This window comes from Pocillopora verrucosa, chromosome 1, assembly GCF_036669915.1.
Source record: "Pocillopora verrucosa isolate sample1 chromosome 1, ASM3666991v2, whole genome shotgun sequence".
NCBI classification, from domain to species: domain Eukaryota; kingdom Metazoa; phylum Cnidaria; class Anthozoa; order Scleractinia; family Pocilloporidae; genus Pocillopora; species Pocillopora verrucosa.
The window spans coordinates 25,772,516-25,832,181 of record NC_089312.1 but is presented as its reverse complement, the minus strand read 5'-3'; the positions used below and the strand labels follow the sequence as shown (position 1 = coordinate 25,832,181).

The 59,666-nt window shown below is 38.6% G+C and overlaps 3 protein-coding genes and 1 non-coding gene across 4 annotated transcripts; 2 read left to right on the top strand and 2 right to left on the bottom strand.

The window, feature by feature from the left end:
- The first annotated feature begins 12,485 nt into the window (after nucleotides 1-12,485).
- On the top strand, nucleotides 12,486-21,377 carry LOC131796390 (ATP-binding cassette sub-family C member 4). Its single transcript, XM_059113970.2, has 7 exons — nucleotides 12,486-13,025; nucleotides 13,892-14,274; nucleotides 14,567-15,903; nucleotides 16,597-17,167; nucleotides 17,382-17,518; nucleotides 17,923-18,792; nucleotides 21,318-21,377. Exons 1-7 carry the CDS (start codon nucleotides 12,486-12,488, stop codon nucleotides 21,338-21,340), a joined length of 3,861 nt encoding a protein of 1,286 aa, XP_058969953.2. The 3' UTR covers nucleotides 21,341-21,377.
- A 7-nt stretch (nucleotides 21,378-21,384) lies between these two features.
- Nucleotides 21,385-23,512, bottom strand: LOC131796448 (uncharacterized). The gene has a single exon (XM_066165961.1). It carries the CDS (start codon nucleotides 23,430-23,432, stop codon nucleotides 22,086-22,088), a length of 1,347 nt encoding a protein of 448 aa, XP_066022058.1. The 5' UTR covers nucleotides 23,433-23,512; the 3' UTR covers nucleotides 21,385-22,085.
- Nucleotides 23,513-27,550: 4,038 nt separating this feature from the next.
- Nucleotides 27,551-27,622, top strand: Trnac-aca (transfer RNA cysteine (anticodon ACA)). The gene has a single exon. It is a non-coding gene; the product is annotated as a tRNA-Cys (tRNA).
- A 3,882-nt stretch (nucleotides 27,623-31,504) lies between these two features.
- Nucleotides 31,505-56,197, bottom strand: LOC131796414 (putative leucine-rich repeat-containing protein DDB_G0290503). The gene is made up of 27 exons (XM_066162293.1): nucleotides 56,040-56,197; nucleotides 55,827-55,949; nucleotides 54,845-54,889; nucleotides 50,686-50,748; nucleotides 50,524-50,544; nucleotides 50,065-50,150; nucleotides 49,633-49,734; nucleotides 47,623-47,708; nucleotides 47,027-47,099; nucleotides 46,862-46,889; nucleotides 46,641-46,715; nucleotides 46,177-46,269; nucleotides 41,450-41,539; nucleotides 41,293-41,310; nucleotides 40,843-40,866; nucleotides 40,143-40,172; nucleotides 39,207-39,416; nucleotides 38,669-38,880; nucleotides 38,080-38,329; nucleotides 37,761-37,817; nucleotides 37,176-37,307; nucleotides 36,300-36,536; nucleotides 35,731-35,935; nucleotides 34,975-35,197; nucleotides 34,226-34,624; nucleotides 33,694-33,815; nucleotides 31,505-33,119 (listed from the first exon to the last, which is right to left on the bottom strand). The coding sequence occupies exons 1-27, from the start codon at nucleotides 56,178-56,180 to the stop codon at nucleotides 32,824-32,826; spliced, it is 3,441 nt and encodes a 1,146-aa protein (XP_066018390.1). The 5' UTR covers nucleotides 56,181-56,197; the 3' UTR covers nucleotides 31,505-32,823.
- Between the last annotated feature and the right edge of the window lie 3,469 nt (nucleotides 56,198-59,666).

Genomic DNA, 59,666 nt, shown 5'->3' with positions numbered 1-59,666 from the left:
CGTAACCCAACTGTCATCAAACCCCTGACTTAATTACTAAATTAGAAATTAAAGTGTGACGCGATACGCTTACATGATTATCACGACAGTTGTTTTTCAATTTTTTTCTAAATAGGTATGGACTTTCAGAACAATAGGATCCAAATAAAGATCCTACATTTACATCCAGTATCAAAAGAGCTCTGCACATTTTGAAGCCGATGCCGATGAAAATATACTATCGTTACAATGACCAAATGATTGTATTTAGTTACGAGCCACCACAGGCTGCCTAAGCTCTAGCTGTGAGATGATCATCTTGCAAAATAACAGTTTGTATGAGAATATTTACGACCGCTCTAAGTAATAAAACAATACATCAAATTCTCAATAAAAACTACCTCACCTTACTTTCACAGTGTATCACTTGTTATCTGACCGCTTTCTTTGATGAAAAGAACCCATTTTAGCGAGTTGTCCACGTTAAAAACCTAGAAATGGATGTGGTTGAATCTTGATGTGGTTGCTGTTGTTGTTGCAAAATCTTCATCTTACATCAAATTCTTATAACTTATTTACAAGTAAATGTGTAGCAACTAGAAGGGAGAATTAATAATCAGATCTTGGGTATTTAAGGGTTAAAGGAAGAGAACAGAAATGCTTCCTCTCAGCCACTGATCTCAACAATGCTAGTTCTTTACACACATTTAAGTTTCTGTCAGAGATAGATAGATAGATAGATAGTTTATTATCAAATAAAATACATTGCAGCCATAGGCTGAATTGCGTGCTTTTCACAATCATTGATTATATAAGACTATATAAGACTACCTATTACAAAAATGCTAAGACCTAAATAAAATTACTAACATAGCTAATATACAGCAGTGGAATAGCTAAAAATCTAGGTTAGCACACGCGCACATAGCCGGGATAAATGAAAATTGGAAACGGTCAGTGCGAAAGCGCGGCATGTTAAAAACGCGCCGGTGTCTAGTATTGTAAGCTGAAAAAAGCCTATCTGGCAGCAAATTATATAATTTGTGAGATGGATTTGAGACAGACAAAAACAGATCCGTACATAATTTCATGCGTCTGTCATAGAGCGAAGCTAAACCGTGCCTGTCTGAAGAGTCATGGTATGACAGTTCTGGTGAAATGATGGATAATGCGCGTCTTTGGACCCTTTCAATGTCATCACTAAGATACGCAGGTAACGCATGATGGAATATTTGTGCGCAGTATTCCAGAACAGGACGTATAGTTGTACAATAAAAATTAATTATGTCATCCACTGGAACGCGGGCTCTCTTCAGGAGGACTAAAAAGTATAATCGTTTGTTTGCTCTTTTTATAACATCATTGACGTGGTTATTCCACTTAAGGTTACACGAAATAGTCACGCCTAGGATCCTAGCCGACTCTACCGTCTCTAATTCTTTGCCATCGACCAAGAGGGGAGTGAAATGGTGTTTCTGCCTTTTGTAGTCGATGACTATAACTTTGCATTTGTCAGCGTTAAGCTGCATCTTCTGTGCTTTGGACCAATCCTCCACCACTTTGACAGCGGTTTGGGCGTCACCTAATGCTTTACGCGGGACGATCTCTACCACCGTCGTGTCATCAACGTACTTCCGAGTTTGGACATGGGTAATTCTTAGATCGTTTATCATTAGCAAGAAGAGCCATGGCCCCAATTTTGTCCCCTGAGGTACACCAGCTGGTACGAGGCCCACTCAGAGAAACAATCAGCAGATAATTTTAGGCGTTGGTAGCGATGCACTAAGAAGTCGACTACCCAACGTGCTACTCCCCGAGGGATATCAAGACTGTAAATTTTGTGTGTGAGCAGTTGATGGTCAATGTAGTCAAAAGCTTTGCGGTAGTCAAACAGGACCACCCTGACTGCAGATCCCGTGCCATCAGTTGCGCGCGCCCAGTGATGGAGCATGGACGTCAGAGCTAGGGCCGTGGAGGATTTCGGTAAGGCTCCAAACTGGTCGGGATCGATAATTTTCGACACAGCCGGACCGATGAACGCAGATACCACGAAATCTTCGGCTAATTTGGAAATTATTGGTGTGAGGGAAATGGGTCGTAAGTGCTTGTTGATGACTTCGACAGGTTTCTGTTTAGGAATGGGTACCACATCCGCCAGCTTCCAAGATGGGGGAAGTTGTTGCTCAGCAAAGCTAAAATTAAGGATGGAAGTCACTGGCTGAGCTATAAAGTCAGCATATTCCCTAAACACCCAACTAGGTATCCCATCGGGACCTGCAGCCTTGCGGGGGTTCAACTTTCTGATTGCGGTCAAAACATCGACCTCAGAAATGGTTACCACCGCCGAGTTCGCTTCGAAGGGTGGAATAGCATCGAGTGGCGAGAAAGACTTCATTTGGTCCAGAAAGGCAGAATTAATGGCATTTGCGACAACACGGTCTGGAAGATGGTGATCCAGTCCCTCAACGTGGAGTAGCGAACGCAGATTGTCAGAACCTGATGCAGGAGTCATCCCAGCGATACGCTTGACCTCCCCCCACCATTGGGAGGGCTTGGTGTTCTTTAGATGTTTAACTTTAGAAGCAAAAACCTCTCACGAAGAGCTTTCCGCTCCCGGTTAACAGTATTTCGAAGGTGACGGAAGCTGGCTAAATCCCCTGACATAAAAGCTTGCTTGGCGATTAGAGTCTTAAATTCAGGAGTAATCCACGGAGGGTCATTAAGATGAACCTTAGATTTCACTGCGGGCATGATAGCATCCAGACCTGCGGTGATGATGTCACACAGTTGTCTAGAGCGATCATCAATATTAGGGGCAGAATCCAAAATGGACCAATCAACGGCTGAAAAGAACCGTCCTAGTTCGGCTTTCCTACTAGCACGTGTGTCACACCTCGAAATTAACTTTCTGCTAGGCCCAGCGCGGGATGGCCTCTTTTTAGTGCGGACGATGACGACGTTATGATCTGAAAGACCAAACGGTGGCAGGGTGTAAACAGCGTTCTCGTCATACGTATGTGACAAGTTGGTCAACACGAGGTCCAGTATCTTATCGCCTCTCGTTGGCTTATCGATAATTTGCTTCAACTTGAACTGCGATGTGAGGCGGCTAAGGCTCAACCGATTAAAATCGCCGCACACGAATATACCACAACCGGGATACTGGCCCACAATGTCAGTCAGTGTAGTAGTAAGGTGGTTAAGCATACCACTAGTGTTAACGCCTAACTGTGGGTGGTAGACAGTACCAGCAACCAGGCAGGGGAATCCTCTAGGCAGCTTCCTTGGCCTAAGCCACACCCAAAGTGACTCAAAATCAGGGTCCGAAAATTCATCGAGCGGTTTAAATTTGATGGAATCATGGATGTAAAGTCCTACACCACCATGGATATCCACACAACGATTTTTTGCGATAAACGAGTAACCAGGAATATTAACTTGGCTGTCACTGATGGTCTCACGTAACCTAGTTTCTGTGAAGAAACCTAAATCAGGCTTTACGTTCAACATCACAGATCGCACTTCGTCGATTTTAGGCGCTAACGACTGTGTGTTTGCTAGTAAGATGTTCATGCCAAACTCGTGTTCCTCTCATCGTGGTCGACAGTTTATCACGGAGATATTGGACGGATTACGGCCTCGGGGTGCCGTACTTGAGGTGCGATGGCGATTTTGCGATCCGATTGCCGTGACAGGTTGATTGTTTATCGAACCGATTGGAAAGGTGTCAAGTTGAATATTTAATTGAGACGGAGGAGGAATATGCAAAACACGTCTTTCCGGTAAATTTCCAATCGTTGGTGAACAAAATGTTGATTCCAGAGAAGGAGTGGCGCAGAAATTATTAGTACGATGCAGAAAAGTGGTAGAGGTGGTAGTGCATGATCTCCTTCGACCACCACGAGTTCCGCGCCGAGTAGGTTTCACCCTCGAGATGCCAAAATGAATTGATCGCCGCCATACACCGGGGTCCAGTCTTGAGATAGCGATAGACAACGAAATAGACTGTAAAAATTTGTCTAGAATAGCAAAAAGCCATAGCAGGACGTAAATAGGGCTGTGGCTTGAAGATAAACATTCAGTGAATTGATATTCCCATTCTTAGCACTGAGAGGCCTTCTGACACAAAGGTTTGCTATGCTAGTTCTTATTGCATTGTGTTAATCAATGTTATGATAATATAATTTTGAGATGTAAAGAAGACACTTAAAAGATTGAGAAATATATCCAAATCAAGATTTTTACTTTATACTGTTTCAGTTACCATAAGATTTGTTTGGAAGAGAATCTTTCAGACCATCGAATTGTAAGAGAAATTATTTTTTGCAAGACTTCTATCAAACGTTTTTTTATGAGGACAATTTTGTGAATGATAAAATTTAGTGTTATAGTTCATCTTTGTGTCGAGAACTCTTTTAGTTGGCGAAACTCACTTTTTCTTTTTTTTCAATTTGAAGCATCAAATTGATTGATACATAAAGCACACAAAATATATTTTTTGAGAGTTCCATGTGGCATGCATGGTGAATTACTATGCTATCCTAAAAACAAAAACAACAACCACTGAAAACTGCTGTTGTCACAATTTGTGTATCTGGGTCTGCAATAATAAGTGAAAACTCTGAAGATACAGTGTCTTGGTTATTTTATTAAAAGCAATTACTTTCCAAGAGTTTCTCTGCTAGGAGTGTTTTAGGCAAGCCATGTAGTAAACAGGTGAGCAGTACTGAACTTATTGACTTACTGCCGGAATAAAAAAAAACTCTATTGAACTTAAAACAATTCAGGTACTTAATAGAAAATTTGTACTAATTTTACAACAATCGTCACCCTCATCTATAATTCACAGAGAATAAGATGAGTATAGAACGATAAATACTTAGCAAAAATACATGCCTCCGTACATAAACTTGAAGTGGTGAAAGTTCGTAGGCAGACCATTGGGGCCATAAAATGTATTTGAACAACCAAAAGTGGCACACTGCTTTCCTTTCTTTTTGGAGAAAAATCAGCTTTATCGAGATTTCGGCTAGGACCATCCATTTTCCTTAAAAATCGAACAATTTTACTGTCCACGTACGAATTTCACCAAAAGCGCTCACGGGGATTTAACACGAGTCAGCCCCAGCCTCGCTCTCACATGTGTGCGGTTGCATGTCCAATATTGGGCTGGGAATTGTAAAAAGGTCCATTCCGCCATGACTGTTATTGTGCAAGATGATCATCTCACAGCTGGAGCTTGGGCCGCCTGTGGACCCACTGAATTTCGCAAGAATTCGCTAAAATGGACTCGTTACAACAAAGTAAGCGGTCAGACAACAAGCGAGGCACTGTAGAAGTAAGGTGAGGTATTGACTTATTATTCTGGCCGTAAATGGGCCAGAATCAGAAATTCGGTTTGATTTTTCCTCTGCAGGAAAACACACAATAGGCATTATATGGTAGTTTGTAATTGTCGTAAAGCAATGTGGTGGATATGGCCTAGGAACGAGGTTGAGTTTTAGTATCGAGTGTATTCAGGCTTGAAGTGCTAGTCCGCGCATAAACGATAACCAAGCTTGTTACAGTTTACACTTATCTTTGGAGTAAACTTTAAAATATTCATTTAAAGCACAAACCAAATACTGTGAATTGCTTCAGTTGTTAACGTATTGATAAAAAAAAAACAACCGTGTGAACATTTCAAGTTTAATGGCTGAATGATTTAACTCCATTAATTTATTCAACTTTCTTATGTAAACATTGGCGATGGAATCGATCAGTAGATTACTTCAGCGGACGAAAAACTACACTTTTCTGACAAAAAAAAACTTTTGAAAGTCACCGCCACATATCTTTAATTTCAATCAGTCGAAAAACTTGCGGTCCATAAAATGCCTTCTGTTGTATATCGTTCCGAGACAGAGAACTTCAGAGATTTGTTATCAGATGCAAGCGGGAGAAAACCTGGTAAACAAAGATCATCACGTTCTAATGAAAATATATATTGAGCGGCTGTGAGGCGAAACTTGACTTAGGAAATTTGGCTTGTGCAGGCAGAGAAAGATTTGAATCGCAGCGTTAAAATTTGATGAATTATGCAACCGGAAATTTGATAGACGCAGAATTCTATCTAGTATTGATTTTGTGCAACGCTCGAGCTATGCGGTTATCATTCTTCGGGGTTGAATTGTTACCAAAATTCTAGATTCCTCCGTGACTAAAGCTAAGTCACGAAGTGACTTATTCCTTTTCTGTTGACTTTGCCGCGGTACTTACGTTAGCCCCCGCATTCCATCTAGCGATTTTAGTATTTCCAATTTGTCGTGCCATCAACTTGTTTCAAAGTCTTAATCTTCATAACTCTTCATGTTAAGTGAACAATGACAAGCACTCAACGGCGATTTTGCTGGAATCCGCAAGGCCTTCAATTCGTTCCCTCTGAACCCCAAATCCGGCCAGAATATAGGCTCTGTGTAGCCTCTGGAGCTTGCTTATAAGTATACTTTCTCACCCGCAGAAAATAACTCCAAAGATATGTTTCTGAAAACCTTATTCTAGGTATCCTCTATTCTTTAAGCGTATTTGAAACTAAGCGTCTTCATTAAACGTGGAGCATGACTAAATCGTTACTAGGAGGCATAAGGCTTCTCATTTAATGAATCACGTATTTACGCCTTTAAGTGGATAACACGAAAAAAGGTTCGTGTATTAGAAGGACTCTGTCTTTTTTAAATGTGTTTGCATTTCAAGGGTCGATTCCCCTTAAATATTATTATTCACACAGCCATCGGCCGTAAGTGTAATTGCTGCCAATTGTGTAGATTTTGGACAAGAACGCACCTTCCATTCTCTTTGAATCTCGCCTGTGGCTTTCTGAGAGGAACTTGTCACTGAGGAATAGCAGGAGTCGTGTAGGCCCGTAAACAGTTTTTAACTTTCAAAGGAACGGCAATAGACAGTGAATCCCAATAAACTTCCAAGCATATTCACGCTTTTTCGCTGCCATTCGACCGCGACAGGATGCAAACGACTCATTTTTTGTTTAATTTATCGAAGAAGTTACTAATTAAATGACTTAGAGTTCGCGATATCTAATCGTTCCTCCACGTTTTTGAAAAGGTTTTGAACACACACTTGTCGACCTATCTCATAAGATATCGTTATGTTCCAAGAAACATTATAGTGTTAAGTTCAGCAAGCAATTAATTACTTGCAACTGAGTTACGCTTTGCACGGTGAAAGCACTTCACTGAAAAACAGCTGCTATTTTCATAAATGTCGTAATTTTGAACAACTGCGTGCATTTGCCTAAGATTTACTTACATTGCTTGGAAGTCAAATATCGATGACAATGGCCACCACTTCCCAACTGCTTTCGTTCTGTTCTCAAATCTAGCTTACTGAAATCAAGCGTATCCCGTTCAATAAACCTTCTTAACTTCATACGTCATAGATTGGCCAGTTTCTCCGAAATGTATAAACAAAAGTTGTAGCCATACAAAGAAACTACCGAGCGTGAAGATTGGTCCAATACGGATTTGTCTGCATGTAAATTCGCTGAGGATCGGCTAAGCTTCAGGAGTTAAGTATCCATTATATATTTCTTCAACTACTTATCGCACGAATTTGTATAAGTTAATAGTCAGAAAAAATGATTTCATCTCGCTCCGGTCTATAAATGTAATGTGGTTGTTGTTTCAGAATTCTCCACTGCGCCAAGGAAAATATCTGCGGAGCGCTGGTTCGACAATCAATACGACTCAGTGTATCTTCTGATTTTTTGCGTTAATTTACGATCCATACAATATCTGAGCTTTCTACATTCAATCGTTCCCAATAACTTCTGTTCCAAGATGCTATTTATCTGCTACTACGATGGAAATACACGCCTGAACTACGTAAAACCAAGATTGACATTACTTATTCGTGATTAGCTATTTCCTGTCAATTTGATTTTAATAGCTGTTTCCTATTGTACGCCGATCAATACTTCTGTGATTTACACCCGCACGCACGCACATATTGCGAGCATGAATGAAACATCACGCAACGTCACAGGATGTTCCAACCAAACGCCCACGCACGATTTCCCTAGACAATTCCTTATCTAATTATTTCAGACAGAACACCTTCCCGACGTAGAAAGAAAACGGCAAGGACACATCCAAACCAGTCGCTAGACACTTTAATCTCCCTAGTCATTATAAACAGCATATAGCAGTTTGCGGCCTTTCCCCTACATCTAGGCAGTTCGGAAAGCCGCAATAAAACTCTAGAACAAAAATTTATTCTCCAGATCGGCACTCTTAATCTCCACGGTATCAACGAACGCTTTTCATTCAACTTATTCATAATTTTTATGTATCTCCAATCACCATATTTCCACAAATAGCGTAGCTCCATTTTCTGCATGTAAAACCCACACAAGACCCACAATTCCTCCAATTGCTCTGGCGAAGGGCTGACACTCGAAAGGTCAGCCTTTAACGGCTACGAAACTCGTTTTTGTTTTTCTTTGTTTTTGCTGCCCTCTGCCGCTTTTTGCAAATTCATTACCGACATCGTATTAAAATTACTAACTTAATAAGTCTGCTCCACGTAACTTATCCCTTTTTTCGCGGATCAAAGCGGGCAAACCCGAGCGGCACTCAGGAAGCCAATTAGAGTACAGAATTCGTTTTATTATGCCCACGGGCGCTGTCATCCATGTAATAAGGTATTCTATTACGTAAAAAATTGATAGCCATGTAAAGAGAGCTGATTGGTGTTGTTTTAATTACTAAGATATGCTGGAAGATATGAAAGCAAGTTTTATCTTAGTCTAAGATATCTCGTGAGAAGTAACATACATCAATTGTCTATCAGTAAAAGCTCTTAGTTATTCACACATTTACCAAAGACTTCCCTAGAATTTAGGAAAGGTTAATAGAAATCTAATTTTATAGAATTCACATCACGAATGGGGCCTTAAAGTATGTTTGCTAAAAATGGTTTGGTGAACGGGATATGGGCGGGTTGTTATTTGGAGCTTCATTAAAAGAAGATCATTTCCCCGTTGACGTAATTTTAGCTGATTACGAGGTTTATATGATTACGAGGGAAACCGAATATTTCTTGAAAATAACATATCCATTTTTAACATCGAGATATTTTTTAAAAGATTACTGACCACGCTCTGTAAAATTCAAAATATCTTGAATAGTACTGTTTCAGGCTAAATTCAACAACCAACCTAACTCTAAATGTTCTAGATTTTTTGCGGAGCGAGTTGTTTCTTTCAAATGACATACGACGCTCAAAAAAGACCACAAGCTTAACAGTTGCAGCGAAAAGACTCGTTTGACACGGCTTAATATCTATCAAGCTTTGAAATCTGTGGCGTCATTACCTGAAAGGAAAAAGAATAGTCAGTTGATATAACTACCTCGGGGTTGATGTATCGCTCGGATAAAGTTCACGTGATGGCTCTCACGCGACTGAATGCGTGTGACCCTAATTAGAATAATCGTGTCCCAAGGACACTTTATTCTTTGCTTTTGATAAAATAAAGAAGAAAAAAACTTTGTAAGAAGAACATCTTTTGGTTGAACTTCCCTATCTCAGGCTTGTTATTATATCATTTAATAAACTTTTGACTCACCGTAAAGGGAAAGTGCCTGAGCATTGTGGTATTCGTTCAGCCAAGCCATGGGTGGATATGGTAAGTGAGCTTATCTTTCCATACGTAGGATCTTAGCACCAAGCTTAACTTGTAATGACGCTTGGAATGTAACATATGAATGAAATTTGAGATCAAAATCAACACATTCGGGTATTCGTTTTCCATTTCCACTGACGATACAAGGTTTAAATGTTTTGACTCCTCTTCCTTCTGTTCACAAGGCGGTACAGTACTGTTGATCCAATAGTATCCAAGAAAATTACTATTTCACTGCTCGCGGATAGATGTCTAAGAGTCATTTGCCTTGAAACAGACCAGTGTTCAATTACAAAGGTTTGTAAAGCTTCTTCCTGTATGTACGGCCTGCAAATTCAAATCAAAGTGTAGCTAAAGCACATTTGTATTTTAAGAATAGGACGTATGAATTTATCAACGCTCTCTTGACTATGATTTAAGCAGGTCCTGGTATAACTAGGCTATCTGGGCTTTTGATAAGATCAAGTTTTACTGAAGCTTAGCTTTACTGAACCTTTTGAGGAACCGTGGGTTTACTGAAGCAAATTGGAACGCACCCCTTGAAATCGTTGGAACTAAGTTAAGCTGAAAGAGGACTGGTAAGATATTGCAGGCTTACGACGAATTTTCGAAATATTGGTTCACGCGTCATGGATATAAAAGGGAAATTTTCAAATGTCTCTTCTTGTGTGCAAGGTTTCAAGGAAATCTTCAGGTGTTCACAAAATGGAAAAAAAATTCAGGGATCAAGTATACCTTAAGTTTCATCTCGGGAGGTGATTCTCCAGAGGGTCCAGCAAAGGAATACGATGGTTCTTGGATAGATTCGGCACCAGTTATTTTCGAGAAATGGCCATCTCTTGTCCCTGTTCTGTAAAAAGTACGCAGCTCCTGATTGTATTTTGATGCACCACACTTTCTTTCAGTACTTCTATTCCTATTGTCTTCCGGTGGCCTCTTACGCAGGAAGTTTAAAACGGACGCAGATCAGATGTGAGTTAAACTAAAGGTTAACTTTTTTTTTAAAGCCAACAGACCTGAGAGTCACGAGCTCTTCTCCCATGATATAATTAAGGGAATCATGAGAGCGACGAAGAAAAAATCACGAGCGACTGCTTTTCCGTCTGAGGTTTTAACACTCCTTCAAATCAACTTAAAGCAGTTGACATTTTCCCGTGATTAGAAGTTGAAGCAACTTAAAAGTTTCCTTGCCACTCTCTCTTTGTCGTGCCCTGTTCGAAATTGTAACTGTACCTTTTCAATTTGAAATTGGCTTTGTTTTACTATTGTGGGGAAACGTATGTTTCTAAAATCTGGAATAGGGAATGGAGAATGGGGAAAGGGAAAATAAAATGAAATGGAGAATTGAAAATAGGAAAAGTTTTTTTTTCGTTGTTTTGTATTTGTTTGAGATTTACTTTTTATGAAGAGGAACAGATATTTTTCATCGATACCCACGTTCTCTTTCAAAGTCGTTGAGGGGCAAAATTTAAGGAACGAAAACATTTGATGTCAATGAAAGAAGTGAGTTTTGAGGAACAGATAATGTCCAAGGACAAATATACGAGCATATTTTCGCGCAAAATAGAAGCTATTGTGTTTATTTTCCATCAAATATTTTGCAACGCACGTGAAAGAATGTTTACGAACAGCTAATTGTTTTCTGCGTGGGATGTTTCTTGTTGAGTGTTCTCTGGTAAGACTTTATGAATAAACAAATATTTCCCTTCTTCTCATGGTAACAACCATAAAACGCTCTCCCATCTTGAATTGATTTTAAACGAAGACTTTCCTCAGTGGACGTAAGGTTTGAAAATTGGGGAGTATCACTTGGTAATACCCACGGATATCCCCCAGTTTAGTTGGGGAATATTTGTTAACTTAATGCGTTTAGACCAGCAAGAATATTTGATGGATCATAATCTAGGACATATTTCGAGCTCAACGTCCACAACGGTAAGTCTTCGTTTAAGATCAATTTAAGGAAGGAGAGCGATTTGTGGTTGTTAAAAAAGAGGGGACATGTTTTCATATTCATAAAATCGTACCAGAGAACACTGAAAAGACAACATCCCACGCAGCGAACAGTTAACTGTTCGTACACTTTTTTTCCCGTGATTAGCAAAAATATATGAAGGATAATAAACAAAATAGCCTCCCTTTAGCGCGAAAATATGCTCGTTCGTTCACACTTCAAGGACGAGATTACTCGTGTTTACGGAAACTTTAGAAGTACACTTGCCACCGATAATCATGCAAATTACCCCTTTGAAGCCTTATAGATTCATTACCTGCTTGGCGCGTCCCGTGGTCGTACAAATAAAATCATTCTTTGATAACATTTTTCAATTTCGTTGCAGTCGTTAGCTTGAAAAGGCAAGTGCTGAGGTCTCTGACTTAAGAGCAAAATTTCCCACACGTACTCACACGCACGTATGTAAACAAGTCAGACAGTTATGATTATTCACAGACGCAGAGCTAATCAAAAAGTACAAGGTTCGGTCATTTTCTAAAACACGGAATCCCAACAAGAGAAAATATCCTCCTTTCATGCGTGTCTCAAATCGATTGGCTGCACTGTTTACATGAAACTGCTGCTGATCGCTCTTTCCAAGAAGCTTCACAACAGTTGTACACTTATCTTCACCAACAACAATCTCAACTGCGAGAAATTTCTTTGGATGACAATTTTCTGACGTCTGCATGACTTAACGGCTACCTTTGCGTCGGTATATAGAAAAATTATTGAATTTAAATTTTAATTTAAAAATTTTAAATATTAATAATTACTTCATTTTTGTTTTCCTTCCTTTGCTATAATGCAGTGTTAACTGTTTTCTATCCGGAGATGACAAAGCATGGGTATAGGAAGATCTCACAAGACGACGAAAAAACTCCGCAAAAAGTTGGCTTTGTTTCTTATGTTCTCTTCCTATGGATGAACAGTGTCTTCAGGACAGGTAAAAATCGAGCGTTGGAGCAAAGTGATTTCTTACCTCTTTCAAAAGAAAATAGTACTTCATTCCTAACCCAAAATCTTCAAGAGAACTGGAGGGAGGAAGAGAGAAAATGCCATGAAACTCCGCGAGGACGACCAAAGCTTTGGAAAAGCGTCATAACAACAATCTCTTCTAGGGAACTAATGATCCTCATTTGCATGGGTATTTTTCGCTCATTCTTCCGTATTCCCCTTCCTCTGCTCCTTGGATATCTAATTGCATCGCTGATGTCTTCTGAGCCACAGCAGAAAATGTTTCTCTATGGTTGTGCGCTGGCTCTTTTTATCAGCGCCTTGATGGAAAGAGTGACAGCTCAAATGATTATGTACAGATGTGAATTACTGGGAATAACAATGAGTAGTGCACTTAAAGGTCTTGTTTATCATAAGGTAGGTATTCTTACTTATAGAAAATGTAGAGCATGTAATAATTTAGTCGAAAAGCAAAGGTCTCAATCGAATAACTGTTTTAATAAAAACGCACACAACTGCTGATGTATACCTCTGTACCTGATGTATAACTCTATACCAACCAGCTTTCATTTGCATTGGTTTAACAACGACCGGAAAACAAAAGTAACTTTCGCTCCAAACAATAACATGATTTACAACTTCATGCCAGTGGATGAATATAAAATAATGAGCGCAGTGTAATTTTCAATGTCCTTCAATAGAAAAGTAGACATTCTGAAAGTTTACAAAGCTTTGCACAGTCTGAAGTAGTCCAAACCGAAACGTTTTCATGTGGAAATTAATCTGTCCGCATTGAGAATGCAAGCGAAAAAAGCATCCATAGCCACTCAGGTCGACTTTTTTTTTTTTTTTTTTGTAAAATGTGCCATCTTGTTTGATCGCGGACGCGTAAAAGGATTTAAGACAAGATTTCAGCGCTTCAGTTTGGGACCGTGAAGCTAATATGAAAAGTCAGTGACACAAAGACCGCTTAAATTTCCGTACGTACCTTGATGTATATTTACCGACCGAATTAAAATAGCTTTTTCGACGGGATATTGGAGTCGCTAGTCGTAGGCTCTTGGACAAACCAATCTTTTTCCGCCATCTCTTCACGGCTCACTCACAGAAAATTTCTTTTCACTTCGCTGACAAATTCATTGACCATATTTGTCGGTTTTGGGTTATGAGCTCGGAACTTCGTCATAAGGTCATAACATGACTCCATGCAGCCAATAAGAAGGCTATAAACTCAATATCCGTGCTCAATTTTTACTGAAAAAAAAATTACTCCTCTTTTTTAGACACTTCTACTCAGCAAAGACGCATTGTTCCAGTACACAACAGGAAAAGTGATTGACCTGGTTTCCAACGATGTTCAGCGATTGGAAGGGGAGACTATCAAGTGGATCTTTTTGGGTTCCATTTCATTTATTGAGCTCCTGACTGTACCGTTTTTAATGGTGTATTTCATTGGCTGGCAGTCTCTCATGGGAGTATTCTTTTTGTACCTCCTCCTTCCATATTTCGTCTTACTGTCCCAAGGAGGTGCTGTTCTGCGCTTGCGTACAGCGGCGGTCTCTGACCAACGCATCTCTCTAATGAATCAGATTGTTTCAGGGATACGCACTATCAAAATGCATGCGTGGGAAGATGAATACCGGCAACAAATCAAGAAACCACGAAGGTGTGTAAAGATATTATGAAACTGATAGTTGTATACTGAACCCAAGTTTTATGCAGGCTGTTTAATGCGCTCTTAGATGAAGTAATGTTGTTCTTGTTCCTACTCGATTCCAATTTTACTTTACTTTACCGCCGTTTCCATATTTCGTGCGAAATGAGTTATCTGGCAGTAATTGGCATAATCTTTTGGTAGCGAATCAAAGAGATCACCAAGAACACCAAGACCACTTAGTATGTATGTCAGTCTCAATTTTTATCAAAACATCCCAATTTTGCTCTTCCTTTTTTTTCAGAGATGAAATTTCCATTATTCGAAAGAAATGTGTTCTACGCGCAGGTGTTTTGGCCCTCAGATTCACTTCGGTTATCATTGCAACACTGCTGTCAGTCATTACCCTTGTGCTGACTGAGGAAACTCTTACGCCAGTCAATGTCTTTGTGTTGGTTTCATTTAACAACATGCTCACATTATGTATCGGCACTTACCTTGGGCTTGCCTTGTTAGAGGGATACGAAGCTTATGCCTCGCTTGGTAGAATTGAAGAATTTCTCCTTTTGAAAAATTTGCGAGTCATTTCAAGCGATCGCTCAAGCCAAAAAGAAACAGAAATTGAAGCTGAAAACCCATCTGAGATGAAGAGAAATTCATTAGATTGCCAGAAAAAACGGAGAGGTCTTTCCACAGCTGATGAATTACAAGATCAAACGTCATTACGTGTGAGAAGTTTGGCGTACAAGCAAGCGGAGCGACAAGACTCCTACATTCTTCAAGATATCGAGTTTTGCACTCCTGTTAGTAGTTTAACAGTCATCACCGGGCCAGTTGGTAGTGGGAAATCTACTCTTCTATCAGTGATCGCTGGTGAAGTTCCATGCACACACGGAGAAGTGTCATGCCGAGGAACTTTAGCGTATGTTCCGCAGACGGCTTGGGTATTCTCTGGAACCATACGAGACAACATTTTGTTTGGTCTGTCATACGAGGAGCAAAAGTACACCAGAGTTATTGAAGCTTGCGCTCTAGCTGACGACATCCAGCAGTTTCCTAGCACCGATCAAACAGGCGTCGGCGAGCGCGGTGTTGTTCTGAGCGGAGGCCAGCGGGCTAGGGTAAGTTTAGCACGCGCAGTGTACGCTGATGCAGATCTGTACGTTTTGGATGATCCTCTGAGTGCCGTAGACTTCAAAGTTGGACAACACATATTTGAAAAATGTGTCAAAGAACTACTAGGAAATAAAACTCGGGTGATGGCCTCTCATCACAAGGACCACATAAAAGATGCCGATGAAGTGATCGTGTTATATAAGGGCCGTGTGCTGGAAAGGGGAGGTTTCCTTGAGTTACAAGACAAAGGAATCCTTAATAACACTATTGACCCGCCCCATAAGAAGATTTCAAAAGGAAGTTTAGGAGAGGAATTTGCGAGAGAGGAAGAAAATAAGGGTGTTGAAGCTGCTGGCAACTTGATTGGAATTGAAAATCCATCGAAAGAAACCAGGAGTCTTCTGACGCCACAAGAAGATCGGGAAATCGGAGTAATTTCTTCCAAGCTTTACTGGAACTATTTTAGAAGCGGACTGTCTACTTGGATGATTTTGGCGATAACCCTTTTCACTATAATTGTCCAAGGTAAGACTTAGAGAGGCTTTTCCAAAGACCTCACTGTGGATCCCTCTACTGCACAAGATTAGCCATAGTTGTTGACATAAAATTTCGACATGGTCACTCGTAAAAGTTTCCGCACCTCGGGCGGTTAATTTGCCTTCAATTTGAGTTCTCATTTGCGATGTGTTGCTTTCTTCTGCTTGGCTATAACCTAATTGCTTGAAGTTAACAACAGTTAATCGAAATGCGCCCGATATAATTACCTTAACATGTACAATGTATTAAAGTATGAGCTAAAAACTTTAAATATTCACCTTGCAAAGAATTTTGGCAAATATTCCGTCATACACTGGAGCCTTTTACGTAGTATTCCAAGTGAGGCTGTTTGCCGTTTTGAAACGTCTTGATGTGCCATGCGGTAGCTTTATGTTTAAGACTGAACTGAGGGAGAACCATAGGTGCTTCACTTCATAGCTTATGAAATATCGATGATAAGAAATAGGGTTTGACATAAATTACGGAAACATGCGGAGCACGCATTTGACAGTGGTACTGCACTAGCAAAAAAAATTTGAAAACCTTATCCTTCTCACTTTCATGCATCTTGTACCTAGAAGATCTCAACATTCACATGCAATATGACCATTAAGAAAGGCGCAAAATTCTAAAGTGTATCAGATTTCAGATGAAACGACGGCCATGCCATTTTCTTTTCAGGATTATTGGCTGCTCCTGACGTGTGGCTCTCGTTTTTGACAAAGCAACTTCCTCAAGATCAAAAAGATCGATCGAGCTTAGAAGTCTACGGATGTCTTACTGGAGTAGCACTTTTATTTGTCTTAGCACGAACATTTATATTACTCTCCTGCTTTTTGCGATGCTCTGAGCGTCTTCATGATAAGATGGTCGTTGCCATTTTGAAAGCTCCTGTTATGTTCTTTGATTCGAATCCGGTGGGAAGAATCCTTAATCGATTTTCTAAAGATGTTGGTTGGTTGGACGAGCAGTTACCCAAAACGTTTCAGTCAGCGATCGATACAGTTTTACTTGTGTCTGCGTCAATAATCATCCCGACTGTTATGAATCCTTGGTTATTTTTCGTACTTGTACCGTTGATTGTGGCTGTTATATACTTCTCCACGTATTATTTGAAGACATCCCGGGAGCTTATGAGGTTAGCGTCCATATGTCGTAGTCCAGTATTCTCTAAAATTTCGGAGACCCTTGATGGACTAGACACGATTCGAACCAGAGGGAGAGAAAGTGATTTTGTGGAGGAGTTTTACAGGTGGGTTTATTATACTATTTATTATAATTACCTCAATAAGGAGGATACAGTCCCCAGGGTGTGTCACACAGTGCCAAACAGAGGGTACTCAAAAGTTTTCGCCCTTGGTCCCCACTTACGAAAAAGGGTAGGAATAAAGTCTACTAAAAGCTCTGACATTTTTTCCCTCTACAGCCTCCTCTAATTTTTCTTTTGTATGTGTGTTTTCCTAAAGACATCATGATGTTCTTAATCAAGCAAACATCTTGGTATTGGCCAGTGGGAAATGGATCAGTGTGCGCTTTGAGATTCTTGCATCACTATTTGTTGGTGCAGTGGCTTTAGCAGCTGTTTTGGTATCTCAAGATGCCGGTGAGTATATAGTCAATAAACAAAACAAAGTCTAAATCATAAATTTATCTTTAAATTAGTGAACGAAACCTCAATAAAATCAAAGCAGTCACATCAGCTTCTCAGAAATATGGTGATCAGTAAAAAGGCGTATACGTAGTACAAGGCATTCGAATAGACCCGAGAGAAGTTTTAGAGCCACTTTAAACAGCACGTTTCCGCATGCGATCCAAACAGGCCTCCATCAAAGCAACTGAAGCGATCCTCATAAAAGAATTTGCCCTTGATGATTAACCCCTACACTGCCTTATATCACCTCCTACGACAAGTTCCAGTGATTAGAAACTTCTTTGACTATTTGATGTAAAAAACCAATTAGTAACTTGTTTGGTAAGATCTAAGTGTCCAATTTTTCGTTCAATCAGCTTTTGCTGGACTTGCCTTGGCCTACGTCGTCGAAAGATTTGGGCCGGCTCAAAACGCCGTAAGAAAAACCGCGGAAGTCGAGAATCTAATGACGTCAGTTGAACGAGTTATTACGTATACCAAGCTTGAGTGTGAGTCTGGATACATAATAGAACGACGACCCCCGGAAAAATGGCCAAGTGAAGGAAATATCATACTTAAAGACGTTTCACTAGCATATTATCCGGGAGGACCGCAAGTGTTGAACAACATCAAACTCAATATCGAAGGAGGAGCAAAGATCGGTGTTACTGGCCGGACGGGGTCTGGAAAGTCATCTTTTGTGGCAGCTCTAATGCGCATGCCTGAATCGTGGGGTGAAATAATCATTGATGGCATTCCAATAAAGGCAATCAACCTCCAGGAAACTCGACGATGCATATCCGTTCTTGGCCAAAGTCCAGTGCTGTTCAGTGGTTCAATGAGGAAAAATCTCGATCTCACTGAGCAGTTTACCGATGCGGATTTATGGCAAGTTCTACAAGATGTGCAAATGAAAGAGTCAGTAGAAAGTCTTTACGGTCAGCTTGATCACGAACTGTTAGAAAATGGTGCAAATATCAGTGTAGGAGAACGACAGTTGATTTGTTTGGCTCGTGTGCTGTTGCAACGAAACACGATCATCGTTTTGGATGAACCCACTGCAAATGTAGATCCAGAAACAGAAAAAACAATCTGGGGCGTAGTGCGTGAAAAACTGAGAGATTCTACGGTCATTACTATAGCTCATCGATTGAACACCATTCTGGACTGTGACAAAGTTCTATTTTTGAAACATGGAGAGGTAGCAGAGTTCGACAAGTTGGACACATCAATGAACATAGAAGGAAGTGAGTTGGGTGAAATGGCGTGAATTGCAAATAGCAATAGAACGTAAATATACGTAGCTAATTTACTGACTGGACAGTTTTTAGTAAATGTTCTTTAACGTTACGGAAATGGTGGGTGTTTTATGCAAAGCTAATGATGAGTTATCTCTATATTCATAAATTGAGGGAGTATGCATTTAGTCTTGTTCAGTTGTTGGACGAGACTGAGCTGCTGGAGGTTTAAATTCTATTTCATTCTGAGTTGTTATTACCAACAGAGGTATGGTCTTCGATTAATTCGTCCGCTGAACAGATGAGTGTTAAGGTCATTCTTTAGTATTACATTATTTTTTCTCACTGCGCATGATCTGACTCATGCTCGAAGGGCGTCAATTTTGAAAAATTAGGCTTTTTGTTTATGGCTAGACGCCGCTAGAGAGAAATCGTCATTTTCACGAAAACGAAAAACAATGAACTATCGTTTGATTTGTTTTGTTTGATTTTCTGGTGGGTTGATATTGATAAGTGTAAGAGTAAATAAGTCAGCTGATAATGGAAGAAATCAACGTATAAATAGAAGTTAGCGCTTCTCCTTGGGGAGTGTGCGACGTCCTTTTCATTCTTCGAAATTTAAGTTCCCAAAAATAAAAACCACAAAGTAAAGTCTGTTAAGCATTTCAGGGCAGGTTCTATTTCAGTGGAATGACGTTTCTGGCATGTTTAGCAAACGCAAGTAGTATAGTTCTTGGGGCTTTTCACGCATTTTCGCAGCAGTACGATTCTAACACATATTTATCATCTGTCAAGTCTCAGCAAGGATATATTTCCGCTTCTACAACCATTTTGTAAAATCACTGCTCAGCTACTTTAAAAATGGTTTTTATGATAAACATGTTTTGCGCTGGCTTTTTTGCATTATAATCCATAATATATTAATTATATTATAGATCCGTAGAGATGAAAGATTATAAAGTATTAAAATCAAAGAATTTCTATAGTATAAACGCAGAGATATAGATATTAAAATGTTAAAATCAAAGAATTTCTATAGTATAAATGCAGAGATAAAGATATTAAAATGTGATAAATTAAAGAAATAATATTGACATACAGCCCACATGATGACGTCATTGAAACATGTTGTCGATTAGGGGCTTTCCTAAAGCAAAAACGCTAAACTTTTTGTGTAAAATTTGCAAAAATATTTGCCTTTGTATTCTGTTGTCTCTGTATTATACATATGATGTCACGCCATCTTGGTGAATGTAACGCTAATCATCAAAACAAGACACTTTAGTAAGCTTGTAGCAGCCTAATTCGTGATTCATGCTTCTGATTATATTCATTTTATGGTACATTTGTTCGTTGTTGAATAATATGATCTTATAATTGACGTGTGCGATGTTTTTGCTGATTACATTCTTTTTGATACCTTTAGCAGTTTTACTGCCTTTGTCATTGTCTTTCATGTAACTGTACATTTTTGATCGTAGTAAGATGAATTTGGTAATTGGTATACCTCCGGCCTCGTATTTAAATTTTCCATGACTTTCTTATGTTTGGAATCCTCTGAATATTCATTATTATCAAATCTGTGTGCTATTGCGGAAGTCTTTGTAAACATCCTTCTTTTCGATTTCATAAGTCAAACTGTCAGTGTTTGAGAATGATAATTTCCTTTTATCATTGTACTTGTCTTTGATATAATAGTTGTGAAATCATACATTAATGTCTTGCTAAGATCCAGAATACACATCCCAATATATGCCGGCCTGTTGAGAGTTTCTTTGATCTTACGCACAGCAACTAAATTTTCATAAAAAGATTTACTGCTGAAAAATGTTGTTTTTGAACTGTATTTGACCAAAGTTTTGTTATCAGTGATCAGTTTCAATATAATAAGTCAATATAATGCTTCAACCAAAGGGATTTATTAAATTGCAAAACTCTATGTAACTCTCAGTTACTTTCAAACCCAAATCCATGTACAAATGAAGGCTTCTGTAATGAAGGACATACTTTTCTTTGTTAGGTAATGTTGGGATCAACTTTTTAACCTGCCCGATGCTCATACCAGATTTGTCTTTAATTTTTTGACAATATTTTGATAGTATCATCAGACACACTCAGTTTTTCTGTAGCAAGGGGATAATCATTGAGACTATCATGCAATTCTTTTGGATATTCAAGATCAGTTTCAAGTACCAATCCTTTTTTACTGTCGTCAGGATATTTTGCCAGATTTAGTTTGTCAATATTCTTTTCACTCATCCATTTGAATCCTTCCGTTGGTAGGTATTGGCTCATTGTCCAAACACATTGATGCAGATGTCATTTTGTTTCTCAATTTTTTTGTAATGTTTTATAGAGACCGGAAATCGGACCAGACCAGAATAATCTAAACAATTAATATAATTCTTATCAGTTTTTTAATTCTCTGTGGATCTTTGTCTTGTGGGTTGAGGTGTGTGATGTGACACCATCGATAACACTCATCGTCTTTATTTTTAAGGTTAATGACACGTTTCATTTCTTTTGTTCTCCAGCTGAGGTGTTGTGTGGAATGTGATGTTTTAACAAGAATAATTGGAAGCAAAACATCTAAGCCCTTAACACGCTTGCAGTGCTTTATTTCTACATATCAGAAATCAAATAAATAGTAATGTGCACATTAAGGATTAAGTTTTCTACTATCGCACTTTCTGTAAACTTTCACTCCAAATGTGAGTTAAGAAACATTTGGTTAGTAACTATCAATAAAAATCCCATCGCAAATGCTAGAATAATTGACTAAATACTTCGGTTTGAAAATACACTATCAATTATTGGACATGCTCGAGGCATAAAAAAGATCTGCCAGAAAAAACTTCCTAACTTCGATAGCTAAAAAACCTTGAACAAAATTTCCCGCTGAGGACTCTAAGCAAGGACAAGCTCAAACACGGCTAGCGATGACAATTATCGTACAACAGGCCTATTACAACTGTCGAGAACCAACTACTCAAATGGTAAAAATAAATGTGTAGTCTTGCAGCAAATAACAAATCAAGACTCACAAGACTCGCATAATGATTGCAAAATAATCTAACAGGCCTAAACAATTCACAAACATTAAGCCAGAACATTTCTAATTTTAGTAGTTGCCAAAGACCTCTAAATTTAGTAGTTCATAACAACTGACGAGGTGAAAATGAAAAAAACTCAATTTCTTTATTAGCAAAAGACGTCTTCTTAGAGGAAAGAAAGAAAACTATCCTGTTCACACCGAACGCTGACAAAATCAAGCTGTTTATCAAAACCCTTACTTAAATTGTTTAGATTGCTGGATGTACGGTCGCAATTTTCGATTTAACCGGAATATTATAAGCATCTAGACCTGGCGTTTGACCTCCCGTATCGAACTCGATATTAACCTCAGGGCGAAATATCAGTAGATGCGTGGACCCACCAAAGTGAAACATGCCGAGCTGGTCACCTTTCTTCACTCTATCCTTTTCTTTAACGGTGATTTCGTTGGAGGACACCTCTGACATACCGATTGATACGAAGCACATTAAGCCAATATCGGGATTGTCAGCTTGAATGTAGATAATACCTCTGGCAGCTACTTGGGCTAGGTATCCTTGTGACATGTTGGGCGATGCAGGGTCATTCTGGATGTTGTGGGTAGCAGAATAATAGGAACCATCCACGAGTTCTGTCTTGTAAATGGTGCCCGACACAGGACTGTGCCATCGGTGATAACTAGTGGCACTTAGGAAGGCTTGGTAGACGGTTCCACCATGAAATCGCTTGGCAAGGTCACTCATGTTCAGGATAAAGTCCATTGAGTACCGTTGGTGCTTTATCCAGAAGATGTCCCTGTGTTTCACGGCTGTAGAGATTTGATATGGCGCCGACTCACAAGCATTCGCGACAATGGAATCGTCGTCCGGAGATGCTACTGGACGAATGCCATTACGGAACTCTCTGGTGAAGAAATCATCCCATGAAGTAAAACCGTGATGCTTTTCATTAGGCTTACATTTGAACTCTTTGTCGAAGTTTGGCATTGCTTGCATTGCGTGTTCACCAAACCAACCATGACGAGGATCTTCATTCAACACGTAACAAGAGGCAGAACTGGAAAGAAACTTTCCCCAATAGTTGAGAATACTTTTGAACAACGTGTTGACTTTGTCGTTGAGGAAAGCAGCAAATCCAGCAGTCGTAGCCATCGGCCAGTTCAGGATGACATTGATGGGGAAGCCAACCAAACCAGTTTCGTTGTACTCTGGAGCTGTGGTCATGATGTGATTGATTAAAATAATCATAAGCTGCCAGCAAGGGATCCTTGTCCCTTTCGAACTATCTGAATTGTTCTGTTGCCAGAACATCTGATGGAAGAACATGTTTAACTCGGGGTCGGAGGTGATAGCTTTTAATAATTCTTGAACAGGCGGATGGAGACCGAGGTCTTCCTCTGTACCTTCAGCAACTGTTAGCTGATTTTCGCCTCTAGCTGTCTCTTCATCTTCAGCCGGTGGATGAAGAGCCATCAATAACGCTAACTTATCTTTGGATTTACTTTTGACTTCTGTGATCAGGTTGGCTAACCATTTGTCAAGAACTTTCTGGTCAGAAGGAATCCATTGACCAACACGATAAGGTTTGGAGCTCATGATTATGTTGCATCTAGTTCGCGGCTCGTTTTGCTCGTAAATGGTATACTCCTGTTGAATGTGTCTGGTTTTAACTGCGATATCGATTTGATTGCGCAAGCGCAACTGACACTGGAATGCGTGTGCGTGCAACTCTGCTTGAGAAGCCTTTGTCTGAAAATTGTTCCTGCCTGATAAAGGATAAAAGCGCTTTGTTCAGATGACAGGCATCTTTCATACCCTGACCATCAACAGGTGAAATATCGAAATATTCTTTTTAAACCTTCCTGCTGACAACATCACAATCCAAACAACGCCTTCACACGAAGAATAAAAGCTTGGTTCTTAGCGCACCTGATAAGGTTATTTCATTCCAAGCATCGTCAATCAATGTCAGTTTAGACAAATATAAGATATTACATGCGCCTACGCAAGTATATCAAAGCCTTTTTTTCTGAAAACCCAACAGTTCAAACAACACGTCAATAAAGACCTTTAGGAAACCACGATTGCGACAGCAACGAGGACGTGGAAAAACAACAGATCTAATGAGCAGAACAATAGCTCAGCACGTGCATATTAAAATTGTGTACATTTCTTAGGGGCGACCCTAAAAGCTGGAACGGCGGAATGGCGGAATGGCGGAATGACGGAAAATGACCCCAAATCCTAAAACACGGAACGGCGGAAAATGACCCCAAATCCTAAAGCACGGAACGGCGGAAAATGACCCCAAATCCTAAAGCACGGAACGGCGGAAAATGACCCCAAATCCTAAAACACGGAACGGCGGAAAATGACCCCAAATCCTAAAGCACGGAACGGCGGAAAATGACCCCAAATCCTAAAACACGGAACGGCAGAAAATGACCCCAAATCCTAAAACACGGAACGGCAGAAAATGACCCCAAATCCTAAAACACGGAACGGATGTCAGGGCATGTTGCACAAATTTTGTACAAAGACACCAAGCGCTTGGCTCATTTATCCCCACAACGATAACGCGCGTGACTAAAATTAAGTGTTATTAATTTTTTTTCTTTTACTGAGTGGTATAAATAATAATGAACCATTATGCATGAAAGATAGCTGCGTTTTCGCGTTGTAACCCTGTTTAGTTACCTTTTGTTATGCAAAATTTGCCATGAGTTTTAGTCGCGGCATAAAAAGTCGCACAGCATGTGAAAACCAACTCGACATACCACATTACAATAAACAATTATAACTTTGATACGTTTCCTGGTCACATCTGTATTGATTTATTGAAACAATAATATCTCATATGCTTGTCAATGTGAGAACGTCACAGGAACGTTTTCAGGCTTCTCAAAATATGACAACGTTCAGCCCTAGCTCCAAACTTAGACTAGCGTGAGAGCAAGCCCTCGTTACGAGCCCTTCAATACGAGCGTTTTTTCATCCACGAATAAGTTTTGGGACTTGAGTAACACTAGTTGAAGAGAGGTTTGCAGGGTGTCACGCGCGTGGGAATTTCTCATGGCGTGAAAAGACAAAAGAAAGTTAGCAGAAGGCAGCCGTCAAGAAGAATTTCTTCGCGACCAGGTGTCCAAAACACCACCATCCTATTGTGAAATTTACGGCTTACATATCAGCGGAAGAAATAAACTTTCTGGCCAAAAAAAGGCTATTTCACTAATTCTTCTAATTTGCTGCCGAATGGAGCGAAGTCGAAAAACAAATATTCAAGCATCATTGCACACGGTTCCATGCACACAGCTTGAAACCTAACGATACGTTCACTTCTAATCCCATGGAGTATTTTTGCCTCTTTGAGGAAAAGACGCTTTTCTTTCTTGTCCTCACCTAACAGTTTTTTGATAACGACCTTCTCAGAATTGTTTCTCGCCACAAAAACCAAACCATAGGATCCTCGACCGATAGCCTCTTCTTTGTCTCGCAACTGCTTCCACTCGAATAATGGTAAACCATGACAATCCAAAGATCCGTCTGAATTACACTTCCCTTTCAGAAAGGGCAATTTAAACGCCATATAGTTGACGATCTGCAATTTGTTGAGGAACAGAAGAAATCCGCTTAACGAATTGGTGAAATAGCCTCTTTTTTGTCCAGAAAGTTAATTTCTTCCGCTGATATGTAAGCCGTAAATTTCACAGTAGGATGGTGGTGTTTTGGTGTTGTGCGACTTTTTATGCCGCGACTAAAACTCATGGCAAATTTTGCATAACAAAAGGTAACTAAACAGGTTAACAACGTGAAAACGCAGCTATCTTTCATGCATAATGGTTCATTATTATTAATACCACTCAGTAAAAGAAAAAAATTAATAACACTTAATTTTAGTCACGCGCGTTATCGTCGTGGGGATAAATGAACCAAGCGCTTGGTGTCTTTGTACAAAATTTGTGCAACATGCCCTGACATCCGTTCCGTGTTTTAGGATTTGGGGTCATTTTCCGCCGTTCGATGTTTTAGGATCTAAGGTCATTTTCCCCCGTTCCGTGCTTTAGGATTTGGTGTCATTTTCCGCCGTTCCGTGCTTTAGGATTTGGGGTCATTTTCCGCCGTTCCGTGTTTTTGGATTTGGGGTCATTTTCCGCCATTCCGCCATTCGGCCATTCCGCCGTTCCGGCTTTTAGGGTCGCCCGTTTTTTAGTCCTTCTCAGAGGGCCCTCTGAGGTTGGAAGGTAAATACCGGGAAGCCATCTTGGAAGAGGGATCCAAGACCTTTCGTTTGCTACCAAACATGGGTAGGTTTTTTTTTTTTCTTACCACATTTGGTTCGTGAAAAAGTTCTGGAGGATGATGAGTTGGAGAATAAAGATTTAGATATTAAGAGTGAAGAAATAGAAGAAGGTGCCTTTGAGAACAACAATTTGTGAGCAGAAATTCTCAAACAATCCCTACAAAGACTCGGAAAGGGTCTTGTAAATGGTGAATATTTTGTCAGTGCAAGTGTGGAAATGTTGGTTCTGCTTTATGACTTGATTCGAAACCGCACTTGAACAATCTATTCAAAGACTTAGAAAGACACCAAAATGGGCATAGCCCTCAATATCTAAGGTCCTTTCCATGTCCACAGAGAACCATGGCAGAATGTGGCCCAAGGATGAGGAAGTACAGGAGGTTTCAAGTGGGTGCCTTTATGGCGGTGCATAAGCAGAAAAGGGAAGAAGCAGTCAGGCAGTCTGAGAAAATTATTGCAGAAAATCTTAAAATTGCAGAAAAGGCGAAAGAGCTGAGAGCCAAGAAGCAAAAGTTGGAACGTCTGGAAACAAAGGTAATATATAACTGTATAATAGGCATGTTAAGAGCATGTCATAACTCCCAGCATCATTGAAACAGCTTCTTTTCTATAACTGTTAAGGACTGAGATGAGAGCATAGAACTCTCAGTATTTTAAGTTCTGCTCTTAATATCCCCACAATGTTTTTTTTTTAATTTTCTTTTAGAGTGAAATGAACTCAACCTGGACCTCCCAACATTTTTTCAAAACAAAAGATCTGCCATTTTCAAACTCACAGTTGAAGTTGTCTCTTACTGTGATTGATCTGCTGATGAACAAACTCCAGATCTTTTGCTCTGAAGTTGTCTTGTGATTTGCTTGAGGAACCTCTTGTTAGATGATAAATAACAATATTCAGAAAGTGTTTATCACTAGATTTAAAAGTTCAACCAAATCCTTTAGATAGCAAACAACAAGTGTCACACCCAGAGTTTCTACAAATTTCAATCCTTTCAATTCTGCCAGTTAATTTGTAGTCTTATGTTTTAGTGCTAATCTGATTTCGTTTATTTGCTTCAAAGCATCATTGTAATTCCTAATAATAATTTCAAATGATTCGGTGAATCTCTTGAGAGCTTTACTGTTCTCTTCTATTTTGTCTACCGTTTAAGCTATTTTCATATTCTGTTTTAAATCCTCTGTACTAAAAGATAAAATGTCCCTTTGCAGATTGGTTTCAATAATATAAACTATATATAATTATTTATTATTCAATAATATTATGAATGTACCTCAAATGCACCATCAAAGACTCCTTTGATTTGAAAATAAATAATCATTCTCTATAATAAATTTCTCGTAATCTATTTTCATCTTTACTCGCTCAATTGTTATTTCATAATCATTGCTTAGTGATTTGAATTCCAGTCTTCCAGTCTCTGTGGCTCAGTGGTAGAGCATCGGAGCGCAAATCCGAAGATCTGAGGTTTGATTCCTCATGGGGACTCAGATTAATTCTTTACCGAGCTTAAAACTTACTATCTCTACTATTTCTATCTAGTTTCAATATATTGTTCCAGTAGTTGTGATAATATTCAAGGGTTTTCTTTGATTTGGTTATTTTTATGTAATCTGTATTAATTTGGATATCATTTTATATCTGTTTCATTATGTAACTGATATTAATCATGCGTTTTCTGTTACCATTAATCTGTGGTAGTACATTGTTCATCTTTTCAAAGATTGCTATTATCTTATTCTTATAACCTGTGGATATATATATATATATATATATATATATATATATATATATATATATGTCATACTGACACTTGGGGGTGTCATGCAACAGGTTTGTGTGTTACCTTGCGGTTATGTTTTCATTCTGCATTGCCTGGTTGAACGATCACTTCAACATGTCGATATTATTTAACTGAAACCAAAACTTTAAATAAAGTCACCTTTTCAATTGAATGACACACAATACCTCGAATTGGTGCATAATTGTATAATGTATAACCGTTAGAGCCCATTCTAGTTTCAGTGTTATTAAGATGTTCCCATAAGTTATCTGATGTCTGCTATGTGGTTATTTACAGGTGGTATCGTATCTTTGTGTAACACAGCCTGCAATTTATTCTTCAAATATGCATATTGATTCTAAGCTATTGTTTCATCAACGCATTCTCTTAAGTACCTAATGTTAGAGTACATCTGATGCCAAAGATGTTTGACGTCTTCTTCCCATAAATACAGTAAGCTGTGGTAAGAACTCATCGAAGCAATATAAGGGAACCTCCACAGAACGTTGTACAGTCATAAACTGTGAACTTCAGCATGGCTTGCCACGGCCAGGCTCCTTGAGGTGCCTCGGAACCACCGGAGGTTCGTGTTACGGGACGTGATCCAGAGATTGCTAAAAAAAAAAAAAGGACCAAAAGAGGCTCTTCTAAATCTTGCAGTAAACCCTTTCTCAAGTTGCTGAATTATCGATATAGTTTGCGAGTGTAAATTATAGCTGTAATTTTTTGATAAGTATCAACTCCCGTCCAAAACAAACTCCACTGGTTTTATTCTTTCGGAAACCTGGTTCACAGGTAACTGGAGAAATACCAAAGAAAGTATCAAAAAAATCCAGTTTGAGTCTTTTATAAATAACAAAGGATATATTAGTTAGGGGGAACCATACTTTACCCGCTGAGGCAATGAGATCTATGTGTACCGCTAATAAATAGACAACAGCCTCAATTGGCGCGAAAAAATATATACTCGAATATTTGTCCTTAGACATTATCTGTTCCGGGAAGCGAACAATTTTCCGAGAGCGAAGCTCGAGGCAAATTGTTCGCTTCGAGGAACTGGTAATGTCCAAGGAAAAATATATACCTTGGATTTTAAACCACTTGTTAGTTTCTGTCCAGTTATTGTGGTCGAACCGCAGCCACTTCTGAGAATTCGCTTCCTTTTACAAGAATCAGTAACACAAATGAAAGGCAATGAGTTTCCTAAGGTCTGGCTATGAAATTACAATTGTACCCACACAGTACCCTATTTACGTCTACTGCGGAAAAGTCTTTAAATATAAATGAAATGAATATTTTTTAAGTCTATGATATAAATACTCTTCGGAATTACCAAAAGTTTATGAATTAAAGCAAGAAAAATTGTATTTTACGCTCCCCCTAAAGTACGAGTAGAAGTGATGTCAGAGAGTGGGAACGAGTTCCAATCAATCAAATCCTCGACTTTAAAACGATAGTTATTAAAAGCTGTAAAGCTTGCGGGGTTCTTTATCTAGGGATCTAATGTGCTAATGGACCTACGAAAGTTTATAATTTGTCTAAAACCTAAGATGTACAGCCATCTCGAGAAAGTTCCCGATGACGACTTCAGTAAATTGTGTCAGTCATATTAATCTCACAATACCTCTGTTTCCACTTGTGCTATTGTGGTGGGAGGGGGGAGAGGGGAGTTTGCATAGTTCATCATTTTTCAAGTTGTAATTGCTATATCATAGCAACAAGTGTGTTAAAAAAAAAAAGTTAAAGGGTCTCGCTAAATTTCCCTCAAAATGACCCATTTAGGAGTGGTAAAGCTATGCGCACATAAAGAACTAATTGACATGGCGAAGGGAAGTATTGGAAAACATTTACCACCCTTCACCCGTCTAAACCTATTTTTTCTCAGACAACAGAATGACCCAACGTGTCTTCAAAGATCAGTAAAACGTTAGTGCGAGACCTCTATTGGAGGTTCTCGTTTAGCCCCCTTGAAATTGTTGCATCATCTCTCCCCCAAAGCAAACCTCTATTTAATAGACTATTGAATAATATCTGCACCCATGAATGGAAGTCCAGATAAACATGATATGATAAAATTGATTAGTATCTACTTTTCCTATTTAGTCTTGACGGGGAGTCGGACAACATTTGACAGCGAATTTCTTCGTTTTTGTTAGCATTCCCCTTGAGAAAGAGATTAATGTACTATTCACTTACGCGATCAAGCTGTCACTTTGGGAACCAGCCGTCTTCATCTCTTTTCAGAGCTATGGCGGTGATATCTCCTATATCAGCAACGTTCGGTACAGAGAATTGGTCAGTTCTGGAAATCCAAGAGTATGGGTGAAATAAATATTCTGTGACGTAGATTATATCTTCATCAATCTACCTTAGAATTTATACGAAAACCTTCATTATGTCAATAACGTTCTTCTGTTTGTTCAAGGGGAACATTTCCTCTCTCGATCGAAAGCCTTCAATCCTTTTCTTACCACATAACTAAATATATTTTTTATTTTAATTCCTTTTTTTATCCACACATTTCAATTGTTGTAGAAAAAAAACTGATATAAGTCAGCTTAAAACTAAATGAGGACAGCAAAGTATATTTCTCAAGCAATATTCTACACTTTTTTCAGGTTGGATATTTGACTCCGGCTCCTGTTTAGGTAATAGTTAAATCCTACCTTCCTTTCTCAAAAGGATCTCTTGGGCCCACCAGCTTCTTTTCAGCGGTCGACCTCTTTGTGCCAATGATTCTGATTAACACATTAGCATCTGTCCCACGTCGTACTCTGAAAGTAGGAAATTATGTATTGGACGGACAGTGCTTCTTCGTATCTCCCATGTCATTCAAGATCAAAAAAACGTTTTCCGCTCGATAGCATCTACGCTGTAGTTGCCCCCACTGTCTCATGCAATGACCTGTATTTGAATTGATACACAACAACACTTACATAGAAAACCTTAAAACCACGCGAAGCAAAGTGAGAGAATTATCAGTTCGGTGCGAATTTCCATTGCGGTTCAGTTGCGACCCGTGTCGTATTTTATAGTTGTCCCCTGCAATTCGGTAATTTGAAAAGTTATTCCAACTGGCGCTAGCTTCAAAATAAACTGATGAATCAGACACAGTCAGAGATACATAAGTCCTTTTATAAGCGATTAAAAATGAAAAGTGGCTATATATGTATTTATTGAATTTCGAAATGAGGAAATCCGATGACATCAATGCCGGACTCAGAGCGTGTCAGAATTGAACAGAAAATTTAGACGAAATAGATCCTTTTGTTGAAGACCGCAGCTGGACAAACGCTTTTATCACCTTCTATCAATCCGTGCTGTTGTAATTTCTTCTTCCTTTTCTTCTCATTAGACTGCGCAGTGCAAATAACCCCACGATAATGCTCAAACAGATTTCACTGGAGGAGACTGGCTTTTTTTTTCTCGTTTCAATTATATTTACAACCCTTCACCTGGGTCTCGTAGAAACTGCATCTTGCGCAATGACTGTCACGTAGTCTGAGCGCCACACAGCCGGAAGGTGATTTACCCGTGTTGAGGTTGATTTGAAGCGCTGAATCAGAGCAAAAATAGCGATTAATCTGGGGTTCAATATCTACACCTCGTGTAATTAATGTCATTGCCACAGTGTTAGCGATCTTGTTTTGGTATCTCATCCTTTAATCGTCTCTTAACATTCTTCCGTCGCAGGCCAAATTTGCTTGTTTAAATTTTAAACCTATGTATCATTTAATTCTTATCATTTATCAAGTTGCTGTTTGTAAGTACACTCTTAAATAACACCTTTCAGTTTTTCTGTGTAGTGGTTCGATTTACAACCAAGGTAACACTAAGTGAGTTCAAAAAAGGGCTTCAACCGTGATTCTTCGAAGCACACTCAGACCTGCACAGTAATGGCTATACTTATCACTTATTACTCCTCAGATTTGATGGCGGGTGCTATTCTTGCACTGTGACCGTTAAAGTTATTTTGCCTAAACTGGTGTAAGTGGTAGCCATATATATCTTCAGTACATTGGATTACAATATTTTCCTATTTAATAGTCTTCTCTGTTATCTTTTACTGTTATATTTACAGTCTCCAGAAGATTTGATCCAGTAGAGTGATATAAGCTGCTGCCTGAACAGTTTCGTTCCTCTTTCTACACACAAGTGTCAAAAAGTATTCCATAGCAAAGATCTCTTTAATCTTAATAATTTTACACACTCACTCCCTTGAAACCTTTGTATATACAATTTCGACACTGAGCGCGTTTTCACCTCTTTAAGACCCTCCTAACACTATGATATTTGCCTTCGAAAGAGTCGAAAATTCGCTTCAGACGCCCTCATTAGAAATCGTTCTCAGCAACCTGCCGCTTTTCTCTAAAGTCTTTTCTTCCTCGCCATCTTTTTGAACTATTAATAGTTACAAAAAAAAGGCATTGTTGGCTCAAATAAGGAGTTTTTGCGACTACCAAGGCAACAGCTGTTTGTGAACCGTGCGTTGTAGTACCCTCAATCTGAGTTGAAGTCTGCGACTTTGTAAGTGTGCTGCCAGGTTAATGAGTTCTGTTTGTCCGCAATAGCAATTCTTGTCAGTTTTTAGGACAACTTCCAATAGGACATGTAACTCTTTGAAATCTCAAACCACGGTGAGAAGTAGATTTTAACACATACTTCAAAATGGTAGAGATTAATATTCCGTAAAATGGTGTCTTACATACCACTCTTATTTAGCGGTGGGCAAATATGGCCCAATTCTTATTCCTTTCCGCTTTCCAAGGCGAAAAATAAAATCGCAAGAAATCTTATAATATTTAGATAACTAAACTCTTACGATAAAGTAAATTTCTTCTGAGAGTCATGCTACATCTCTTTCTTACTATTTAAATATTCAGAAACAATCGAGGTTCAAACGTCGCTATCTAACAGGTAAAATCTCAGGGGAGATAAGTCCTATATGATTGTCTTGTCCATTATGGGCTCCACCTGTACTGGGCCTGGTGCCTTCAAACTTGGTCCCTGCCACAGGAGTCCCAGCATCTGAATGGGTTACAGCCTCACTCTCAAGTGACTTGCCTGACCGAGACTCCTGGCGTAACTTGGGCATGTGTATGGGAGGGAGAGGAGAGTAATGTGTCAACTGAGGACCACTCTGAGGACGGCCCTGAGGCTTGCTATCTGGAGCACTATTGGGTGGAGAATAACTCTGCGATGCTGAAAGAATAAACAGAAAGTGTGTCATTACAGTTGATAGGTTAACCAATTGGACTTCAACAGTTCTCCAGCAATGAAATTCTACTTTTGGCAATTGCTCCTTTTCAAAGTATTTCCTTGTCATTACTCCAAGCGCCGCACTCAAGGTTATCGGTCAAATCACACTGGTAAGGCAAATAGCTGGTTGTGAGCTTTTTCCCAAAATGAAAATTCCCCCTCTGTGCACTTTGGCCTGAGTAATCTACACGAGCTTAACTTTTGACACCATACAAATATTTCACCCAGTAATTAAGCACTTTATGAAGTTTGGAGAGACTCAATAAGTTTTCCCAATTATTCTTTTCTCACGTCCTCAAATTGCAAATTTCCATACTTTTCCACGAATTCATAACTATTTGCGAACCCTGTGTACGTAAATTTATATATCTGGGAAGGACACTTCAGAGAGAAGACAGGATATACCACAAGAGTTCATATCCCTTTTATTCTTTCAGTCAACGGAAACACTACATATCCCATTAATAGAACACGGTCAGTTACTGACTGACTTCCGTCTATTAACTGATTGGCTCACCTAGGTTAGCTTGCTTGGCTTTTCGGATTTGTTTACCGCCTGATGGTCGCTCCACTGTAACATAACTTCTAACAGCGGAGCCTGTCATTTCACCAGAGTCATCGGGTGGGTAAATGTGCTTACTGTGGTGAAAAATTAAAAAAAAACGATACTCAATACGTCATATTAAGAGAACAATGTATTCTAAAATCGTTCCAAACGTATACCGCTCTTTTAAAGGCACTAAAATTCTATAAACGCGAGTAAACCAACACCATATGAACTGCAAATATTTAGAGCAAATCAAGTTAGGGTCTGGAACTGACAACGTAAATGGAATGTTCTTGCTTCTATTGATATGATCTCTTCAAGTCAGTGAAAGTTATCTAATTCTTCTACAAAGGGAAGAGGTTATTCTCATAATTTCCATAAGATGAAACCTGTCAAGAATCAAGCTGTTGGACAGTTGACCACTGGGGATAAAGATGTGTCAAATAATGAGTTCAATAAGACGCTTGTCCTAGAGTAGTTCCAGAGATCGTTTATAACATACCTCACATCTGTCTGTCCTATCATCATTCGATTAACATCAAGCTCTAGAATTCTAGGCGTGCTAATTTGCACAGCAGCTGAAGGAGAACCCAACACTTGGGACTTGGACGCCTGCCATGTTACACCAGCGGAAGAGCTTAACAGGCCCTCTTTGTCCATGGGCTGTGTGACTCTCATCCTAATTGTCCCATCTTCTAACTGAGCCACGGCAGGAATTGAGGAAGCAGCTCTGGCGAGGGAGCTTTGTGTCAGGTCACGGTAGAGCCCTGCCGATATTGGTGCCTTGGACCCATAATTTTGCCATGGAGTTGGTGCAGGGGTTGCTGGACCACTAGGCTTAGGTGGTACCGGGGAGGGTTTGTTTCTCTGGGCAATAACATGCCCACCATTCACTTCAGATCTGTTGAGAAAAGGTATTTGACTTTAATATACAGTCGAAAACGGAACAATTTGCCTGTCTTCCAGTATGTGGCTTCACGGCCATTTCCATAATAACAAAAGCTTGTGTTTTGGACTCGCTTAGAAAGTGAAAGTGTTTAAACTTCTGGTAAAGGCGTGTTGGCAGTGGAGCCCAAATGATGTCTGGAAAGCACCAGTTCAATCCCTCTTGAGGCCTGATTTCTTTTTTAGGGCACTTTCTCTGCAACTGTATTTTACCTTATAAAATCAATACGTCGCTAATCATCCACTTATTAAACAATTCATTGCAATTTTTTTCTGTAATTTAGTTGTCTATATTTATTCTCTCACCTTCCTTTTAGAGAATAAACAGGTTTTATAAGAAAGATCCCTGTCTCTTGCTCCAGGTTTTCAAAACAGGACGTTAACTGCTGTGCAAGTTGCTCACGCTCGAACGCATACTTGTCCATTTGGTTGCCCCATCGCTGAGCGCGTGTGTTTTGTAAAGCTTCCATTTTATCCAGGGTTGAAAACACGCTTTCGTCAAGACTACCACTTCGTTGTAAACTTTGCTCTAAAAAAACGACATTCGAGGTCAGTTAAGGTATCGGTTTACCACAGCTACTCACTTAAATGTCTAGACGAAAAACATGGGCCAAAATTATAGGCTTACGACATTCTGCAATTATTGAAAACCTTTGTTATCAGCAGAACCGATTTTTTTCGAATTTTGTTGTTGAGAAGGGGTTCACCAAACGAATGCCGATGTAGGAAGTAGAGAGTTAAAACGGGAAGTAAAGCCAGAATTATCCCAGCGCACAGGTGAAGTATAGAAATATAAAGTTAAGAAGTAACAAGGCGTCCAGTTAACACTGCTCTTGGCGATTCAAAACTAATCGAGATTCACTTTCCCTTTCTGGGGTTCTACGTAATGTGCTACGATACCCTGAATCGTCTAGTGCGTCATCTGGATTGAAATCCGGTCGCGCTTTCCTGACCTTTCTCGACACCATTCTTCCGGTGCCACAGATATAGAGAGGTTCTGTCCGCCATGTCGTCTGTTTTGAAAAAGAGTCTATTAACCTAGGGAAAATACTGCAAACCTACCAATGTTTTTCATAGCTCGGTGGTGACTATATCGCCTGACAATATGCGCTAATCTCTTGGCCGGTAAACTAACATAATTATCCATGTGTTCCATGATCACAGAGAAACTGCTGTCGGACAGTCGCCTCTCGTTGACAGCACGCTTGAGGATCTTCCCGTTTCTTTCTGCATCGAGTCGTGTGAACATAATGGAAGAACTTGCGCGCTGCAACAACAAAGACAATCGAAAGATTAATTGATATAACGACCTATCCCTGGTTACTTTGGAGTTTGAGTACACAATCAAGAGTAGCTCTTGTCGGCTAGAGGCATGGCATATACAGGTAATAGCCATGACTACAACATTCCCTAGTGATAGTAAATGTGTGATCGGTCAAAACATAAAGCAAGAAAGATTTAAGCAACATTTATCAAAACAATGTTAACCCTTTTAATCATAAAGGCGATAAACGTGTCACTTCAAAGGAGACTCAGACTTTTTCTTTTCTTGAGAGGCTCCCACTTTCTTAACTTCTTTACGTTCTAACTAACTTTCCAAGATGATGTTAAATTACTAGGACGTGACGCACCCCCGATGAAGCGGACCGTATGCTCCTCAGTTCTGCCAGCTGATTCCTCAGCTGCGTGATCGTGTCCTGCATGTCTGTCATGACTGCTACATTCTGACTGGTTTGTTCCTGGTGAAACTTGGTTTCTTCATCCAGATGTCGTTGAAGACGCTCGTAACCTTCGGCCAAATCGTTGTACTCCTTCAGCAGCTTGACGTAGTTGGATTCCATGCTTGATGTATCTCCTAAATCGTCCTTCTGCTTAAGATGAGGCGAGAAGAGAAAGGAGGAAGTAATGTTTGAGTTGACTACGTCGATGACCTCAATTCAAAGTTCCAGCTTATTTCTGTTCTATTACAAGTAAGATTCTTAGCAAAACACAACCTGTCGTTTCAACAACAAACCCGAGCCACTCACTCTATACACGGAGTGTACGGTGGAACGTTTGGAGTAACAGAGGATCCCTAAAAACAGTTTAGCTTTCAAATTTTTGAGCGATATTTTACTTGTTATCAAGTGGTTTGGTGGAATAATAGCCACAAAAATATATCTTAAACAGTGCTACGTAAGAAGCGACACGAGATTAAGCTAATTCTGTGTTCTGATTGGCTCTTCGAGTGGGCAATGTGGACCCATCTTGCCAACTCAGTTATATCTTTCCACTCTCATCACGCATGAGGCGATTGCATCGCAGAGGCCGTAATTTTAAGAATGGCCGCCGCGCAAATTATTGGTGTATTTTTGGAGGAAAATTTGAAATAAAACGAATAATAATCCATTCATTGTGGTAGTGACCACTATACTGATACAATTGTTACCCTGAGGTTTCAAGAATACTTTTGAGAGGTTCCTTTTCGCTGCTCCTACGAAGAATAGTTGTTAAAGAAAAATGCACACCTTAAAACTCTTCGGTCTCCATTCTTGCCGCGTTTTCGGTTCCGGGGGATTCAGTCCTACACTCTTCGTGTCCACAGGTTTGGATCGTGCGAGATGTTGACTGGACAAAACACTGCCCACCTGATTTAGAATCTAAAACAACAACAATGTAATAAAAAGCAAATCAAACATTTGCATGATAGATATTGATGTGCCTCTACTTCACAAAGTTACTTCTCAGAGTCTGATATTGAGGGGATGCTTAAAATCAAAATCCCGGAGAACTGTGACTAAAATTCTCCCGATTTTTCTTTTTTTTCTTGTAATTTCATCAATGTTTTGGTTTGATTATTTTCTTTCTTATTCTTTATTGTACCAAATTTTTTAAGCTGTCTAAATATATAATATTTCTCAACCAACCCAACTGTGTAATACCTTAAAACTAGCTTATGAGTGTTTCTCATAATAGACAACTAAAAGCTAACTGTATCTACAAAATAAACCAATATGTATGGATGTTCTCATGGGAAATTTGAATGTATTGGTGGACGGCAGTCGTGGTTAACAGCACATGGAAGATATAATGCTTATGAACGGTGCACTGACCTGGTCAATACTGCTACGTATCTCCGGCAGACTCTCTATTATCTCCATGGTGTCTTCCTGTGTGCAAATGTAGACAAGATAAGGCTTGTTTCAAACACTTCATTGATACATTAAAGGTTCAAATAATTTTTACTGAAATGCTAGACAAGAGCCAAAAAAAAACAAAGAAAACAAAAACATATGCAAAAGCATGCTCATAGCAACTGATAAAACAAAAATAATAATCTATCAAGGGAAAATTTCACAACCAAGAGACCAGAAAGTTGTTACAGCAAGTAATTGTTTTCAGATATTATTTCTCAATAGCTTTCCAGTTCACCTGGTTGAGAACCACAGGCTGTACACGTTTCAACAGATCATATTCTTCACTAAGCCCTTCGCGGTCCAACCACTGCGTTATGTTACGACTAAACAGCAGGACTGCCTCGTATGTCCGCAATGTCTCTTGAGCCACTGGGTGATCGCCGAGAGCAGAGTTTATGAGTCGCCTACGAGCCCTAGCACTCATAGCAGGTCTTGTCTGCTGAGGGGGAGACAGCATTGTTGGTTTCGATTTCTCGAGGATGTTGCTGCAGAAGAAAGAACTAGATAGGTAAAGGCTTTGAAGTCAAGCCATTTGGCCCATTCTTTAAAAGCTTGTACAGGTACTAGTTTGGCGCTTCTACCAACTGAGCTACAAAGCTTCACCATTTCCTTCAATTGCATCCCCAGGTCAAATGAAATTTATTTCATTGAGATTGTGACAGACTCCTCTGCGAGAAAGACAAACCCTCCAAATCTGGTCTCGCTCCCAACGTGTGGCTTCGTAGCTCAGCTTCGAAAGTGTACACGAGATGAAAGTTTATTTGTTTCACTCTTGGTAAACGGTTTCTAAAAGCACACGAGACAACACGAAATACAACTACCACTAGCAACTAACCTCATCTACGGAAAACTTCACGGTAGGTGAACTCGGTCTGGAGTCATACTTGAGGCTTGAGGCCGCTCCATCAAACCCACTGTCACGTGGACTCAGACCTCTTTCAGCACTTTGATCCTGTGTTACACCTTCCATCAAATGAGTAGAGGACTGACGCGACGACTGACTCCCAACGGATTGATGCCTCTTTGAATCGCTGATCTGCGATGGAAACAAATCAGAGTAGAACTCGGGTCAGTAGGAGAAGAATCCGGCGGGAAGAAGGGAAGGGCAGACAACTCTGTAACACTGACAAGCATGCTAGCCTGAAAATTTCCAAACACTCATCAGTCCTCGATGGTGTCTTGTAACATAGACTCAAAATTATATCAGGATTCAACCTCAGAGTAAGAATTCTGTCACAATTAAGTAACCTGGAGTTGGAAATTTCTGAGTCAACGAAGTCCCAGAAAAACAAGCCAGAAAAACCATGCTCACCCGCTAATAGACATCAGCATAGAAATGAGACTAGTTGTATTCAAAAGTACCTGTTCTTGGTCTGTCCCCAGGGACATGGAGGTCATAGTCTGTTCCTCACGCATGTTTGCCAGGGATTTACTAGTCATGGTTTCTTGCTCTTGTTTGTCAAATATCGAGTTGCTTGTCATGGTTTCCTCTTCACGTCGGTCGTAAAGTGACAAGCCCGTCATTGTCTGTTCTTCATGTTTATCGTGTAAACCTTTCTCCTTTAGTTGCCTCTGTGAAGACAAAATTCTATGTTGGGAAGGCCACGGTACAAGAAAGTTGGAAATCAGGTGAAAGAAATAATACTATTAAATAAGTTCTTGTTCTTCCCCTTCCCTTCCTCCAGAGCGCCCAAGATGCCACTAACAAGAAACCAAATCGAGCCATGCCCAAGGAATATTGTACCAAAGTTCCATGTTAACTTTGAACATAAATCTCAAATATAAACCTGGTTGTGAAGCGGCAACGGCCTTTCAAAGGTCATATCCACCTCTAAGCGGTCCCGGTGAAAATTTTCCGGCAGATTTTTACCGCTGTTGAGAACTTACCAATGGTAATTTAGTTATATTTTGGTAAAGCCAGGTCTGTGTGAGATACAAAGTTCAAACACATGGCCAGCATCATCTTCACGGTGCAACACAACACAACCCCCCTTGTACTCTGTACTTAGCGAAACAAAAATTTCTTTACAGGTTCTCCACCACGACTCAACCTTTATAACCTAACTTCAGTGTGTATATTCTCCATACTGTGTTCTTTTCCATTTCCACTGGTACCAAAATGGAGAATTTGTTTCACAATCAAGAGCCTTTGTAGTTGATGATCATTTCCATCATTTTCATGACTGGAATGTTTCATTTAGTGGTGATTTTGGAGAGCGAAAATAAATGCTAGCCACTCTCAGGGGTTGTGGTTAACAACCCTATCAAGCAGTCACCAAATTAAGTTCGTTGCCTTACCATTTCCTCCTGTTCGGAGAGGAACTCTTCCTAAAAAACAAAAGATTACAAGTGTTAGCATTCAAAATACCTCGCAAACAACTTATTGATTTCAAAAGTGTGTCTTGTCATCCGTTACATTGGACGTTTACTTTATTTTCCCAATCGATGTTCATACGTTTTTGTTGTACAACCCAATTTATAAATTTTAGTTATTGAACCAGCCGTGAGGTCAAGATGGCCGAATAATGTTCGAGTTCTTTTTTCGCATTTTTTGCGGACCGAGACGAAGTCGAGATATATAAAAATGTAAAAAAAGGAACGTGGCTAATGTCCACCCATCTTGAGCAAACGAGATTGGTCAATAAAGGATTTATTACGGTGCAAAAATATTTCGCCTTATTAAGAATCGAGAATGGCTTGATTACTTCGATAGCCGGGAAAGAGAGACAACTGCGTTTGTAGCACCATAATACAACGAAGTCGTTTATGTTTTCTTTGTTTCTGCCGCTTTTTGTGTCCTCAATCGCAAGAATTACGAAGTTGGTCCTACTTCAATTTTTTTTTTCGTATCAAAGCGGGCAATCCCGAGCGGGCAAGATGGGCCCATCTTGCCCACTCAGGTAGGCAATCAAAACATAAGATTCGGTTCATGTTGCCCACAGGCGCTGCCAGCGTTGTAATAAAATCGTTAACCATAAAAAAATACAAAATAACTAACCAGTTGCAGAACTGCCAGTTCAGCCTAAAAAAGTAAAAAAGATGATACGTTACAATTAAAGAATACTGCCTGGTAGAGGAGAACAACTTAAAAAATACAGAAAAGCCACAAAGGGACTCGGCATGGATGGGTAAAATGGGAAGACTGAAATAGCCTGCCTTCAGATAAACCAGAATAGCGCCGACTTTTTATTTTTTCAAGTTTACCTTGATTTGCGTAATGTAAATTACACTCTTAAAAAATGCAAATCATTCTCGTATGCTGGAGTTTCGCCTCTAGACAAGAATTGTGCCCTGTCAGTTTGGCAATTAGAGGTTAAAGTAAAAAAAGTTCAACATTCTGAAATACTGGGACACCCTTTTTTTTACAAAATATTATCACAAGCACCGTTGTCAGCGCGATATCATAACTAATTACAAAGTATTTAACTGACTGTATGCTGTTAGTTACCTCTTTTTCTGCTTGTTCCTGTAATGAAAAAGGAGAACAAAGAGAAGCAACGTAAATTTGGCGTTTTCCAACTCAAATCGCCTCAAAAAAATGGTCGAGCCTCGACCTTTCATTCGGGAAGTTTTTAAAAAATAAGAGTGTAGAGAAGTGACCTTACCTTCAGTAACTCAGCAATCTTTAATCCTACTGAGCAACACTTCTTTTTCCTGATGGTTGGATTCAACAAACATTGTAAAGGACTGGTCTTCTACTTCCACAAATCATAAGTTACTCTTCAGTTTCTTGATGAGCTGATCACATCACAAGCTAAGCAAATGTATTCTTTGAGAAACTAATATTCTCCAACAATAAAGGAAATACTTTCCAAATACAAACCTTGAAATTTCTTATGTCAGGTCGGATATATATTCAAAATGAAAAGGATGAACGTTTGAGAAAGATAGAGAAGTACCACTTTCAAGCTCATTGAAAATCATTGCCTCACCTTCATAAAATTGTTCTTCTGAACTTTCCATCAATTTTGCTTATGTTTCAAAGATGGTTTTCATCATAACTACAAAAACAAGAACAATTTATTACAACCGTCAAGGGTGTACATGGTCCTACAAACTGGTAATCCGTGAACGTTACCCTGAGAATGACCAGCAGCTAGCAATTTAATTTTCTCCTGCTACAGTGTCCCATAGGAAAAGAAATGATCACCACACTAAAGAAGCTCTTAGCTTTTAAACCAATTTCTCCTCGTCATTACCGAAGGAAATACACGGGAAAAAGTTTAGGAGAATATGCATTACTGAACTTAAGGTTTAAAGGGTTACGTGTGCTACCTTGTTTCTTCAATTCAGCAAGCTCTAGTTCCAACTTTTCCTGCCTTTTTCCTGTGCCTAAAAAAGCAAACAGTCTCTCACGAATCAAGTTAGCAATGCATGATCAGACCTGTAGATCAAAGTATGCGAAAAGAGCGTTTAAACAAGTAGCTCCACAAAACGTGCTGTGTGTTCATTTTATATCATACCTTAGCCTTGTCATCTCCTAGTTTGCTTTATGAGAATATAACTTGAGATTGCGATTCCTTACAATGAAAAAAACCGGGCCACGTCAGGGTGGAATCTGAAGGCAAAGCAAGTTAGATTTCAGACAACGGTGGTAACCCCTCGCATATAAAGAAAGCCTTTTGCAGATCTTTCTAGTTCTTCTTTTTTCTCCCCAGCTGCAATGTAGAAAGGACCTTTTCTATTGCAACTTTTCTAATTGTTCTTTACCTACTCCCTTCCCATCCCTGAATGTCAACTAATGAAAAGGACTTGGAAATCTTCTCGCCAAAAAAATCGATGACTACTTTTTAATTAGATAATGCATTTTTAAATTTCAAACGCAGGTTCCATGGTTTAAATCACACAAACCCAGGGGTTTCAAAGGGTTGGATTTAGTATAAGGACAGGTGCAGTATCATTACAGTGACAACCATTCTTTTTACAACAACAAACAAGTCTATCGATCTAAAAATCTAAACCACAGTAGTACCAATTCATTGTCCGTGTTTTTCGTGTTCCTCCTCACCTCTGAACAACTTGCAACATGGTTGGCCTCCTTCCTGTTTGCTGTTGCAGCAGCTTCGTTTATCACTTAAATCGTCTCTGTCTCACTTTGAATACCAATGTCGACCATCTCGAACTTTCACAAATGCCTACTGGACAATGCGCGAAAAAAAATTAAATCAAGAAACCGTGCTTTAGTAAGAGATGGCAACAGGGAAAGGGGCATAATGCCTAACAAATCATGCCCCTCTGAGTTTAAAGATATTTAATCCATGAGGGTAACCAAGTAGAGTAGAACTCTAGTTAAAGAATCAACTGCAAGATAAAAGAACAGGCTAGGGAAAAAGATCATGTGTACTAAACAAGGCTGCAAACAATTAGTATCGACTTGACAACAAACATGGGTTTCAATATTTTTTTTTCCATGGCGATGGTGTATAGTCGTTGCTGTGTCCGGAAAACATATAACCGTAAGAACGAAAGCCAAACCTACGAGAGCCTGCTGGCAGGTCACACAGATAGGGGTCAGCGTTGGCAGTGGCCGCTTTTACTAAAACTTTCTGGGGCTGTCACTGCCTAGAAAACTTTTTTTCCAGGGATCGTTTTCACAACAAAGTGGGGGAAATGTTAGGGTTCCATCGTGGGAAAATTCAACATACGGCAAATGTTCTGTAGTGCTTCTGCCAGGCCTATATTTTAATGATGGATGAGACTTAATTTGATTACCTTGACTATTTGTTGTCTCTGCTGTAGCATTTTTTTCGTTTTATCACTTCAGAATTTTCACCTGCTTTTTCGTGTTTTCCTCAAAGCGTTCAACAGCAGCTGGTGTTTTATCAGGGGATTTTGAGTTCAACGTTTTTTATCTGGTGTTCCTTGCAGAATTCTTCTCTTTATCACTGCTCTTTTTGCTGTCCGTTTTTGATTCTTTGGCGAGAAAGAGAAGACTTTCGTGAAGGGCCTTCACCAGCCTTCTCTTGAGTAATCTCCACAGACGGTGATGTTTGGGTTGGTGTTTTTTGACCATTGTTTATTGGTGTTAAAGAACTGTCCCTTTTGTCTGAAGCGGATCCTCCATCACTCTGAATAAATAAAGGTTAAAAACCTTTTTACTTCAACACATTCTTGACGGCAGTACACAACAATTGTAAATTTAGAACTGGCTTAGAATTTATACCGCAAGCTGAACTCAGATATTCTTTTTGTCCCATGCAGAGAAAAGTAGCAATATCTTGCAAATTTTCTTGAAATTACATCAGATAAAATAATTAATCATTCACCAAAAACTGATCCAATATTGGGCAATGTGCATACATCATGCAGGGCATGTTCTCCTATAACAACTCCACAAGTCGCTACACATTAAACTGCATTGTGACCAGAAGGCAATTGGTGCACAAAATAGTAATGGTTTTGATACTTTACTTTTTTCAACTCAGATACAAACTGTACAACATGCATTAAGTATTACCACAAGGGACTCCAAGCTCTCCTTTAATCAGTTTGCCAAAGCACCAATATACCAGCAAAAGTATATGCAAGCAATTGCAGGTATGTAAAAACCAAGCTACCTAGCATATATAAATAATATAGTATGATCAGCCTGCCACATGACCAAAATAACATCTAATAATGTTTTTAATTACAATTGTATCATGCCATAGATGGCCAAGTCCTCACCAACCTCTGTTTCCCCCTGTTTCAAGAATCTAACGGCCTGTGCTGAAGACTTCCTTGATAGTTTTCGAGGAGATTCTACCCAGCACTCTCTGGTGAAAACGAACTACTTCGTTTGCGTTCCAGAGTCAGCTGCTATTGAGTTGCGCTTGCTGGAATCTGACAACTCTAGTTTTATAAGCTCCTCACTATTTTCTTCTTGCCTGCCAAGATCTAGTTTTACAGCCTCTTTTACTGTTTGATCACTATTTTATCATCAAGATGAATAAAAAACTTATTTCAACAATAAGGGGAGTGTATATTGAAAAGCCCATAAAATCAAAGGAGTTTCCGTCTTTATTGGACTCCTGAAATGGCCTGTTACTGCAGGTTGTGTTTCATATCTATCAGCAGTAAAAGTTTCCTAGACAACCTTCTCCTTACTTGTCTGCGGTTGAGGTTGTGAGGTTGGAGGCTGGAGGCTGGAGACTGGAGGCTGATTGCACAGCACCTGTACTTTGTACATGCAGTTTGGGATGCAAATGGTCAAACCATGCCACTTTTGCAGTTGGTTGCAAAATTTATGGTACATTCCCAACGTATTTTAATGCTACTCCTCACCAGAAAGTCTTCATTAAACTTATCATTGAAAGAGCATGGAAAAACAAAGAAATGTGCATCAAATTGAGGATGATTTGTAGAAACAATAATCTACAATGTTGTAACTTACGACCTCAAGTGCCTTTTGCATCCTATCCAGCTCACCCTGTGATCCGCTTCCGAATTTGGCTCAGTTCGTCTCTGATGGCCACCCACTAATCCTTGACCTGTTCGTCATAAGAATGTTGCTTCAATTCTAAAGGCAGTACACATCAACATTTAGCAATGCTTGGTTTTGTTGACTGACTGAATTGACTGATTTATTGATTGCTTGATTTCTAAAACTTATCATCAACGGACACTCATTGCATCTTTTTTTTCCCTGGTGTATCATAGCATGATAGCCATGGAAAGTGGAATACTACTCATGTTTACCTTTTAAGTACACATTATGAAAAAAACTGTAAATATTAATTACAATTATTCTAATCAGAGTTCACCTGATCTCAGATCTGCTATCGACTGCTGCTGATCCCGAAATTTTTTCTTCATAGGTATCCTTCATTTTCTGCAACGTAAAAATTAGAAAACATGATTGTCACCCTAAGGTCAATAAAAGTGCACCCGACCGCAGACAATGGATTTTAGTTAACCTTAGAGCTATCTTGTGCCTGTGGTAGTCTTGCAAAAGGACAACATTTTACTGAAACCCCGCTCTTTTTCACATTAGTGCCCATGGCACAAATCAAGACGTTTTGTTAGTGAAGAACCTGTTTACCGATAAGGAAGCTGTCTTGGTACTAAATGATATAAATGCAAAAATCACAATGTACAGCTTGCAAGTTCAATTCAAAGGTCTCCCCCAAAGCCATGGTAACTAGCCATGACTCACAGTATGATGGCCTGTGGTTAGCTCATGTGAGCTAAAAGAGATGGGACGCATACAGAGAATTATTTAAAAGTACTCAGTCTTGAAAAAAAAGATGCATGTCTGTATGAAATCAGAATTTCTGTCAATGTAGATCTAAGTATCATAATTTTTTAACGAGAAATTGTTTGGAGGAAAAGCCTTTGGCATATGGGGCTTTACCTGGTTTTCCTCGTTCATTTTTTTGTTTCTCTCAAAATCTCTCTCTTGCTTATCCTCTAAATGAGCTAGATTTAGCTCAAGTTCTTGAATCGTCTAGCAAAAGTAATACACTTGAAAATCAAATTAACTAGAAATTGTGTACATAAATTTATCCTTCAAGAGAGGGACTAATAAACTCAAGTAATTAAAGAAAAATAACACAACAGCTACAATCTTTGTAATCTTAGGTTAAATATTGCAAAATTAAGGGTAGTATTGGTAACTAATAAGCTACATAAATCACCAAAAAGGGAGACAGGAAACATAAATTAGCAGCGAATTACATCACAGTAAGACTAGTTTCACAATATGCATTGATCTTAAGACTCTGAAGAACAGATGAAACCAAATCAAAGTTTTACTCTTATATTTACCCATGTGCCTCAGTGGTAATTTATAGATTATTTTATTTAAAATGTTATCACCTTGTTGGCTCTTTGAAGATCTGTATCTTTGACAGTAATCTCTACTTTCAATTCTTTGATTGTTTCATTAGCTTTCTGCAATATCATTAAAAATGAGCAAGATTTTGTTATTTGCAGATTTTCCTAAAGTGCTGGAAATAAATATGCTCAATTCTTAAAATTCTAAATTATTCTCCTCTCCCTTAAAACTTGATTGTAGGCAACAAAAGAACCAGGCTTACCTTTGCATTCTCCCCTTGAACCTTAAGCCTATAAAGAGAGGTAAAATGTAACTTACCCAACTGTCAATTTTACTTAGCATCTATACTTGATGTATAATAATTTGAAACAACAACAAATACTACCGTAACGGTAATCAAAGGTATGGGAGGGACTATAAATTATACCTTTCAATTTCCACTTGTTTCATCTCCATAGACTTGTACATTTGGGACATCTTGCCTTCACTTTCTTCAAGATCTACAACAAATTTATTCCATAAAAATTCTTAGTACAAAAAAAAAAACTAATTCACTACATGTCACAAACTGAACTCTACAAGACAACAGGCAAACCAGTCACAGCAATTGCCAGCATCACATACAACTAGCCCAGAAGTTGTTATCAGTAATTTGTCATTGTTTGTATAGTTGTGACATTGACTCTGGGTAATCACATGGGTCTTTAAAACTATTTAATTTATAGCTTCCTAGTCTTTGTATGGCCAGGGAACAGTACTGTATTTGTACATGTATCCACAGAGCGACTTCAGAAACAGATGATTCCAGGTGAATTATCAAAGACGGACAATTCTGTGATGAAATTGTGTACATCCCACTTATTAAAAAAACAACAAATATATCTAAAAGATGGTGTCACTGAATTAACGTTGAGGTGCTTTGGACATGACAAATAAGAATTATAATAATTTTCAATAAATAAGAATGGATCAGTGATGTCTGGATTAATTGTCACTGATGGTTGCTTCACATGCTCAACTTACCATTTTGTACTCTGATCAGTTTTTCAGTCAGTGACAAAATATCTTGCTGTGCCTGCTGAAGAGCTCGCTCAAGTTTCTTTTTTCCCCTGGGTAGTTAAAAACAAATCAAAACAAAACCAGTTTAATTTTAGCAGAGACTGTTTTAATCAACCTAAAATTAATTCATCTGTCATAATCAGAACATGATAAATAACATGCAACTCACTTCGTGAAGCACACAATCATTATACTCTCCGTCATAATTTAGATCTCACCCGTGAAGAATAAAGAAATCACAAAGCAAAAGTGTTGCTTTTATTAATTGAACTTTACTGACATTGATTCTTATCACTAGCTCTGAGGGAACAGAATGAATTAGAATATACATTTCACAGCAAAGGATTAACACTAACAAACACTAAACCATGACAAGACTTAGCTGGTTCATTTTTCAATTTTCAAAACTACAACTTAAGTAACAATATAGCAAAGATTACACTGCCTTTACACCCCAAATTGGTACTTTCTATCAACACGCAGTGCGCATCAGAGTGTATATTCATACCCAGCTTGATAAAACACTATACTTATTGTTAATTAGCAGATAAACAAAAATGTGAAGTGATAACTCAACTAGATCTCACTACTTAAAAATCCCCAATGTTAACACTAACACACTAACCATCATCGGATGGATCTATAATTCATCAAATTTCAAATAAATTGACTTTCCCTTCTTCCAAATGGAGTGTTCACTTTACAATGCAACCCAAAACCACAAAGACAGTTTGTATGTCTCATGTGTTGACCTATTGCTTCAGGGATTTTGTTTAACAGAAATCTGAAGACTCTTTTTGAAAATGCCTAGCAACTGTGTTTTCATTAGCATCAAAACAATAGCGGCTCATGTGTTCTCTTGAGATTCTCACAATGAAACCAATTAATGAGCATTGATCCAATGCATACCAAACAGTTGAATGACTCAAAACTAATTAATGTTTAAAGATTACCATGGCCTAATTTTAATAACAACAGTGAATGAATACTTTTCATGATCTAACTGAGTTGTCACAAAGAAAAGCTTTTCTTTTGAATGACACTTAATCTTGGTTTTCCTTTGGAGTAAGTGAAAGTAAACAAACATGATTTTTATTCTTAAGAAGTGTAACTAAAAACTTGGCATTTTTCATAACAGCCTCATATCTTTCTTTGGTCTGTGACTGGTTTTTTTTGGTTGACACAAAGGAGGGGTCATGATACAGAGAAGGTGATTTTAGTAAGTATCTGATGAATAATGTTTGTTAAATTACTAGTTTCAATGAAGGTAAATGAATTAGGCAAAGTAAGGTTAGTTTATACTGTATGTCAAAGTATGAAATTCAATTATAGTAAACTCTATAAGTAGCCAGAGCCAATTTATATGTAATTAAGGTCAAGTGTGTTGCTTGATCCTCATAAAAACAGCAGTCTCTAGTTTCACTGGTCAGTATAGTTTCCTATTTCTCACCTCTGCCCTCGATATCAAATAATAACTTAATTCTTAAAGAATTCTTCAGGAAACTAATGGCTCATATACATTTGCACAACATGAAAGCAATGAAAACTGCAAGATAAAATGCCAGATGCGATCTTCACCCATTGAGAAATAAACGAGCAAAGTAATTTTTTTTTTGGTTAAAATGTTTCTAGAAATAAAATCAAGTTCTACTTCAGCTTGCAGTGATAGCAGAAATCCTGTAATTTGTTCAAGCATGGTAAAAAAATTTAATAGGGCTAAAGCAAGCAACCTCTAAGGCCACTATAGTCCTACTGCATCAAAACAAGATTGTAAATTAAAGCTAGTCTTGACAAGAAGTATTGTACATGCAAAGTCTGTATTTATGTGTCTAATAATTATTCATATTTCTATTTATTTGTCTATTCATTAATTCATATATTTTATTTTGCATAATATTCATTTATTGGTAAGTGGACCTAACTTGCAACATAAAGTTAATCAGATTGGGTTTGAAACATGCTCTTAAAACTTACTTTTTGGTTTCTTTTGGATTTGCTATTTCTAAAGCTTTGATAACATCTTTTGAGACTGTAGCCAGTCTCTCAGTTGCTTTTTCTGCTTTGTCCAGGGCATCTCTGAAAAAATTGAAGGAAAAAGACTCCTTGTAATTCAAAACTGTATTAATTTATTAGATGATAACATCAAAATATTTTGATTGGCTTGATGTTTTCCAGCACCCATTTATACTCCTTCAGGGAGAAAGAGAGGCACTGTAAGAATATCTTTGTTTTGCCTGATGATGTCCTTGGCCATACATGGCCCTAAACCAATCCTTTGAACAAGAAATTACATACAGTTCATACTTGGTCTTCTTCATTAGTTATATACTGGGTTCCATCTGGTCTATTTATTAAAACTTATAGCTTTTGATGACAAATTTTCTTCATTTTATTGTGTGTGTTTACCTGACTTGTGCACCAACATCTTCAATGTCAAAGTCTGGAGGTTCTATGTCAAATTGATCTTCATTTCTACCATTCTGTGAGAAAAACTATAAAAAAACCAAAGAAAGTTTAGATAAATGCAATTACACTCACAGGTAAGAGAAAAAATTTCCATCACTTGACTTTTATGAGAGGGGAATTCCTGGTTTATAGCCTACTATATCAGTCATAAGACCCACACAATTTGCTCATGTGAGTTTGCTTGCAGCCAACAAAAGTTAACCCAGATCAGATTCATCATGTTGCATTAAAAGAGTATTTTACTGCACAGTACAGCATCAAAAATTTACCCCATCAAACAAAACAATCTTACGGACATCAAAAACTGCAACATGAAACTTCCAGTTGTTGACAATGCTTATGTTAAAACCAATATCTGGATTCCTCTAATAAACAAAATAGAGCAGTGTATACACTTACCTCTTGTAGCTGGGCCAAAAGCTGAAAAAGAAAATAGATCTTTCTATCATTTGGTCACTTGCCTAAAAAGTATTGCTGATACAAATATTCCGCAGTTCGTCAAGGAATCCTTACATTCAAATTTCACAAGTTAAACTTCAATACCAAAGAGTAAGGACTTACCCTGGCTCTGCGTCCACACAGATTTTCAAATCCAACAATAAAAACTGCAACTTGCTGTTGATACTAAGGTAGATATAAGGTATATATATATATTCTTTTTTTTTTTTTTCATTTTCATGAGTTACATTGCAAAACTATGAAAAAAATGAATGTATTTCTTTAAAGGGCAAGGTAGTCTTGGTAGTCTTCCATAATCTGATTAGTTCTAATACTTGGTTGGGATTTTTATCATACAGACCATTTCCAAAGGAATGCTCGTGAGCCATATCATTTTGTTTGCAAAAGCCAGCAAATTCAAAATATACAAGTCTGGTCCAAGTGCTGTATATATAATTAACAACCTACTGACCTTACACTATGAACTGTAGTTTTATGAAAATTCCATGAATTTCGTGTGAAAAACCCATGAAGATCATTTCATGGCCCATGAATACTGCAAAATGAAATTTCATGGGGTTATTTTTAGCCATGAATTTTCCATGAATTAGGGGAATTTTTTTCATGACCCATGAATTTCTTCAAAGTCAATTTTTATGACCCATTGATTTGCCATGAAAGTCACCAGAATTAATTTCATGACCCATGAATTTCTTTATATGCCTACTTTCATGACCCATGAATTTCTTCAAAGTCTACTTTCATGACCCATTAGTTTCCCCAGAAAGTCATCAGAATGAATTTCATGCCCATGAATTGCAATCAAACAGCATTTCATGGGCTAACAATTTATTTGTTTTGGGAGAACAAAATTAATGGGCCATGAATATTTCCTGAAATCTGTTGCCCATGAATTTCATTGATGAATCCATAGGCCATTAAAAGTGGTATTAATGAGTTCATCACAGTCACTGATTTGTCAACGAGCTGACTTTCATGATCTGTGGAACTGACTTGTTATAAATTTATCCACTGATGGAATTTTGGTGTACAGCGCGAAAACTGTCGAATAAAAATATCCCTAAACATCTTAAGTGGCCTTTGTTAACGTAAAATGTACAGGAAATCACAAAACAATGACTAAAAACAATGGATCTTCAATTTGCTCCTTTGTTGAGACAAATGGGGCTGGAGGCAATGACCCAGATGTTTGATCCTCACTTTGATTTTTTGGGGCCTTTTTGCCTTCGCCATGCCTGGACGACTTTGTTGAATTTTTTCTGCCTCACTGCTGGCTTTGATTGTTAGCCATGACTCTGGAAACCTGTTCAAGGCCTTCTCTTACATTCTTACGGCTGAGGAATCTTCTAGGGCTTTTCCAGTAAGGCACCTGCAGAGTACAGATGCTTAAGTTGTACAGCAATGGTACGCATTGCATCTACACGAAATGTGGAACAAAACAATGACAAATCAATCACTTTGTCACCTCAATTTGGAACTTTGAATAGTGTGCAAATGTAACCTGAAAAAAATTCTATTTTTACCTCGTTCATAGAGTCGCCGGTTAACAGAGTCAGGCCATCTTCTCAGTCGGGATGAAACGTTACCTTCATGTATTCATTGAGATCGCCTTCTACAACATCGTTGTTGATTTCGTGATCGCTTTCACAGGAATCACTGTCGATGTTAGCTCTGACTTTCTTGGATTCTGATGTCCTGTCGGTTGTTACTTGCTTCGAATTCCAAATACCGAACAGCTTTTTGTGCTGCTTTATTTTGTAAGATTACAGACGCAGCAACGAAACCTCTTCGGAGTCATTTCGTAACGTCGAACACGATAACCTGTGAGGTCACTATGTGACCGCTGACCTATGATGGCTGCGATGACCTAAGGTCACCACGTGAAAGTACACGTGATTTACGAAGAAGTGGCGGTTTTTTTCGTACCTCGAACGGAATGGTTCCATTCCAATTGCATTTCTCGTAGTGTTTGTGTAGCAGTCTCTTTTTTTCCAGATCAGCGCAATGGACCGTCTGAAAAGTTTTTTCAAAGAGGTTTCCTCAAGATGAAGTTATCGATATGCATTACAACGTTAAGGGGTAAGTTCAAGCTTGGTCATCTTATTACGCGTAAACATCGGAGCGCGCACGCTAACTATTGATTTAACTTGAAAATTTTATTCTGTGATCATCTGGCGAAACATCACAAGAGTTTGTATGGAAATACTTACGACCGTTCTTAGGAATAAAAATACAGTCAAATTCTGAATACGAAATACCTCACCTCACTTCCACAGTGCGTCGCTTAATATCTGACGGCTTCATGTTGAAAAGAACCTGTTTTGGCGAGTTATCCATTTCTAGGTTTACTACGTACATAAGAAAGGCTCTTAGATAACTGATGATGTGCTCCCTTTATTTTGCAAACAGTGAAGAGTGTTGGTCTACAAAACTGATGAAAGGAAATGCAAACTTGCTAAAGCAGCCTATCTTGGTTCAAATGATGATGAAGATGCAAATAGTAATGATAACCGAAAGAAGGATGGCACATTCAGGTGGCCAAAACAGAGAGACACTGACATAGTCAGCCATAGATATATCTTCACACATGCAAGAGTGCAGAAAGTTGGTAATTGTTTTGTTGTTAGTTACCTTGAGAGTATTGATCACAAGTGTAAAAGATATCAAGAAATTTACATGAATGCTGTTACATAAATAGATATTATAATAACTGTCCATAACATTTTACACATGATTTTAGACGAAGGAAATGATATTTGAAGTTTAGACAAATACATCAAACCAGTGAGTATATTTTCAATAATTTCGTCCAAATATTTTTCACATCAAATTTATTTATAATATACCTTCAAAATAGTTTAAATAAACAGAAATATAGGAGCAGAATCTGTCTCCACAAGGAAAATCAGTGATATCAAAATAGAGCTAAAAATCATTAACATCTTAATTTTATGCAGAAAATTTCATACCAACTTTTTTTATTTAAGAAAGTGTAAACTTAATTATCACAATTTTGGAATCCTAAAGTAATATTTATATACAGCTGGTGAAACAAAATAAACTATCAGAGAATCCAGACTTCTGGTCATGTCTTTCATGTGTGTGTGCTTGTACAACAGGACCAAGAAGTTTCACAGATAGGTTAGTTCTTCAGTGTATAATTTAAGTGATAGTGTATGTATTACAGTTGTGATGTGCTGCAAGCTATACACTGTAGTACAGTCTTTGGTACAAGAAAAGTGAAGAATTTTTAATTCCAAATTCATAGGGTTTCCAAAGAATTTTCATGGTGCTTGTATATTCCTAACAACCCCATGAAAACTAACTGGCAATTAACTTTCATGTGCCATGAAAAAACCATGTAGAGGCCATGAAAATTCAAGGAAAATTTTCATGGTCTATGAATTTTTTACATATTCACAGGATATTCATGGGTCATGATTTGTTGCAACCCATTAAAAACTAGTGAACTTTGACACCATGAAATTTTGGGCTTGAAATTCATGGGTTTCTCAGTACCTTTGAAAAGGCCATGAAATGCCATTTTCATGGGTATTTCATGGCTTCTAGGTCACTTTACTCAATATTTCATGGGTCGTGAATATGGAAATTTTCACAGGTTTTTCATGGGATTTTTCAGGTCTTTTTCATGGCACTGAGACCATGAAAATGTCATTGATTTAACCATGAAAATCCTGTGAAAAATCTGTGAATTTACAATGAATTATTTAACAAGATTTTCATGGGTTTTGAGTTCATAGTGTTAATTGCTCTAGCCATACTGGAGAATATTGACCCTTGTACAAAAATGACCTTGGGCCAATGTTTCCCAGTACGGTCCTCCCACTTGGTTTATAAGAAGTAGATAACTTTTCATTGTTTTCAAGGTCACAGAACTAGTCAGTTTATAAGCTGGAAAGTCAGTATCCCATCAGAGCTTGTCTCCATTTCAGTACCATGAATCAGAGAGTGGAAAGAGGAACTTACAAAATCAATGGTATTCCTCACTACAAACCAGATCCTAAATGCTGACTTTGTTATTTTCAGTGCAGACATGTATTAACCAATATGCTACAAGGCCTCCTAGAGGGGCAAGTAGAATTCTCATGACAAAAAACAGTTGTTTTCACTCACTAGCCCACAGGGTAAATTTCATAAGGAAGCACATTTCAATCCAATCCCTAAATTAACCAACCAGTCTGAAAAGGCCCCTCACTACACTCACAAGTGTTTAATCTCATTCATCAAAAATGAATCTTACCTTTCGTTTAGCTACTGGGTCTGATAAGATAATGAGCAGCTGAGTCTAGGAAAAACAGGTGATAATCAATGCATTTGTTAAAGTAGGAAGTTGCATCACAAAAGGACAGGCTTATTTCTCTGATTCCCTTCCCAGATCTGGCAGCCACAAGCCTTCTCCAGTAGAACAAAGCGGTCGCCTTAACATGCCATCAAAATTAAAATTTGCATTGCTGAAGAAGGTATTAGATTTTGGGATCAGAAATGGAAAGGAACTGTCTTGCAAGTGTTACATGGTTTGTGGAGCATTTAATTTATTGCATGCAGTGTTGCATTTCAGTATCTGTTATTATTTCAGTGACAGTTTTCAACTAGACAGAATTATCACAGTAAGGTCAGCTGTGATAATGATTCTTAATATGTATTGCACAAGTTTCTCAAGGCAGGAGTTTTTCATTTCCATTGAAATACCGAGCGGCCATGGTTTTTAAAATCGACAATACGATGAAATAATAATTTCAAGAAGACGGGAATTATTATTTACGCCAGAATGAACAAAATTGTTAAAAATATAGCAGCAAGTTAGTTGCCCTTCGAGTACTCTTGGGCCAACTCTGATAAATCATGCTCATGTGAGCAAAATTAATTTTCATGGATCCCACAGATTAGACTGTGGATATAAACTCAGATAAGAAAAAGACTTCAGTATACGCTTGAGAACAAGTCGCTTTTGTCTTAATCTCTCCTTTATACTGCTTCACGAATTGAAAAGTACGTGAACTCAAGTCACGAACAAAAATCAAGAGACAAAGAGAGGACAAGGCGAAAAAGGCAAAGCAATTACATGGACGCCTCTTGATTCCCTTGGGGTGAGATAGGAAGAAAACAAAATGACGGCGTCGTATTGAAGCCCAGCTTACTGCTCGAGTCACGTCTATAATCAAAGATTAAAAACCGGTTGTGCTTTGCAGTTTGACAATTATTCGTAAAAACATTTTGCCCACCATATCATCCACAAATTCCAAAGTCGCTTGTTCTCGGATGAAATCTTCGGCAATACGTTCGACTTCTTTCTCATCGAGTTGATGTCCGGACAATTTTTCGCTCAGCTCGTACGCGTCTATAGTCTATAGATGAAAATAAAGTCGTAAGAACAAAGATAGGAAAATCTATGAAGGTCTTAAATAGGACCTCAATATTGATGTAACAATACTTACCCTTGTAACCCGTTCGTGAATTCGAGTGAGTTCTTCTTGGGTTTCAACAACTTGCCTTATGGCTTTCTTTCTGGCGTTGTCCTGAATAATTGCCAAAGCCGGAGCATCTCCACGCTCCGAAAAATCCTCTACTTCTAACATTTTTTCTTTCCTGATCGACTAACCCATGATTAACACAATATTTTTGCCCCGCAACGACCAGACACGGCGTTAAAATACAGTGTTATGCAGATTAGCTTTAGGTTGCTATATAAACTGTTTATGAAATTTCAGCTATGCCACTAACACTGTCAGGGGAGGGGTAAGGTAGCTTTCGAAAATCCTTTGTTATGAACATGACAAAAAAATGGCGGGAAATGCGGGGGGACCAAGATCGTAATTAACGTTTTTCTGTTTGTTTGCACATTAGTTTTTTTGGTCTATTTATTAATTTGTTTGTTTGTTAGACTCGTATGCATATGTGCAAACCCGATTAAAATTCGTGCGTGCTCATTCGGCCTTGAAATAATTGTAATAATTCTTATCCCGCCATCAGAAAGTATTTTTAAAATCATACGCAAAAACGTCCTGAATTTCAACATTTTTCTTACCTTTCGAAAAATGTACTCAGCTGCTTTACACTATCATCAAGAGATTTTAAACTATTTGTAACCTCCTAATTAAAATTCAGGTTAGGGAGCCGCCAATTTTATACTTTGCTTAGTAACCTGGTCGTTTATCAGGAGCAACTGAGTATCATATCTAACAATTATCACCGAAGTGGAGGTTAACAACGGTGGAAATTTACCTCGCCACCTCGCCACTCAGTAAAAATTCCACCACTTTCATCGATACTGAGGTGAATAACTGTTTTAACGTATACCACGCATGTATAGATATCAAAAAATAGTTTATTTCTTTCAATGTACCAAAAAATGGTCGGGAAATAAAACTCTTGACGCACGATTTTACCTCTTCGGCTGCTCGGAGGTGAATAGCACGTGCTATTCACCTATGAACCAGCCAAAAAGCGCATACAAAAAGCGCTATTCACCTGTGTGGCACATACTTACATAAATTATCATAACCGAGGTCTGAGTCATCTGCCGAAGTCGAAGGCTCTGTGAGGTAACACAGACATGATACCTTCATTATTACTTATTTACAGCAATTATTATCTAAGCATAAAAATATGCGATAACATTTAGTTTGCGTTCAGATTATGCTGGAAGAGGAGCCACCTTTTTCTTTTTAAACCAAATAACTGGCCAACATGAGAAAATGCTTTGGATGACACGTATTGCCTCTACCTTCAGATCTCGAACTCGCATGCAATACACAACAGGGTTTATCGATGAATTCGCTATAACGATCAATGTCAATATATCTACTATAAAAAGCGATGTGCTACCAAAACCTTCGATTATAACAAAAACGAAGATAGAGATTATAGGAACATAAGTTAGCAAAAATAAACAGAATATCAGAAACATGCTATTTAGAGATTTGCGATAATGTTCCATTTGAAACGAGCGCAGTGCTTGTACATGAAGTTTTTGCTGTCGTAAAGTTAGGTAGTTCCTTCCGTAAAAATACAGGGAAATGACAATACAGATAAAAACCACAACATCACTGACTATCTGTCTAAATTTAACAGTAAAAATTACAGAGACCGTACAAAAGGCACTGATGAGCCAGCCCAAAACTAAAGCAAGAACAATAAGTTTGACAGTAACCACTGTCTTGTATCTCGTGAGGAGATGAAGAGCGAGATATCTATCCACAGCGATAATGCTCAGCGTCCATAGAGACACCATACTAAAGAAAGTAGTCGTCAGACTGAACGGTAAACCCACGGTACAGTAAAGCCATGCGTTGTCCAAAGCGGCACCCAACAGATATGCAACAAATAAGGGCTGAGTCAGTCCTGTCGCGAGATCGGAGATGGCAAGACTGTAGAACAGTGCCTTTGTAGCGGAGTACATCGATTTACTGCGCCAAAGAGCGAGTATAACGATTGTGTTACCGACAAGAGCTGTTACTGAACATATTATGCTGCCCATAGCTAAAAAGATGTAGGCAAACGATGAGTTCTGGCGAGCGAAAACGAAAAAAGAAATATCCAAGGAACACGAGATGTTATATTCGCTTGTCGCAGAAAGAGTTTTGGAAAACATTTGTGAGGAATTAGCCATCGCTGAGGTAGTCTTAGTTGATTACACAGGAACTAAATCTGAACTCAGGCGTCTGGAAGCAGCACAGAGGACTATTACCCGTAGCGAAGAATTTTTGCTTTTTAACTCATGTGAGAATAAAGATAATTATCAACCGATACAATGATTCAATCTCTTTTTAGTGATTGATGTACTTCCAAGCTGTTCCGATATCTATTTGGACCTGCTGTTAAACCTTAAGTATTAAGAGCGAATTCGTAAAGACAGAGCAGAAACCTATCATCTTTTGCTTTTAATTACGATTTTTAGCGCAAATGAAATATACATGGATGGCCAAAATCTCAAGTGCTATTGAAAAGACAAGTGACATATGATGTAAACAGTGAACAGTCAAAATTCTCAGTCCCCGCTCCATAATTAAGCTCTTTTCGTCTTTTCCCTGCTATTGCTGGCATAATCGTTATTGCCTTTCCTTCCCCGCTGAACGATAAAATTAGGAATTTGTTGAACTGAGTTGACCTTTTTGAAATTCAATTGGAATTGGTAATTTTTTCTTGAATTAGTTCAATTTAATTATTTGGAATATCATAATGGACCTTTGAATAGGCAGGTGTTGCAGAAGTTGGCAATTCTCATCAAACAAGTATTTAAATGACTGCTGTCATGTTTATTTTAGAGTGAAAATTTACAAGCTTGACATTAAAGTTTAATGTCAAGCTTGTACATTTTCACATACTTTAATAAAGGATGTGCTTTGAATTCGGGATTTGCTTTCACTTGGCTTTTACGTATCAATACTCACGGGATGGCTCATTTAGAGAAATTTATATATCGATTTTTGGTTTGGTTTTCAGTTCGAGCAGAAATGAAAACTTAATGTATTATATAACAAGAACGACTTGTCCTAATGGTAAAATCAATCTTTTTTCCACTTGTAGTTAAGGAGCTTAGTAAATACGCATGATTAGCGGGTGCTGAAATTGGCATACACGACTCTTAAAACCTGTTCTTTTGTAAGAAAGAGTCACCTCGATGTACCTCGGCGATTGAAGGGGTAAATATTCATCAAATAATACGTTTCCTCGACAGTGGAGAAAACCGTGACTAAAAACAAACAATAAAGGAAATAAATAGAAGATGAAACCGTGTTAACGATTTGCCTGACAAGGTAGGTGTGGGCATTGACACGAACAGTGGTGCTGCTTCAGCGAGCATGCAATATTGCCCAGGCTCGGAAAGTTGACGTATTTGAGCGTTGAAAACCTTAATAAAAGAAGAGGAAAATCTCCACTAATGTTGAGGACTGACCACATGTACTTTAGTGTGTATTTGACATATGAGCACTAGCCTCTCCTTAGCGTAAAAAATGTGCTCGGATATTTGTGCCTTGCATATCAACTTTTCCAAGAAGCTGTCGGTTTTTTGAGAGGGAAGAAAAAGCGCGTCTCTAGGAAAAGATATTATTCAAGGATGA

Coding starts and splice junctions, on each gene's coding strand:
- LOC131796448 (XM_066165961.1), bottom strand. CDS start 23,432: ATGAGCTCCAAACCTTATCGTGTTGGTCAATGGATTCCTTCTGACCAG.
- LOC131796390 (XM_059113970.2), top strand. CDS start 12,486: ATGACAAAGCATGGGTATAGGAAGATCTCACAAGACGACGAAAAAACT. Junction 14,275..14,566: donor CAAATCAAGAAACCACGAAG/GTGTGTAAAGAT, acceptor CTTTTTTTTCAG/AGATGAAATTTCCATTATTC. Junction 15,904..16,596: donor TTTCACTATAATTGTCCAAG/GTAAGACTTAGA, acceptor TTTTCTTTTCAG/GATTATTGGCTGCTCCTGAC.
- LOC131796414 (XM_066162293.1), bottom strand. CDS start 56,180: ATGTTAGAAGTAGAGGATTTTTCGGAGCGTGGAGATGCTCCGGCTTTG. Junction 50,545..50,685: donor TGTGTGGACGCAGAGCCAGG/GTAAGTCCTTAC, acceptor TTTCTTTTTCAG/CTTTTGGCCCAGCTACAAGA. Junction 37,308..37,760: donor TACGTAGCAGTATTGACCAG/GTCAGTGCACCG, acceptor TTGTTGTTTTAG/ATTCTAAATCAGGTGGGCAG.